Raw genomic sequence first — 62,084 nt, forward strand, 5'->3', positions numbered from 1 at the left:
AAAAGGGGTATCAAGTGTATAGCTTGGAAGAGAACAGGTTGTTCATCTCGCGAGACATTCGTTTCTTTGAGGATCAGTTTCCATATCAGAATTCTGTTACTAGTGATGTTCAAAGCCCGGTTATACCATTGCCAGCTCCTGATGATGTTACATGTGACCCATCTGAACCATTGATGTCTATTGATCACCTATCTACAAACAATCATGATACAATTCAATCCACCATGGATTTGTCCCATATGTCACCTGAGTTACCAGTTACGACAATCATTCCATTGGTGTCCCCTTTCGACCCAGAAGAGAGTGTCGACCTCCACCGCATCTATCCATCTATGATTGCCCAACAATTCACACTACGAAGGCCCATTTGACCACTCCTGACCCATCCAAAGTTACCAGCAGTGTCCACAATTTAGAACCCAACACATATCAACAAGCATGTAAATTTGATCACTGGAGAACAACAATGGCTGCTGAGTTGGTATTCCTCGAAGCCACTCAAACCTGGACATTGACTAACCTTCCTAACAACAAATCTACTATGGGTTGTAGATGGGTCTTCAAGGTGAAAACCAATCTTGATGGTAGCATTGAGCGCTATAAGGCGAGTTTAGTTGCAAACGGATACACCCAAATTGAGGGTGTGGATTATATAGAAACATATGCACCGGTATCAAAACTAGTGACTGTGCGGTGCTTATTGACCCTTGCCACAACCCGTCATTGGCATCTACATCAAATGGATGTAAATAATGCTTTTCTAACATGGACAATTGCATGAAGAAGTATACATGAACCCACCACCCGAACTACTCCCACCAGGAGATAATCGGGTTTGCAAATTCAACAAGTCCATTTATGGCCTTAAGTAGGCCTCTCGCAACTGGTTTGATACACTCACCAAGGCCTTGAAGGAACAAGGTTTCAATCAATCTAAGGCTAACAACACTTTGATTACACTTCACAAATCTGGTCACTCCCTCATAGTGTTAGCCTATATCGACGATTTGGTGCTAGCTAGTGATGATCTTAATGACATTAACAGTCTCAAGACATATCTCAATAGTTGTTTTCCTATTAAGGATCTTGGAGCCCTCCATTACTTCCTTGGAGTTGAAGTCATTAGGACATCTGAAGGCATTTTTCTTAATCAACGAAAATACCTTAAAGGAATCCTTGAAGACACGGGCATGATAGATTGTCCGCGTAGCTCATTTCCCATGGAACAACATCACCATTTATAGCCCTACATTGGTCCTCCCATTAAGCATCCAACGCAATATCGATGCCTTGTGGGCAGGTTGTTGTATCTAACCATTACAAGGCCTGAAATCAGCTATTCGGTCAACACACTTAGCCAGTTTATGTTTGATCCTCGACAGCCACACCTTGATGCAGGAATGCATGTCTTGCGATATATCCGATCTTCTCCAGACCATGGGATATTCTTGTCCTCTTCTAGTGATTTCACAATTAGAGCTTACTGTGATTTGGATTGGGCAGGCTGCCCTACCACAAGGCACTCGACCACATGCTACTTTACCACCCAGGGTTCCTCTCCTCTATCGTGGAAGTCCAAATGACAATCCACTATTTCTCGATCCTCAGAGGAAGCTAATATCGATCCATGGCAGCCACAACAAGTGAGCTAGTTTGGCTCAAACAATTGTTCTCAGATCTTGGACTTGATCATCCACAACCTATGCAGCTCTTTTGTGATAACAAGGCAGCGCTGCACATTGCGGAAAATCCAATCTTTCATGAATGGACCAAGCATATCAAAATAGATTGTCACTTTGCAAGGGAACTTATTCAATCTTAGTTCACCACTACAACTCATATATCCTCTAAGGGACAACCTACGGACATATTCGCTAAGTCACTTGTCATGGTCAATTCCACTCCTGCTTACCCAAGTTGGGCATCCGTCCACCTCCTGCTCCAACTTGAAGGGAGCGTGTTGAAGACTATAAAAACTCATCGCAAACTGTACCTTTGTCTATATATACTTATTCATCTCAAGTCAATAAACTCATCTTTTTTCTTGGTCCATTTCTTTTTTTTTTTTTTACAAACCATGATATTGGGAAAGTCAATAATATACTTAAAAAAACTTATAACCAATAAACTTGCATCATAAAAGTTGTAACCAATTAGATAGAAGTGTTCACGATCCAATCATATCTGATTTAAAAAAAATCTCGAACCAAATCAGAAAATTACTATATGAGAAATTCTCACACCAAACAAAACCGCCTCAGTATAGAAACCTGACCACACTAAACTGTTTTATGTTGGGAATCTAAGAGAGTTAGAGAGAAGTTAATTAGGTTTTTCTTTTTTTTTTTGTTTTTAGGCTAGAGATTATTATGTTTGGTTAAGTATTTACTGGTTAATCAGGTTTTAAATCTTATTAGATTACTATTCACCTTAGGGAGAATGATTGGTCAAAGTTCTCTGCAATGTCCAGCATGATAAATATTGCCAATAAATTGGTTTAATTGAAATGTAAATCTATGATACATGAAAGGTAGGCTTCAATAGCAGTTCTGTCTATCAAATTCCCTCATGAATTTTGATGACACCATTTGATTGGTTACCACTTACCAGTTTTATGAGTTTTGATGACACCATTTGATTAGTTACCATGCCCGCCCCCGCCTTAATATTTGAGGTAGCACCATCAAAATTGAGGTGCGAAGAATTTACCTTTGCTAAATGTTGTGGGAAGAATGTCGTTATCGTAGTTTGATTCCATTCTTTGGTAAGGGGGGTAATGAGAGTGTCGTTATTATAGTTTGATTCCATTCTTTGGTAAGGGGGGTAATGAGAGTCACCACCTTTCTATTAACATTAATTTCCAAGCCCCAAATATCTTCTGGATTCCAACCTTCAATTCAGGGGTCATCATTTATATTAACCTGCCATCCATTTCCAATGACCCACTTCAAACCTTTCTTTATGAAATATCTCCCCTTGTAGCATCGAAGCCCACACCCCCGAAGGTTTATACCCTTTTTCTGATACTCCAAAAAAAAATCATTTTGTTTCATGTATTTTTCCATCAATACTACCAAAAGGCTGTCCCTCTCCTTTAGAAAATGCCAAATCAGTTTCACGATCATTGTCTTGCTAATATCCATCACAAGGGATCAGATCGGATTCGAATCAGGGTATATTTGAATTCAATATGATGTTGTTCATGTCACATTCGATCGGATCTGATAGGACTCGATTTGAATTCCTATCCTATCGATAAGTTGGATCTTTGGATTTGATGCAATCCAACTTGTTTTCTTTAAACATTAATAAATTATTAAAATAAAAATAAAATATACTAATTTAAATAAAGTAAAAACAAAAAATATAAGTATTTTTTAATTATTTTCATCATATATATGCATGTTTTTTATAAAAAATAAATAATATAAAAAATTTATAAATAAATAAATAACATATACATGTATATCAGATTGAATCTTCTTAGATTGGATAGGGGTGATCCAAATTCAACCAAATAGGATCGGATCTGAAATCAGATCATGATCCGATCCATTTGCACCCCTATCCATCACATTCCTAAAGCCTAGACCACCAATTTCTTTGTGAGCAAGGTTTAGCTGAACGCTTTGGCCGTTTAGCTGGTTGTGGAACCAAGGTTCAAAGTATCAAAAACGTAAGGTGTATCAAAAAGACAATTTTAAGAGACGTATCGAGATACGCTTTGGATACATAAGAAAAATTAAGATACACATAAATATGGTAGAAAATACAAATAAATCCTAAAATATATATTACTAACTATATTTACAAATTTTATATAATTGTAAATAAGTCATTTAAATGCAAAAAAAACCACAATTTAATGGTTTATATAAAGTATGACATATCGGGACACAATTAGTAACCGTTTAAAAATGATGGAATAACTAAAATGTAAAATAAACAAAAAAAACAAAACTGTGAATGTCAATTTTCAAAAACCAATATAATTAATCTAAATATTTATTAGTATATAAATTTTAATAATTAATTCTAACATTTATTAATAAACACTTGTCACTCATTAAGAAAAGTGAAAATTTATTTAAAATAAAAAATACATATAATCATAGCAAACAAATATGTGTGGCTCATTGGCAAACTTGTGTTTGTTAAAAGCAAGTGGCTAAGGTTTAAATCTTGTTATTGCTAAAATTTGAAGTTTCTACACTAACAAAACGAAATTAATGAGAGGGGATCATTAATTAAAGGATTAATAGGAGAATTTGAATTAGGCACTAAAATTCAAATTCAAATTTAAATTTGTCTTAGAGTAATTGACTAATTAATGAAAGAGAAATTAGACTTAAATAAATGACATTAATGAGATATTCGGTATTAAATATGGATTAATGAAATTAATGATATGTATCAAACTGCATTGGACTGTTTCAGACCCGTATCGGCCGATACGGGCCGATACATATCCGAAACAGCCCGATACGGGCCCATATCGGCCAATACGTGCGAAAAGAAACGGAACAAAAGATTTCAACACGTTCCACGTATCGGGTTCTTGTTGAAACGATACGTATCGGCCAATATGGCCCGATACGTTGCGGTATTTTGAACCTTGTGTGGAACCAATGATAAAGTTTCTACGCCAGTAGTAAAATACATGGGGTCTGCACCTTTCACAGTGGGGCCCGTGAATTTATTACTGGCGTGAAACCTCATCATTGATTCCACAACCCGCTGATAACCAAAGCATTCATCAGCTAATCCGAATTCTTTCTTTGTACCTCATAATGGAATCCCAACTTTTCATATAAACAAATTTCTCATTCTCAAGGTTAAGGGTGTAAATGGATCGGATTCAAATCGGATTAGGCAATATTCGAATTCGAATCTGATTAGAAAATTCGATATCCGATGGATATTGAAAATTATTATTCGAATTTGAATCCAATTAAATATTTAAATATTCAATTTGATTCAAATTCGACTAATTAATTATTTTAGGTAATTAATAAATATATAAAATAAAAATTTTATTTATATAAAGTATATAAATATGTAAATTATTTATATAATTTAATTATATATATATATATCAATTATATAAAACATTTAAAAATTTTATATACAATATATAATAATTAAATAATTAGTCAAATTCAAATATTTATTGAATTGAATTAGGTCATATCCGAATTTGACTGATTAAATACTCGAATAATCCAAATTCGATTCAAGTATGTCAAATCTCAAATTTGAAATTGGATTTTTGAATACCGTTGTCAAGGTTGCCCCACCAAAAATCTCTACAAAGAGAATTAATTCTCAACACATAATCTTTGGATATGAGGAAAGTAGAGAGAAAGAATTTAGGAATTGCTTGTAGAACATTTTCAATAAGCACTGCACGCCCCGCTTGTGATAGAAGTTTAGATTTCCAACTTTGCAATTTATTTGAAATTCTGTTTACAATGAGGTTCCAATTCTCTTTACATCCCCATTGTTAATAAAAAAAAAGACCCCAAATAAATTAAAGACTATAGGACCTTGAGATATAGCTTGGAAGGAAAAGTTTAGTATCAACATGTTTTTATAGAGAAGCAAATATAGCTGCAGATTGGTTAGCTAACAAAGCTCATGCAGTTTGTGTTTTGAATGGTCTAATTCGAGACCTTTAACGTTAATTTCTTGCTTAGATTTTTTGGGACATGCTACCCCCTAGAGCTGTGTAGCCCTCCTTTATTATCCCATTTTATCAAAAAATAAGACCCCAAATATTTTTTCATCTTGTTCATGATCTTCACTCCCAAGATTGAAGCAAGAATTTTCCTGCATCTCCTATGCACATTGGGACTAAAGAAGATGGATGATTTTTGAAAATTTACCAATTGATCACACCACCCACCAGAGTGTCTAGACAGTCCTTAATTTCTTGAAGCTCAGTTGGAGAAGCCCGTGCAAATATCAAGATATCATCTGCAAAAAATAGATGATTGAGAGCACAACCTCTCCTTCCAAACTTGAAGCCTTTGAGATTCCCTTCCGTAGTTCTGCTTGTAAGTAGGCTTGGAAGCACATCTAAGCATAAATTGGAAAGGTAAGGGGAGAGAGGACAACCTTGCCTCAATTGAATCCTATAACTATTTGACATGATAATTTACGTTTTGGATAATAATGGCTTTGTGCTTTGGGTTTTGTTTGGTTGTGATACAAATTTATTTGCGCTACTACAAATGCATGGAAGAACAAATAAGGCTGTGTTTGGAAACAATGCAAATGGAGTGTAAATCACGGTTTAGGGTAAATTTGCACTCTGGTTCACTTTTGCCTGTGTTTGGCAACATTACATTTATGCATTGACAAATGACAGAAAACACATTTCCCAATGCATATTTACATTGACAATAAAATGTAAAAGTACATCAATAAAAAATAAGTAAATTTGCATTTAAGTGAACTTTTGATAAAAAAGGCATATGCTTTATTGGAATTCGTGTTTGCATCCATTACAGCTAAAAGTCGGTTTGTTAAGAAGGTAAATTTATTAGTGCAAAACTAACACAACTATGCAATTTATATGAACCATTTTACACTCTATATATTTGCATTCAGACTTATTTGCATCGTATCCAAACACAGCCTAAAGAGAATGTTAATTTTGATTTAATTTTATTTTAGGCATTACTTTATTATACTTTAGGTCTTATTTAACTTCATTACAAATCTATAATGCAATCAACAAAATAAGGTAAAAATTGAAACAAAGATAAATTAGAATTTGTGTTGAATAGTTTGCTTCAATTCAAATAAATTTGCACTGTAATCAAACACAACCTTGAGTTTTAAAAATATTTTGACTTTAGTGATGTGGCCTCAGCCAACACCTAACAAGAACCACCACGTGAACAGAATGCCAAGGAAACGCCATGTGTCCCACACATAGTGGGATATGTGAACATTGGAAACTCTTAAGCTGACCACTCAAACAACAGCAGAACAGCTCGAGGTCTCCCACTCTGCCCATGATGAAATGTGTAGGCCATATAGAAGAACAGTTGGACCACAAACCGGGGGCACAATGGTTCAAGACATCTATACAAGGGCATATCACCTAAGGTAAGATTTTACATATAACCTGAACTCCCCAGCACTCTTGATCTCTTATTCTCATTATGCCCTACATCTGATATGGCGTAATAGAGACCCCACCTCCCCATTCACTCTTATTGACTTGAGTATCGGATTCTTACTCCCCAGGTATCCACCTTACGGCATTTGAATGTTTTTACTCACACGTTGCCAAATCCAAATTACCTCAAAACAACATCATTTAAAGTTTTTTTTTCTTTAAAGACTTTAGATTTCTATGTTATTGAAAACAAACTCTTACTAAATGCTGAACACACTGGGAGTGACGAATTTATCCAAATGTTGTCTTCATTAAAAATGGGTTTTTATAGTCTTCCCCCTTATAAATGTTTATAGATTTATAAAGATGAAAAGGATGACAAATAGAGGAATCTACCACAATTCAAATGGGTATGGGGTACTATAGCATAAATAGGAATTTGATTCAATATAAAAACCAATAAAAATTTATGAGGAAGAACAAATCACAAATTTCCCTAATTAAAATCATTACATACAAAATGAATATATATGAACATGTGAATGCAACACATGAAGGGAATCTGATTATTTATGGGTATGACTATGATATCGGAAAGAGATGATATCCAAAAAACTTCTAACCAATCAGTTAGAATTATAAACGTGATAGCCAATCATGTGTTATTTATGGGTTTCAAAAAAAATCAAGTGTTATTTATCAAGATTCATGGGTGGGTTTTGATTGGTCAAAACTCTTCTAGTACCATGTCTTTCGTGTATCATAGGTTTTCCCTTTAGTTATTTATTTAGAGGCCATTTGGTAATGCCTTTTTTGAAAGGTCTTCTCGAAGCTCTGACAGTCAAAAGACGATGTGAGTGTTTGCATCAAGATCTTAGCAGCTTGAAGATCGTTTGGTTAAGGTGTGTCTATTCCTACGTCTTTCCACACGAAGACAAGTTAAAAAAAGGCAAAAAACTCCATTTGGAGTTTCCCGAAAATAACCTGAAATAGGCTTTTCACGTCTTTTCAGGGCTATGACTTTCGACGACTAGATCTTTTCCCAACCAAACGAGAAAAGATCAAAATGCGGACTGCCGAGCTTCCAAAAAGTCGACAGCCCGCACGAAAAGATGCACCAAATGGGGCCTTATTTATTTTTGATAAAACTAATTGAGGTGATGTGGGCATCGTAGTAGAACTATAGATATTTCAACGTACAAGGTCCCGGAATTACCTCCTTTAATGTGTTTGGAACTTTGGATCATACAACCTAAAATCTCCAAGATCTGTGACTTTGCTCCCGTGGAAATAATTTGAATATTTCCATGGATATGTGGCTTTAGTTGTTGGAGTTGGACAATTCTTTTTTCTTTCCCTACATAAGTTGTTTGGCACCCAAAGGTGCCATATTTTAAGGCCAGGCTGTCTTAGTGGCCCCATGAAGTGGAGTCCAGATTTCCTGTCTATAAGAACTCTGCCCATGTCTACCTACATAACGTTGCAGTCATACATGGGGAACATCTCATCTTCCTACATAATATTATGCACGGGGAAATATTTCCAATGCATGGAGATAGTGTGTTGTGAGTGGACGTGAGCAAAATTCTTGTAGGCAGGAGTCCGTGAAGTGATGGTCCTCATAGCCTGATAGCCGGCCTAGTACTTTTGGTTTTGCAGATTTGTAATTCATGCTTCTCCTTAAAAGTCTAAACTTTGAAAATAAGAGACTTGGTGATAAAACCTTGAGGCAATTGTAATGAGCAATATTGTTTAAATGAATCTAGTGTATATGTTTTTATCGTTCACATAAAATTTAACATTGAAGATTAAGAGCATGCAACTTAATTACATGTTTCCTAGTTAGGGTGTAAATTTGAAGTAAATCAATTCATATTTGAATAATCGGAAAATGATAATTCGAAGTTGATTAGAATCTTTATTGGGCCCATTTGGTGCATCTTTCCACATGGTCTTTTAGCTATTTACAAGCCACGCAGATTGATATTTGGTCTATTCCCGTTTGGTTCACAGAAGACCTAACCGTCAAAAGTCAGAGTGCTGAAAAGACGCAAGAAGCCCATTTTGGGCTGATTTCGAGAAGCTCCAAATGAAGATTTTCATGTCTTTCCTGTTTTATTTTTGTGTGGAAAGACACGGAAAATGCACGGAAATATGTGTATCTACCAAACTAGCTTCGGGCTGCTCAGATCTTCATGCAAAAGCTCAATGTGTCTTTTGACTATCAAAGATACCAGAAGATCTTCCCAAAAAGACTTGCCAAATGGGCCCAAAGTCTACCAAATTCGAATATGAAATCCAAATCAGATTTTAATTAAATTGTTTTACTATCATACCCTTTATAATAAAGAAATAACATGTAATATAATTTAATTAAATAAAATAAAAAGTACGTAGGTAATCTTATATACATATATTATTGAATGGATTTGCCTAAGGACGTTTTCAAAAAAAATCTTATATACATATATTAGTGTTGTAATCGGTTCAGATATTTATCAAATTAAATTGGGCCATATTCAAATTCCCTCTAATAAAGAAAATGGTACAAGCTTAATATCTAAATTCAACCAATTATTATTGTATTTGAGTATGTAAATTCGATCTAGTCTAATATATAGGTCTTCAGGCTACAGCATGGTCCCATCATTCAGACACATGGCCTTCTCATTTTTCTATAAATCTCGACACGTGCCATTTTCTGAGAAGTTATTGTTAAAGCCCACAACCCACTAACACCATTCAGACAAGTGGCCTTCTCATTTTTTGGAAAGCTAGACATGTGGCAATTTATGAGAAATTCCTGCTAAAGCCCACATCCCACTATCAGGCTACAACCCCCCACCATTCAGACATGTGGCCTTCTCATTTTTTCTAGAAAGTTATACATGTGGCATTTTCTGAGAAGTTGCTACTAAAACCCACAACCCACTACCACCATTCATACACATGACATCCTATTAATTCAAAAACTAGGATTCAAAATGTGGGTAGTTTCACTTCTAAACAATCTCGATAGACAATTATTTATTAGCTTAACACATGTTTATCAATAGTCTATTAAATACAAATGGTGGGACTCATTAAAAGATTACCATAAACCCATGTTTGTTTTTAAATGATTTTTTTTCAAAAAGAAAATACTTTATTAATTACAAACTTGATTTAACTTTTAAGAACCAACCTAATAAAGAAAATACTTTATTAATTATAAACTCAAAATAGATTTATTAGATAAATAGTAAATACCAAATAAAGTGGGTTATTGTTTACTAATAAGATCTCATTTAACATCTTAAATCAAATTAAATAAAAAAAACATAAATTAATAGTCGGTTTCAAACAAAATAGGTCAAAATAGATTATCGGTTACAAAGATGTAAGACCCATATTAGTTTTTTTTTTAATTTAATTTTTGATAACTAAATAGTAAACTTCAAAAACTGATTATGCTTTAAAGTTATGTAAATTACCAGAATTTAGTGTAATTAGAAAATCTATTATAACAACAATACTCAGTAATTAAATACTAAATATTAATAAAAATATAAGAAAATAATCATCACCATTACTAATTAAAAATAATATAAGTCTTTAATATAATTAAGTAAATACTATACTTTGATTAATCTTTAAATTTTTATAGTAAAAATTTTAATTATAATAATTATTATGATAATAAAATCATTAATTAAATACTTAATAATAACAATAATAATTAATTAACTACATATTACAATACAAATAATCTTTAAAAAATAAAGAAATAATAATAAAAAATTAGACATTTTTTGTTTAAACAAAATAAAAATTATCAAAAAACACTAGCCCCGTACTTAGTACAGGGTCCTTCTCTAGTTATATAGAAATGGCAATCTAATTCTGCCTCGCCTAAATCGGGTTTTTTTTTATTGTTGACCCGGTTTGGGAAAATCTGAAACTCTGATGACTAGGGACGGACTAGGGGTGATATTTATCCACCTTGCCCCAACTCCCAAGCCTGACCTCGGACCCACCCCAATAGACAATATGTGTATAATATGCTATTTTATTATGTTTTATATTTTATATGAAAATTATAAATACTATAATATGATACCTATAATACATGTTATATATAGAATTTTATATTAGGTTTCGACTATGATACCAGAAAGACATATTATAAATACTATAACTGATATCATAAACATATTAACCAATCAAGTGGTATTATCAAAATTCATGGGTGGGTTTTAATCGATCAAAGCTCTTTCGATACCATGTCTTTTCGGCATCATAAATTTTCCCTTTATATTATTTAAATATATAAAATAAATTTATACACATTATAATACATACATAATATGTTTTTCTCAAAAAAAAAACAAATTTACAAGTAGGAATAACAGGATGAGGTGGGGCAAATTCAAGAATCCCATTCTTAGGGATAGAGACAGGATTGAGATTTCCGGCTCCACCAGAGTATGGAATCAAAGATAGGGTGCAATACATCAAATTGAATTTCTTGCCCACTACTCTCTACTCGGAGTGAGCAAATGGGTAGGTTCTACCCAGAACTGAATGGAAGCAGCCTTGAAACAGCCTTGAACCGGCCCTACCCGATTTGTTACAGGGTAGTTTGGTTCCAAATTATTGGAACCAAGCCCCACTCAGGTCGGTTCCAAGCTCTAGGGGTTTACCCTACCCAATTTGACCCAATGAACTGGCCTTGGTTGGTCATGGTGGAACTGACCTTATTGAAACCTTCTTTGGAACCGAATTTGCCTTGAAATAAATCCTAGAATACTTTTGGGAATGTGAAGATTTGCACCCAAGCATTCATGGTTATAAAGGCCATGGTGTCTCACTTGACCATTGAGTTATTTAAGTGATTTGATCATTTATTTTCATTTTAATATTTGAATATGTATAATAAATAGTGTAAAAGGTAATATTTGCAAAATTTAAATTTTATTTATAAGTTTTTAATCAAGATAATCTACATATTAAGTTATCCAATTTAATCAATAAAGATAATATAAGTTTTAAAGAACATGTTTTTTTTTTTATGAATGGGGAGAGCAAAGAAAATACAGGTTTCATGGATAGATCCTGGAATCGATCCTAAAACCACTAAGGCCAAAGTCGGCCTTAAAATTTACCTTCACAGGGCAAGTTCCAGTTCCGAAAACCTAAAACTAATCCCTACAAAATAAGTTATAGGTTCTGCCATAATATCGAATTGAACCGGCCCATACTCACCCCTACTCTCTACCCCCAAAAAAATCTTATTCGCAATAGACGTATTCGGGGTTGGGATGGGGATTTTGGCGGCAAGGTACGAAAATCTCAAATCTTGACAATGAAATCGGAATTTTCAGATACCGATAACACCCCCAATCCACAAGTCCTCACTTTCCTATTATTAAATGCATGGGTATTTAGAAAGGGATTTCCTCAACCAAATTCCCCTTTTGACTCGTAAGTTTTAATCCAAATTTTCAGTTTCAAAATCACTTCTTTCTACAATGTGTATCTTTTTCCAACAGCCCACATTGGTAAAAGAATGCTCTTTCTTATTGAAAAATGTTTAGGTTGTTCAGGAGATCAACCGAGCACTGCCACTTGGGCCAATTCTAGCGTCATCCGCACCGAAATGGCTGAATAGACACATTCAATAATGAACGGCTTTCCAACTCAAATAGAACCTGGATGGATGGATTACATTAAATTCAACCATAACAGTACTACCATCCTAACTTTGAAGCAATGAAAGAAAAAGAAGAAGAGGTCAGTTGCTTTGGTCCCCCCTAAAATCAAAGCCAATTACCTTATTAAGATCCAGTCACGCAGCTACTAACTTTTCAACCACTGGATCAACATTAGGGGTGAATTCGAGTCAAACCGAATCGAATATTTGGCTATTCGAGTTTAGCTCATAAGAGTAGTACTATCAAGCTCGAGATCAAGTTCCAAAAATATTTTTTTTTTATTTTTCAGGCAAAAAAATAAGAATTATAAAAATTATTTACTATTATACATAAAAAATAAAAGTATTATATTAATAAAAATATTATTATATAATGAAATTATTTATTATATATATTCATATATATATATATATATGCGTATATAATAAAAATTATTTATTTAATACTAGGCTTGCGAACCTCACAAGCTGAGGTTCATTGGGCTTGAGCTCAACTCGAATAGCAAACGAGCCTATATATCGAGCTTAAATTCAGCTCGAAGCTCGGTTTAAACCGAGTTGAGATTGAATAGCTTGTGAAAGGCTTGGCTCGTGGCCGCTCCTAAATTCAACATCCAAGAGTTTCCATGCCGGCCCATTTATTTGAAGATAGATTATTGGTGATGGTTGAAATATATATATATATATATATATAGCAAGACAGTCCACATCACCATGCTTCTCCTTCCCTTCCTAGTTTCCTATATTTTTGAATTTTTTATTTTTTTAATTCCACATAATTACCCATTAAACCAATAAGGAAATAATATATGCTTAACTATTTATAACAGCCATAAAGAAAAAGGGGTTTGCTTATCTAATGTTTAGCCAAGTGGCACCAATTTCCCCCACTTTCTCTTAAATTGTCTCTAATTCCTATTTATCTCCTAAATTATCTCTAATTCCTATTTATCTCTTAAATTATCTCCAATTTAGTAGAGAGATTCCCTCTTAATCTATCTCTAACTCCTATTTATCCTCTCCCCCACTTTTTATCTACATCCATCTAAAGAAAGTTTCAATTAAAAAAATCAGAACTATTTAAACATTATAACAAATTATATACTAATTTTAAAATATTTATTCAAAACAAAAAACTAATTATAATAAATTTAACAATGTTCATATTATTAATAATTCTATATTTTTATAAAATTCAGCATGAAATTATGTAATAACAGTATAATTTTATAACAAAATATTTAATTTTACGTAATAACATTAGAATAAATAAAATTCAAATAATGAAAAATATTAAATATTTTATATATTATTTAAATATTTAAATAACGAAATATTTAACATGACTAAATTTTAAATAGTTAAAAATAATTATAATAGATTTCATAATATTCATATTAATAAAAATTTAATATTTTAAAAAATTAATGATGAATTATGTAATAATAGTACTAATTATAATTTTATGGATTATTAAATTCAATAAATAATTAATAATTTAAAATTTAAATAACTAAATAATATTGTAAATAACTAATTTCACTTATATGAATTAATAATTGTAGAAAATAACTTTCAAAAAAATATTTATTAGTAATAATTGTACAATAATAGTGTATATTCATTATAAATATATATATATATATATAAATAATATTGTAAATAACTAATTTCCATAATCATTTATTGTATTTTTTGATAAATGTATTTTTAATAATTATTTATAAATCTATTTTTGTTTTGATATTTAACAGTAAATTGTCAATAATTATTGGGGATTAAACAACTATTATTTAACTTTTGAAATTTAACTTGTCGTATTTATTATATTTTTGTTATAAAATTATTTTTACTAATTATGTATTTTTTATAATATATTGATTAATATTTATTAGAGGTTAAACTATTATTTGGTATTGCACTATTTATTGACTAATTTAATATATTTTCAGTATTTATTGTACTTTTATTAGATATCTATTGTATTTTCATTATGAACTTATTTTCAATAATTGTGTATTTTTGCTATAAATTTTCAATAATTATTAGAGATTAAATTATTGTTATTTATTAGAGATCAGACTATTAATTTAGCTGAAATTAGGAGTATTCAAGGATTGGTTCAGTTCGGTTGTAGGCTCTTTCGTCTACCAAATTAATCTGGTTAGGCTGGGAGTTTATCACCCGAAACGATTGACCATTAGTGAAAATCCGCCAACTGAGGTTGTATTAGTTTGGTTCTATTTTCGGTATGGTTTATTTGTTTAGAAATTAAATTTAAACTTAAAAATTAAATTTAACACTCTTTTTTTCTATCTTTTTCCAATTGCTTTGTTTAGAGTTTTGATACAAACTTGTGCTAATAAAAGTTGGAATGAGAACCCATATTGAAATCAATTCATATTAAGTTTGTCCGATTTCTAATTCAAATCTGAAATTGGATCTGACTAAACCGGACACAAAAGGTTCCATTTGAATTTTGAATCTAAATATATTAATGGATAAAATTTTGATCTAGGTACATCCCATCATCGTTTTGAAGCTAAGTCAATTCTAACAGTGTGCTGCCTTCCAGCCTTCGTCATTTCATTTTCATTCTTATCACATATTCTTTCATCAATTGTGTGATTTAATTGACTAAATAAGTTATGATCAGTTGCAGGTAAATTAAGAATCATTTGACTAAGCATTATATTCCACGAATTAGCTGATGATGTTTTCCAAATAACAATATTTTAACTATAAATAAACCTCACATGATAGGGACCACGTGCTTGAGAAGTCAAGAAAACAACAGTTGTCACTAATTGTTAGTAAGGATGTCAATTGGATGGGATTCGGTCCAATCCGATACCCAATTCAATATGAATTCATTATAAATGGAGCAGGTTTAAATTGGTTCAATATGAATACTTTGAATCAGTTTAGATTGGTTCAATTCAATATATATATATATATTATTTATCAAAAATCATGGCTCTTTCCATACTATATCTTTCCTGCATCATAGATTTTCCTTAATGCAAAGCCAAGAAAACTCGACCTAATACTTCCCGGCCCACCATTGCTTACCAGTTTGAACATCCTTTCTTCTACAGCATGTATCATTTACTTCCTCAATCCAAACCTCAAGTTCACGACAATTTCTCTTTATCAGAAACCACCTCCACGGGTAGTATCATTCCACCGGAGTTTCTCCATGAAGCAGTTTTTTCTGGAGGTGCACCCTTCTCCCCACTTTGTTTTATATTTATCTTGTCCATTTTTTCTTTTCTTTTTCTTTTTTCAGAGTAACATGTTGTTGGTTGTTACTGCAGATAGGTTCTGGGAAATTGAAGCTGCATATGGGCGTGTAGATGGAGTTGTGAAAACGGCTACAGGCTATTATGGAGGAACCCTTAAGAAACCTACGCACAGAGAGGTGAAACTGATAAGTTACCCATCTCTCATTTCTTCTATTTTTACAACAATCTCTCTTTCGTTTTTCTATATTTCCATTTTAAACAAAACTAAAGACGTCTTTAATTTCTTCTTGTTTTTACAGGTCTGTGAGGGGCGTACAGGCCACACTGAAGCCGTAAAAGTTGTATTTGATACGCGAAAAGTATCATTCAGATATCTCTGTGATTTTTTCTGGGAAACCCATGATCCCACCAACAAATTATACTTGGCAATTCCCTCTCCTTTTTCTATAACTATGGTTTCAGTTTCCCTTTGCATTTCTTCTTTCCTTTTTTTTTAGTCCTGACTGGAGACTGTTGCAGAACTTTGGGATTAAAACACATTATCGATCTGCAATATTTTACGCGGACGAAGATCAAAGGAAGCAAGCGCAGGAGTCCAAGGTCAGACAGCAGATGAAGCTGAACAAGAGAATAGTCACAAAGATCATTCCTGGAGGATTAGATTTCTGCCTCGCAGAAAACCAACACCAAAAGTATTATTTGCAGAAGAAGTACAGACTCTGTGAGATTTTGACTTTGCGAAGTACGGAGCAATTCGTGGAATCCAATACAGCTTGCAAACTTAATGGGTATGTATCGAAGTCACTTTATTTCAATCAGCGGTGTCGTGGTGTAGTTGGTTATCACGTCAGTCTAACACACTGAAGGTCTCCGGTTCGAGTCCGGGCGACGCCATCTTTCATTTCTAACTTTTTTACCCAGTTGGCCAGCTGGCTATTAGAATCCAATTGTGTCTCAGCATCGTCATTATTTTAATACGAAGTGATTGTTAATTAATAGTTCTTTTGATTTTTTTTGCAAATGAAGGATATTGGCGATGGATGGGAAAACAGCCACTGATTGGTTGGAAAGACTCTTAAGAAGTCATAACTTGCCTAAGCAAGCCAAGTTAATATGTGAAGGAATTATTGAAGAATTCAGTAGAAACGACGGAGAAGAAGCTGCAACTGCAAATGCACCGTAAGTGCAGATAGCTTATACAAAGGATGAAACCCATCTGGATGCGTAAAAGACAAACTGCATCACAAGCCAAAAACCAGGTAGGAGAAATAGAGATGGCACACAACACAACTGTGTGAACCAAAACACCCTTTTTTCAAAAGGAAAAATGCTATTGGTGATAACTTTGATTGTTTGGTAGGTTACAGTAATGCTATTAGGAGATGCAAGCTGGGTTGTAGGCAAGATATCCAAAAGCAGTTGATTCCACTGTGTTTGAGGGTCTGACGAAATGGTTCTGTTTTTATTTTTATTTTTATTTTTGCTAGCAAGAAGGACTAATAAATATATAGCAGTGGTTTCTAGTTCCTACATTCTTGTTAAGATAAATATGGATCATAAACTTGGAAAATTTTTAATACCAGTATTCCTACATTTCTCGTTCTTTCTGGGATATAGAACTAAAGTAATTTTTTGATTCCATGGAAGGACATTTCACAATGTTTTCCAGGTTGAACACATCATACAAAAAGAAGAAGAAAAAATATGCATGTTAGGATTACAGCTTTAGTCCATAATCATTATTTAAAAAGAAACAAAGAAAAAAGGGAAGAAATTAAATGTTAGGTTTACAGCTTTAGTAAGTTTGTTGAACTCCATAGTTATGTGTCAATTCCATTTAGCCTCAGTTTGTTTCAATGTAAAAAAGGGTACGAAGCAAAATTTTTAGTCTAAAGGGGTAAAACTATATCTTAAATATTATAAAGTAGAAAATTTTTCCAACACTTTTTACAAACACTGTTTTTTTAGTGAAAAACTATTTAATAGTGAACTCTTTATCAATTTATCCAATGGTCTGATCAAATCAGACTAGAATTCAAGTAATTTTTTATGACAAAAAGATGAACTGATATTTTGATGAAGAACCTAAAATTCGATTGGATCTATGGTTCAACCACTAATCATCCTTGTTAAGCTGGTTTTTCATTAATTTTTCATCTTTTAGTTAAAATTGTTGCTATTGAGAACTGAAACCAATTTGCAAATGCTCAATTCAGAAGTGTTTGTGAACTTATTCCAATACTAATTAATTTCTATTTGAGCAGAGGTTTTCCCCTTTCTGAATTGATCGAGTTCGTTTTTTTTTAAAAAAAAAGTTTGAAATTGCATCCATTTCCTAAAATTCTCTCTTTTCGTCATTCTTCATGTATGTTACCTAACATATCTATCAGCCTACTGCCCTCTCTGTACATGTTCGAATATTTACACTCTCAACGAAGGTTCAAAATATAGTATTGGTCCAAGGCCCGAGCATGTGTTACAGGTAGACTGATGGGTACAAGGTTCAAAAAATATATATATATATATATAATATTTATATATTATATATTATAATTATATAATAATATATAATATGTAATATATTAATAAAATAAACAATTGATTTCAATTTTATTATACTAATTTACTTAATTATTATATAAATAAACAATTGCATACATTAAAATTCATATAAAAAAAAAATTTTAAGTTTTTTTTTTCATTTTTTAAATAAATAGTTTTGGTCCGGGCTTGGCCCACATATCAGCCTTACCTACGGCACGACACGGGCATGCATGGGCTTGGAACGTGGACTGTGCCAGGCCGACCCCCCAAATTATCCCAAGAAAGGACGACATGGCTGAAGATAACTCAACCCGATACGACCTGTTTTACACCTCTAAAGATATGCTTCAAAAGTAGGAACAATAAACCAAATGCGAACAAAGAAATAAGAAAGGCCAAACCTGGCCACCTGTCTTTAGTTGTTGAAGTTGTGGAACTTGTCAAACAAAATACATATGTATAAATTGAGTTCGAATTTCCTACTAATTTAGCCTTCCAACAACACACTAAACTTTAACATCCATTACATACTACTTTTTTAAAACTAAATATCTATTTTTATGCATAAATATTTTTGAAACAATAAATTTTTATTTTTTCAGTTACCCACAAAACATTTCTCTCTCTCTTGTGCACTAAGGAGGAGTTGGCAAATTTCAAACTAAGCTACCTAGCATCTTGCATCTTAAAACTTCTAGATGTTAAACATAACATGATCTGTTTTCAACTTTTACATTTTTCTTCACTCTTGGATTCTCTACTAAAGATATGACTTCTAGTTGATTGAATTTGATATTCTTCCCAAGTTCCTCGTAATGTTCAATAGGGAACTATTATACATGCCTAATTGAACTCTCAGCAATATATAAATCTATTTGACCTGAATTTTTTGAGGAATTTACTCCCTACTTCCATTTCTTAAACCATAAACTTATAGATTTGATAACATAACCTGATAAACAATTAAAATGACTCATCTTTGTGGATGATGCTAAGTGCAATGTTCAAAATAAGCCCTGTGAGGTTCTAGTTTGAGGCATCTCAAACCTATAATAGTGATGAAGTTCAATGTTCTTATTTTAAACAAAGATGAACAGATTGCTTTTGTTGGGACCTCACAACAACCACCCACAATATAAAATCACAAGTTATTTGAAATAACAACCACGAGAAATCTAATAGCAACAAAAATGATAAAATCCAAGCAAAGACAAATAAAAGCATGCACCACAAAAAACATAAAGATTTACGTGGTTCGGCCTTACCACTTACGTCCACGGGAGAGACGAAATCTATTCTTCACTATGAAAGAAAACTGAGAACAATACAAGTACCTTGCGACTTGCAACCCAAACTAACCCTTAACTCTTGTACACCCGTTCTCCCTTTCCTCTCAACCCGAAGAACAAAAACAAGAGAAAAAACTCACTCTCACACCAAGAGCACTTTGTATTTTTCTCCCAAAAAATATTAACCCTATATACAAAAGAAAGCTTTTATATGTAAAACCTCTTTAGCCTAAAGAGGGACCACACCATCCGTTAGATTAAAATTAATGCAGCGGTTGTAAAATAAGACACAATCCCAATAATCTCCACCTTGGATTATTTTTCAACCACCTTAGAGATATATTATTTGTGCCTCCACCTGTCTGCAAATGCCACAAACCTCCATTGGCCTTGCAAAACATCACTAGCTACACATAATCTGAATCATTCGGTCCTAACTCCACCTGATTCAAACAACATGGCCAATGTACCTATGTAACTATACCCAAGCTAACAATCATAGTTAACTTCAGAGAGGGACCTTGATCCTTCTTCTCTTCCAACATAGATTTTTCTCTCACCATCATCTATACCTTGGAAACTTGCAGCACTTGTCTCTACTCTATTCGCAAAAGAGACCCTTTGTATAGCCACACTACCTTGCGTATTCCGTTTCCAACATTCCATCGAGGTCTTGGGATCCATTGTACTCCCAACCAGATCATACAAACCCTTGCATTTTTCTGCCTTCATCAAGACCATAATGCGACGTGTGATTTCATGGCTCCACCTATAGCAAAAACCTTGCATTCCTTGGAATCTAACCAACTAAGTGATATTAGATTTATGCACATTTTTGGGACATACGCCACACCACCCAAAGTGTGAACTACTCTATCAAACATTTTGATTTTTATTGTCCCAACACCCATGATGTTACACATAGATCCATCACCCAAGAAGACAACACCTATCTTCCTCTCTTGGAACATGTCAAAATATTCCTTCATAGAGCAAATATGCATAAAACATCCCAAATCTAAAACCTACTCATTTGGAGAAAAATTGCACATAACTTTAGAGATTATGAGAATGTTTCCTTCATTTTCAAATGCAATTGCCACGCTTCCGAATTCATCCCCACTCATTTTTCGTATAGGACAATCTCTCTTCATGTGACCAAATTCCTTGCATTTGTAACATTGTATTTTGCCCTTTTCCCTAGCCTTGGATCTAGACCTGCTGTTCTTAGATCCCCTGTCAGACGTCGTTCCTTTCTGATCTGTTCCCACCGTGATCAACACAGAGTCTTGCCTGTTCTCATACTTGGGCTTCCTCCTAACCTCATTGGATAGAAGAGATACAGTAACTTCTTCCAGCTTCATTGTGGCCTTGTTTGGCAAGTCTTTTTGGAAGATCTAGTGAGCTTTTAGAAGCCCAGTAGACCAAAATTGGTCTTTTCTTATTTGGCTTGTGAAAGCTCAGTAGACTAGAAGACAAGACCTAAAAAAGACTGTAAAAGCTCAAAATGGTCCATATCTAAAAAGCTACGAGTGAAGCTTATGGTCTATTCGGACTTTCATCTTCCCGATAAGTCTAACAAAATTTTAGAAAGGGATCGATGGAAACCTACCTCATTTGATTGAGAGAAACTCTACCCACTGACTTGACTGAGAAGCATAGATGGTATGGTCTCCTTTTCTTCCTTAACTACTTTTTCTTCTTCTTCTTCTCTTCACATCACTGTTCATCGTTCAGGTTCTTCACCATGTTCTCCTTTTACTCTCAATTCTTCACGGTGTTTAGGTATAATCAGTCGTCACTTCTCATTTTTTTTTCAGATTCTATTGATGCATTAGGGATTTAAATGCACATCTCTCCACACCCAAATAGTTCCTAATGGTTAGGGTTTCACATTTGTTAACACTAGGATTTTAAATGTATAATCAACCATTATGCAGTGATACCTTTCAGTAGAACAGGGTAAGTATTGCATTCTAGGAACCATTCACCGTACGCAATGATTAGTGAATGGATGCATTTAACTGGCGATAGTACCAACCTATATATATAGCATAACCAAAAAATGATTCCTAAGTAGCAAAATTTCTCTTATCTAACTAAGCACCTGAGCCTTTAGCCTTCAAACCAAGCAAGCTTCCAATTTCCTACATATTTGTGCTAGCATTGTAAAATCAAATTACAAATCAACCTAAGGAATTTGAGAAAGTTTTCAAAGTCTGAAAGGAGGGATTAATACAATAACATTCTTTTCTAGTCAACATACTTGGGTGATTGAATTGAGCAACTCACCCTGTAAAGGTGGATATGAAGGTGATCAATTGCATCAATCTTAACACTGACTAGGAATGGAATTACCGATTTGATGATTAAGACTTAAAATCACCCGTTACTACAGTTATAGGATTCTCCCATAATAATCAATCACAGACCAATTATGAACTATTTAATTGACTTTCGGATTGGATGTTGGGTGGACCCAAATGATAATACATAGGCATTTGATATGGGTGTAATTAGTGCAGAGAAAACGTAATGGTCTTATTGTAAATAATGAATAGTTTATGTATCCTAATTTAGTCACAACAAATTATTTTTCCTACACTTTAAGCCTAGATGAGTTGTTGGCTTGTAATTTTTGGTTGTAAATAATAAATAGTTTTTTTTGAAAGCCCAAGCCCTTAGGTTGATTGGAGGAATCTACTCATTCTTTAATGGCCTATGGGGTGGTAATGCTTTTTTTCATGTTGTTTTCTATCAGTTGGTTTCCCTAGAACTTTGTAATTTGGGTTACTCCACACAATTTATTCCCTTGCCTGTCAAGGATTGCTTAGGAGAGGAAGTCTCTAAGAGGGTGTAAGGCACAAATATTGGTAGCTAGATACATACTACCTCCATGTTTATCAAAGCTTCATTGGATTCTGACTGATGTTTTAACTTAATTGAGAACTTGTTTCCTTGTATTTTATTTTAGAAGCTCTAATTAGCTTTCTTGGAATAAAAAAAGCCCTTAGGTTGACCAAGTGAGAGGTCGGGTACAAAGTAAAGCAAAAAAAAAAAAAAAGTCTAATCAACTTGTTGCAAATCTGAACTGCTAGCCTTTGTTGTAGTCTGCATTAACTTACCTATTAACTACATTAAGAAGAAGTTGCCATGGGATTTCTATTATACATCAATTTTGAATTAAATTTACCAGTTAAATATTTACACTCATAAATGATTATCAAACACTAGCTAGAGCAGCATCTATCTTGCCAGGTTGCAGGGTTTGGACTAGAATAGGGGATCTTCAATGCTCTAATAGGGTTTAAATTTTAAAATAATAATAAGTTGAATTTCAATGAAGTTCGATTTGCATAGAAAAGAATCTGAATTTGGATGCAACAAACAGTTGATTAGTTTCTGGAATTAAAAAAAAAAAGATGATATCATTTTAAACAAGAGATAAAATTCTTAACATGTAGATTGTCTACACAATTGATACAAGATCAATGTGTAAGAGTCTCTTACATTTTTAAGAATAGAATGAGAAGAGAACCGTAAAAATTGTATTTCATAATGGCCTTAGGAGAGTATATATAGCCATTTCCCTTTGCCTTAACATTTTCTAATTAATGTTGATTCTAATGGCCATTCAATATGTTGCATTAGGACCATTTGTAACCTAATGAACTAAATCAGAAATAGATCCATCTCAATTAACACGAATTGCAAATGTAGGAATAAAGTTGGTCAGGATATGTGACACTGCCAAGGAAGAAACATAAAGTTGAGGGAAAGTTCTTAACAAAATTTGTGAAGTTCCTTAAGAACTTTGCCTTAACTTTTTGTCATCTTTCTTTGAAACTTGTTCAAAAGGTCGAGTTGAATTTCATGGAAGCTCTCTTGGTTCTAACTCCTAAGCCAAAAGGAACTAGAGACTTGTTCTTCAATAGATAGTCTATGGTCAATAGGCTTGTATAGGTCATACAATTGTATGAGACATTTGCAAAGAGAGGAACAAGAGAAGTTTTCAAAAATAAAAAGACATCATACAAGGCTCTTATGGTTTGGGTTGTAGGCTTTTTTAACTCTTAGGTTCTTGTCACACCAGAACTGGAAGGGGTATCATATCCAATGTTTATACTGCCCAAAATCCTTTAGTCCTACTAGAGGTATCATAGTTATCATTGGTTTTCTTGAACCTTATTTTTGTTGTGATTTACAAGTCTTTGTTGTACCTAGTGTTTATACAACTTATAAACTGATCCAAAACTTGCACAAGCTCTTCTTGTCAATGATTGATCTTAATAGACTACAAAACCTACTACATGAATGGCATCAACAAAGATCAATGTATAAATAGGGATTACATTGTCATCTTATATAGGGAAATGCATGAGTGGAGCCTATTTTAATATTTTGTGTAGGTAAATGTGTAAGTGGGACCCACAGGTAATATTTTCATTTTTAAATGTGTTATTGGGTCCTGCACATAACATTTAACATGTGTGTAAAAGGGACCAACATGTATGCTTGCCAAATAGTCTTTCAGTCTTTCTAGATTTTGAAAAGATCTTTAAAAAAATTGTTACCAAATAGTCTTTGGTCTTTGAAGATCTACCTGTAAAAGCTCATCAGTCTTTTGAGGTCTTGTGCCTTTGGAAGATCTTCCTAAAAAGACTTGCCAAATGCCTCCTATATCTTTCCCGTACAGCAATATTATCACCAAGTTTTCATATGAATTAGAAAGTAAGGTAAGAAGCAAAAGGGCCTTGTCTTCTTCCTCCACCTTGACATCAACTTTCCCTAGTTGATCCAAGATACTATTGAATACATTTAGGTGTTCCAGGAGATTCCCACCTTCTTCCATTTTCAGCCTGTACAACTACCGCTTCAGATATAGTGTTGTAGTTAAGCTTTTTCCCCAAATAAAGCTTCTCCAGCTTATCACACAATTCCAGTGCAGAATCTTCCTCCATAATGTTAAACATAACGTTATCACCCAAGAGATATCGAATCGTACTAACGCACCTTGACTCGATGTCCTCCTAATCACCATCCTTCATTTCTTCTAGCTTCCCATCATTTCCCTCCAACGCTCTAGCCAAGCCTTGTTGAACCAGGATGCCCTTTACCCTTCTTTGCCATAGAGTAAAACTACCATTGCCATCAAACCTCTCAATCTGGAATTAAGAACTTATACCTTTTGCTGCCATTATCTCTCAAGCAATTTTATAAACACCTTGTAAACACTAATCCGGGATCTCTAATACCACTTTGTTGGGACTTCGCAATAACCACTCACAGTATAAAATCACAAGATATTTGAAATAATAACCACGAGAAATCTAATAGCAACAAAAATGATAAAATCTAAGCAAAGACAAATAAAAGCATGTGCCACAAAGAACATAAAGATTTACACGGTTCAACCTTACCACTTACGTCCATGAGAGAGATGAAATTTGTTCTTTACTATAAAAGAAAACTAAGAACAATACAAGTGTTTTGTGGCTTGCAGCCCAAACTAACCCTTAACCCTTGTACACCCATTCTCCCTTTCCTCTTAACCCGAAGAATAAAACAAGAGAAAAAAACTCACTCTCACACTAACAACATTCTATATTTTTCTCACACTAACCAAACGGTTCTAATGAAAATTCTTTAATTGATATCCTCATACGATACTTACAAGAATTTATATAGACTCCAATTAACTCTCAAATGACTCTCTAATAACTCACCCGATTTTACTTACTCACTAATCACCTTCAAATCTTATCCTAATTCCCAGGTAGGTAGGCCCACTAATGGGTATGTGACACATCTCTTCTTTTTCCACTTCTTTTTCTTCCTTTTTCTTCTCCCTCTTTCTCCACTCCCTCCCCTTCACCCTTCTCCACTATTGGAGATTCAACCTTTTCAATCTTGAAGAATGCCAAACTAGCAACAGTGGATGGCAATCCAACCTTAACCAAACTGAAAGTGGGAGAATTTTTATGGGCTTTCCTTTTTTTTTTACTCACAATTTTTCTTTCTTCTTGCTCCTCTTCTTTTTCTTTCACTTTTTTTTCCTTCTTCTCCACAGATGACAAATAGAACTAGTAAACTGGTTGCTTCTTTCTTCTTTTCTCATTTATTTCTCCCTCTCTCTCCTCTTCCAATTCTTCTTCTCTACTCTTTTCTCCTTCCTCTTTTATTTTCCTTTCTTGTTTTTTGCAATCAATTGGGATTGAGACCAGGCATATAGGGTGATTAGAAACCATTGAAACAGGTGGTTTGGGTGCTATAATGAATGATCTGTGGGTCTCTATAAGACAATCGTCCTCCAACAATCCCATGAGACCCGGGTTCAACTGTGAATGAATTGACCTTACATCAACTTGTTGAACACTAAAACAGACATATAGAGTGAAGAAAGAAAGAAGAATAGAGGAAAGAAAGAAAGAGAAGGAAAGAGAAAAAAGATAATTGAGAAGGAAGTGCAATCAAAACAGAAACAACTATGATGCTCTTGATAGCAGCAACAGAGAGGAAGAAGGAGAGAAATTGGGCGATCTTTTAGTTTTGCACATGGGAGCCTGTCTTGTGTAAGGGATAGGTGGCATGCCCTCATCGTGTTGGAAGCATGTTGAGGGTAAATCCAAACTTGTACAAATTTCCCTGTCTTGTCTTGACTATGGAGTCATTCACTAGTTTAATTATAAAGAAAAGGTTGCAAGGTTCAAGCTTTGCAAACATGCATATATTGTTCTATTTCAAATACATAATGAAGCATTTTCAAAATCGATTTTGATTGATCAAAAACTCTTTCATACCATATCTTTCCCACATCATAGATTTTCCTATTTATGGTGTACCTATTTGTAAAATTGATCAGTTATAACTTGAAGGAATAGGAAGAGCTAGGAGAGACTGAAAAAGACCTTGGTGGAACCATGAAAGCAATAAGAGATTATTTAAGCACTCATAATGCAACAGAGTGGATGAACTTTGATTAATATAGCTGAACCCATTATAATTGGGACAAGGTTTAGATGATGAATGGATGATAATATGTTTTACTATACGAACTAATTTAGGTAACTATTAGATTAGTTAGTTGAAATTCTTGATTTTTTTAAAGGTTTCAATCATGTTTCATTCATTCAAGAGATTGGTACAAAGAGATGCCACCCAGGCCAAATAAAGAACGATACATTCTCAAAAAGAATAAAACAAATAGATGTTAGGAGAATCAGAAGAACTTCTGCAACCAAAGCAAGGTGAGTTAACATCACCAAAAGAAGTGGATAAGAACATTTCCAAACCACCATAACTGGCGAACAAACTAACAAGAAGAGTTACCAACCAAACCAAAAACTGATAGATGAAGTTACATAGCCACAGTAACTTCCAACTACACAAAAAAAAAAAACTGTAGAAGACGCACCATCTGTAACTACCATCCAGCACACCGAAGAACTGTTAACTACAAGCTATCTTCCAAAGAAAGCCGGAGAACTGTAATGTCCACCCACAACGCCGAAGAATGGAAAGTCCATTCACAACGCCAAAAAATGCCAAAAAACTGTAATTACCATCTGGAAAGCCAGAGAACTGAAACTACCATCCAGGACGTCGGAGCACTATCACAGGCATTTAGGACGCCAGAGAAACACAGAAACAGAGAGCAAACTATCGTTGGAATAGTATCTCGGCCATCTAGCATTAACTCAGTCAACTAAGACGTCAGAATGCCCGCAAAAAAAAGCAAACAAAAAAAAATAGAAGATGAAAGAAACAAAGAAAGAAATGGGTGATCCTCAAGAGATCTAGAGACATCTCAAGAGAAACAAAGATTGAGAGAGGGAGAGAGAGAGGAAAACATAGGAGAGGGGAAACAAAGAGCAAGAGAGAGAGGGGGGAAAAACACAAAAAAGGGAGAAATAAAGAAATGGGAAAAACACTGAAAAGAAAAAAACCTCTCCGGAAAGAGAGAGAGACAAACCTCCAGAGGGGGAGAAAAAAGTCACCCTACCAAACAACTCTATGGCAGACTTTGGTGCTGACTTTCTGTACTTCACGACCCAAGAGACTTCGGCGCTTCCCAAGTTCTTGATAGAACTTGCCTATGGATAGGTTAACACATACATGTATAGAGCTGCAAATGTATCAGATTTATTTATATTTGGATTTAAATCAAATATTATATGTGGATTTATATCAGATTCAAATAAAATTTACCTTTATATAAAATGAACGTAAATGATTTTGACATTGTATGCCATGGAATAAATGAATTGAAAATAATTTGTATGAAACACCAAACAAAATTTACCGAATAAGCAAATCGGATCGGATAGCGGGATAGGGGTGGGCTCATCTTGAATCAAATCGTATCCAACGCCCAACGGAAAAACAGATGCTTTTGCAGCGGATAAGCCCATCTCCGCGACAAAGTGTTAGGTCTAATCATTGATTTTCATTATCTTGTCCTTCCTTTTGGGATAAAAATGTTCTCTAGGTGGCCTGGATCGACTCAAGTTTTATCGCCACGTCAGTTGGGGCCATGCATCACACCTCTCGCGGTAGCAATATTTAGCGTTGAACAACATCAGCTGTATGGCCCAGCCTGAGGAGGGCTGACGTGGCCAATAATGGAGCCCTGTTGGTGCAGGTTGTTGCTACTAGCACAATTGCACAAAAGCTTAGCCAGACAACCGGACCGGCAAATCGCCGGTTTTCCTTTTCTTGGTTTTCGAAGAAAACGAGAGTTTTTTTGTCTTTGTTTTCGGGATCAGATCAAGCCGTCGTTAGGAGAACTAGTTCGCCGCTCAAAGCACTCTCTCTCTCTCTGGACACTAAAAAGATTCTCAACACGGGTCAGTCAGATGGTCAGCTCGCAGTCTAGGAATCTAAAACCAGAAGGGGTAATAACCGCGAAACTGCTTCCGAGGCAAAATACAAAAGAAGATGAGAAAGTAATCTCTTTTTTCCAGCTTTGATTGATTCGAAGAACGAGCTCAGACGTTCGTTGCCGTCGAGTCCAAGTTGGTGTAGTCACTGTTAAAAGGGTTCATGGTCTGAACATGCGAATCGGCTTTTGTTTAGTCAGCGAATCTCGTTATCAGTACCCGCAAATTCATATTCTTACTGAAAATTCCAGTTCTCCGCTTTGTATGCTCTCACGATGACCAGAGAGTCATCGGAAGGTCCAACCACCAGAGATCTTCTCTGCAACGCTGGTGCCGGTGCCGCCGCAGGTTTTTTCTCACTCCTCATCTTTCGTTTCTATTAAAATTCTGAATTTTCTGTGGTCTATTCGCTCTAAGATAGGGTTCAAGTCATTCCTAGGTTTTCCTCTTTTCTTCTGGCTATTGCATATCGTGATCCTATTCACTGTAGGACGAAAATTTTGAATTATAGAGTTTACAGATCAGGGAAAGGTGGAACTTTAGTTCATGCTGAGATTCGTGTTTAATTTGCATAATTTGACCAATAGTTGTGCATTGTAGGGGCTATTGCTGCTACGTTTGTGTGTCCTTTGGATGTAATCAAGACAAGGCTTCAGGTCCACGGCCTGCCCAATTTGCCCCATTCTGGTAGCAGAGGTACGAAGGATCAGATTCAGGATCTTAGCGGTTATTTGAACTATATGTTTCGTTCTATTCCACTCAGAGCTGTTTCCATTGTGCGTTGTGCAATGGGTAAAATCCAATTGCCTGCACAAACGCATTGGTGAATTTAATATCACCATTTGAATTAAATATGCAGCGCCCTGCAATGATTATCACTTGTTAAATAAAGAAAAAGTACAACTAAGAAACCTGAGAATAGAATTTTTGAGTCTTTGTTTGTAGAGCAAAACTTGTTCAGGTTCAACCTGAACTGCCCCCAGAGCTAGATCTGAAAGGAAAACAAAGAGATTTATAAGAATTTTTATGAACAATGACCTTGACATATTTGTTTTTGAGTGGCTTAATACAGCCTTAATACCAGGAGCTTATTTGCTTATCATTGTTAAATTATTAAAATTCATAAATATTTGTAACTCATTTCTGGAACGTTAATCCTTTTGAACTAAAGAATCATTAGTTAGGGCTTGAGTGAGGGGTATGGGAAGACGACTGAAGAATCTATACCAGATTCCTTTGGATTGAATTGTATCCCATTTAAGGGAATCATCTCCTGATCATTGCACTCCACATCATTGCTCATCAAAATGAGAATAATATCTCAATGATGTCTGGTAAAAACCTGGAAACCAGGTCCTTGATTCCACAGAATCAGCATGCATTAATAGGAAGGATTGTTGGTTCTTTGACATCACATCACAGCAGAAAGTTACAACTAATAAAAGGAGTTGAACATCTCACATTCTACATGGTCAAATCACATATAATTCGGAAAACTATTATTTATTTTAGTTCTCCAAATTCTGTTGTCTCATATATTTTATAATTTATAGAGAAAAGAAGGACCTTCCTATTCATTGGAAACTTCTTAACCCAGGACCATCTGACTAAAATAATTCATGTATAAGGAATCTTGAAAGGAGGCACATAGGTTCCCATATGTATTGGATTCTTTTGGCCAGACTAGATAATCTGGCTGATTGGAGGGTTTGTTTAGCCCTACTAGCATTAGCTGTACAAAAAAGAGGGGTAGGACCTTGTGGAGATGCACTAGAGCAGCACTAATTTGGACTGTGTGGGAGGAAAGAAATGCAAGAATATTTGAAGAGAAGGAATGAAGCAAGGAAACCTTGGTTGAAGCTGTTTTCGGATTTCAAGATTGAAGATTTCTTCAGAGCTTGGGCCTTGGGGTCCCATCGCTGCATCCTCAACTACAAGACAAAGATCTGTTTAGGTTTGGTCTCCTCCAATAAATGGTTGGAAGAAACCGAATTTTGATGGGATCTGTTTGGGTAATCCAGGGCCCTCAGGTAGGTATTGGGGGAGTCATTAGGGATGAAGAGGGGAACATAATTACTTTATACTCTGGCCCTGTGGAGCAGGGTGATGTGGCAAGATCAGAGTTTTTGGGGTTGAGAAGGCAAAAGAACTGGGTATTAGAAAGCTGATTATTGAGGGAGATTCTAAAACTGTGGTTAAGTGGCTGGCTAAAGGGGAGGGGGTGGCATGGCATTTGATGAATGAATTCAGAAAATTCAAATGGCTGTCACAGGACATGTTAATCCAAGTGAAATGGGTGAGGAGCACTGCTAATAGCTTGGCAGATAGCTTAGCCAAGCAAGGGGTACATAGAACACATATCTTTTGGGCTCAAATGTAGTACTGATTTGGGACAGCTTCTATTAGCTGGTTCCTTTCCCAACTTCTTGTTGTAATCATGTTTCTTTCATAATTAATGATTTTTTTCTGTGTTGCTGATAAAAAAAAAATTATAGGAACCAATTCAAATAATGAAGTACCTTTCTAGATAATCTGCTTTGTCCTGCCACCCTCACTTTATTAATTCCTTCAGTTTGAAATTAAAAACTATGGACATTCTTATCTCTTTCTTTTCACATGCTCACTTTTTCCTTGTCCGTTGCCTGTCTTACACTCTAACATGTGAAATATTTGATGCTTTGCATACTATGGTTAAATTCAGGTAGCCTCATCATTACAAGTCTGCAAAACATAATTAAAAATGAGGGTATGAAGGGAATGTATCGTGGTCTTTCTCCAACGATATTGGCACTACTTCCAAATTGGGCAGTGAGTACTAGAAACTTGTGTCTTCTGCCATTATTTCTTTGAATGAATTAATCTGTTTCTGTTTCATCTGTTTATTTCTCTTAAAGTTTTCATGTTCTTGTATTTCCTATTGTGATTGTTTTGAGGAACAATCTACTAGTTCTTTCTTATCATTCACTGGTCCTGGATTCATGAAATGAAATCTGTCCCTACTCTGATACAACCACTCATTTTGGACCATTAGGAAATAATGGTTTTATCCCTTCATGGCTATAGACTTCTACCATTATATCTTTTGTTAGTAGTGCATAAACTTCTGTTTATGTTTATTGATCAGATATCAGTTATATCCTTGTTTTCCTTTTAAGGGAAGATTGAATACAGCCAATTTTTTGAGATGATGAAAAAGGGGTGTTGTAACTAGAGTTGTCACATGACTACAGGCCTCAAGCCATTTCTAGCAATAATCAATGCTTTTCTATCTTTTATTTTCAATTGTACCTTTTGTATGTAATGTTTCCATTCTCTGATCTACTAATTATGAAGAGAGACAAAAGGATACCATGTTACAATAATAAATATGGAAGTTAAAGAAAAGCAAATGGGCATGTCAGCTATGCAGTTCACCCCTCTCAAGACCTTGGATAGCTAGGGCCAACATTGGTTTATCACCCTTTATGGAGACATTGCTTTTCATGTTGGTAAAATCTCAGATCGGCAAACCTAAGAAAACAGGTTTAATTCTCAGAGTGGCTGCTTTGTGTAAGAAAATGCCAAATCCTAGGTTGATTCCAGTTCACTCCTCTGAACACATCAGATGGCTGTGATCAACATTGGAAATGGACTCAAAGAGGCATTTACTTGGGTGGTTGAGTTTGAAAGTGATTCTGTTTTTACTTTTTTTCCTGAGCAGATTATAGTCCGTTACAATATAAATATGAGGCTACTACATGCCTTCTTATAAATTATATTTACTTTTAAGTCTGACAAATATAAAAAAATTCCATCTAGAATCCTTTTATGATTTCTTCATTTGAATGGTTTCTTGAACCTGTGGTTAAGATACTTGAAATAGTTTCATTTTTCTCCAATTAACATCAGTACTTATTTTATTATGTAGGTTTATTTCACAGTTTATGAGAAGCTCAAAGGACTGCTGCATTCCCATGGTTGCTTTTCTAAATTCTCTTTGGCAAATTTCTATTTTTTTCTTTCATTTTTAGGGAAATGCATTTTTCCACTTCAGTGGTCTTAACAATTTGCAAGTACTTGATTCCTCATTTTTGCTAATGTTGGTATTGTTTTAACAATTTGTAGTGGATAGGGATAACCAACTTACAGTTGGCGCAAATATGGTAGCGGCAACTGGTGCTGGAGCTGCCACAGCTATTGCAACCAATCCATTATGGGTTGTGAAGACCAGATTGCAAGTATGTTATGATTACTTACTGGGATAAGCTGTATTTATGTCTTGTATATTTGCCTTACTGCAGTGATATCAGATATGTGAAATCTCCAAAATAGTATTAGCAGTAAGTGCAGCTTTTACATTTCAATTTGTTATCGTTAGTTTTTAAATCATTGAAGTTGCATTATTTGTTTTCCTTTTTCTTTCAGGGGGAGGGGAGAAAAACTAACAAATTCATTCAGAAACAAATGAAACCTGAGGAAACCAGAGATACAACCACTAAAGCCAAACACAAAGCTAGAGCAACAGGGAAAAAAAACTGACACAACCTACTAAACTAAAGAAAAACACTGAAAAAGACCAAAGAAAGGTATAAGACTCAGCCTCAGAAAACCTGCTAACATCTTTAAGCAATACCGAAGAAAGCCAATCAGGAGCAGAACTAATAACCAAGCCTGAACTTTGAAAGCCATGGGTAGCAGCAGTATGAGCTGCCTTGTTTCCTTATCTGGCAATGAACTCGAAACTAACATTAAGGTCTTGTACCAGCTTCTGAATGTCTTGGATGATAAACCCAGAATCATTCTCTACAGCCATGTTGAAAGACGCTAAGCATTATTGCATTATCGCTTTGCAATCACCTTCCACTATTACATTTTTGAGATTCTTTGCCTTGAGGAACTTTAAACATTCCAGCACAGCTATGTCTTCTGATTTATGGGGGGATACTGCCTTTGATTTACCAAACTCTGCTGCCAAAAAAGACCCCTCTTTCATCCTGGATTTTGAAATCAAATAATGTTTGAACATGTTATCCTTTTTCTTCATACCAATTCATGGTTTGTTTTTCTCCAAGATCTTTCTCTTCTTCGATGGCGCTTTTATAGTGGTTCAGAATTCAGATTGATATTCATATCCATAATCTGTATCTGTAATATGTGAAATGGTTTTCCCCTTCATCAATTTCTACCATGTTTAGGAATGGTGTATCTGGTCCACTGCCAATCTGATAGAAAATTCTTTCTTGATGGGTAATCAGAATTTATTAATAAAAGAATCTAATGGAATATTCTCTGAATCAGCTACATGGACGATGCCTTTTATAGTTGTGCTGAATTTTGTTTTTGTCAATTAAGTTCATTGTTGTTTGTAATGTTATGGAGAGTCCTCAAAGCTAATATGTCTAGCCAAGCCAACACTTGGACTCTGCCAAGATTTAATACATGACATGGCACTTCTTGTGGCATGTTTCTGATGCTCCAGATGAAGTCAGCATGTGTTTAGCTATCTCAGACAAGGCATGATTGGTTTTGAGAAAGAAAAGCTAAAAATAGATATTTTGAACTGTTAAACATGTGTGTGATGGTGCAATGATTTGCATGAGAATATTGCAGGAGACATAGGGAGTTTCCATTTACATTAAGTCAATGTCAAGGGTCAATACTAGCTCATTTATTTGCAATGGTCATGGATGAGCTAACTAGGTGTCTCATGTCTGCTGGATGAGCTCCCTTTTTTTTGATAAGTAATAAAGTGATTTATTAAGAATGATTAATATGAGCCAACAAAACTTGCATAATAGAGATCCCACAGAGAGGAGTGAGGTGCTGCCTAAAAAACAAAGCAAAATTACAACTGAGACCAGAATAATTGATCCCTATGCACTCCTTGCTTGGCAAGAAGATCTGCCATCCCATTAGCTGATCTCCTTTCCCACTGAACTCTTAACTGTTAAATTGGATGTTAGCCACTTAAATTTTCTCATCACCCCCCTATATGACCATGCTACAGTCCCTGGCTCTTTCAGCCACCCAATTACAAGTTTAGAGTCTCCTTCAATGACCAATCTTGTGAAGTTTAAATCTTTTGCTAGCTGTGATCCTTGTAAGACTGCTTGGACCTCTGCACTAACTGCATCCCCCACTCCTATTGGGCCAGAAAACAAGACAGCAACCTGATCCTTTGCTTTCCTAAACACATCTTCAATACCGGAAGGCCTGGGATTGCCAAAACTGCTACTGTCAAAGTTTAGCTTGATAAAGCCTTCTTCAGGGGCCCTCCAAGCAACAGCTGGTTTGTTCTTAACAGAAGAGGATTTTGCAATTACTTCCCAGTTTCTCCACAAGTCAGCTAGAGAGAATTGTGCAAAGAGTTCTGATGCTTTAGCCCAATTAATGGCCCTGTTTAGCAAACAATCCCAAACAGAATCCTCATACCTCGCTTTATCATTGAAGATTCTATTATTTCTTTTCTCCCAAACTGTCCAACCCAAAGCAGCCCTAACACATCTCCATAAAACTCTCCCTCTTCTCTTAGGCCACCAAAAGCTTGTAGGTTCAGAGTCCCCCAATTTGCAAGGGCATCATCCACCAGCAACCATAGAGACCAAAAATCCTCTCCCAAAGTTTCAAAGTAAAAGGGCAAGAAATTAGGAGGTGGTGACAGCTTTCTCCATTAGCTTTACAAAGGATACACCAACTTGGGGAAATACTAAGATTGGGTTTTTTCTTTTGTAGGATGTCTAAATTGTTTATGTTCCCAAGAGAAACTTCCCAACAAAGAGCAGCTCCAACCTTGGGGGGGGGGGACGGGTTTAGACCAAATTTCTTTACAAAATAAAGATTAAGGGTTGGGGGGGGTACACAATTGGGAGAAGTAGGAAGCACACAAAAAGATGCCCAAAGAGTTGGGAGTCCAAATTCTAGCATCTGGTTAGGAATGGTCTAAGCAAACTGGGTCAAGGGTTTTAAGAAGCAGAGCGACTTGGTTTATCTCAGAGTCTCTCAGATTCCTTCTAAAGCCCAGATTCCAACTTAATCCAGAAGACTGAGAGAAAGACACAAACCTCTGAATGGGTTCATTTTTGAAGAGGGAGAGGAAATACAAAGAGGGAGAGGTCCTTAAGGGTGGAGTTTCCAATCCAGGTGTCCTCCCAATAAAGAGCCTTATCTCCAGTACTAGCGTCATACCTGATAAGGCTCAAGAAGAGGGGAAGAATGCCATTAATAACCTTCCACAGAGAGTTCAAAGTAGCCTGCCGAGATACTCCAGAATCCCAACTATTCTCTGCGCGTCCATGAATACTTCCTATAACCTTATGCCATAGCCTCTCCCTTTCTAATGGCCATCTCTACAACCATTTACCCAATAGAGCTACATTCTTATTCCCTAAATTACCTATGCCTAAACCCCCTTGTTCCTTACTCTTGCAGACTACCTCCTATCTCACCAAGTGATCTTTTCTTCCTTCTCTTGGCTCCCATAAGAAATCCCTCATTATCTTTTCCACTTTCAGCACCTCCCTAAGTGGCATCTTAAAGACTAAAAGGTAATAAACTGTCAGATTTGCTAAGGTAGACTTTATCAAGGTAATACGACCCCCCAACGAAACATTGTTCCTCTTCCAAGATGGCAATTTCCTAATACAACTTTCAAGAATTGGGTTCCAAAAGTTTCCTTCCCTTGGGTTGGCTCCTAAGGGCAAGCCTAGGTATTTTAGTGGCCATCTAGTGGTAGAACAACCTAAAGTCTTGGCAACCTTAGACACCTCCTCCTCCCCCAAGTTCATCCCCACCACACGGCTCTTTTCAAAATTAATCTTCAACTTAGATATAATTTCAAACAATTTTAGCACCTGCTTCAAGTTCCTTGCTTTCTTAGGGTCTGTACCTTCACAAAAAATTATTGTATCGTCAGCAAACTGCAAATGTGTAATCATTGTACTTTCTCTCCCCACCCTCCAACCTCTAAAAAGATCCAACAAATCTGCTTTTGAGATAAGTTTACTAAAAACCTCAGCCACCAAGGTAAACAAGAATGGAGAAAGAGGATCCCCTTGCCTCAATCCTCTAGTTGTAGGGAAGAAGTCTCTAACCACTCCATTAACTAAGACTGAGTAATGACAAGTTTTCAAGTAACCTTCAATCCAACCACACCACCTTTCTCCAAAGCCAAAATTTCTCAAGGTGTCCAAAAGAAAAGACCAATCAACCATGTTATATGCTTTCTCCAAGTCCAATTTACACACAAAGCCTATCTCTCCCCTTTTCTTCAAATCCTCTACACACTCATTAGCTATCAAAATTTGGTCAATGATCTGTCTTCCCTGAATGAACACCCCTTGGGCGTGGTTAATTAAGTCGGAGAGGACCAACTTTAATCTTAAAGACAAGACTTTGGCCAGGATTTTGTAGATGCTATTCACTAGGCTAATGGGTATGAAATCTCTTGGTTGAGTGGCATCACCCTTCTTGGGAATTAATGCTAAAAAAGTGGAATTAATCCCCAGGCTTATGAAATGTTCATTTGCAAATTCCTCAAAAACTGCCCAAAGATCCAACTTAATTATCTCCCAGCAATCTTGATCAAAAGCCATCATGAAACCATTTGGTCTTGGTGCTTTTGACCTATCCATTGAGAACACTGCCCCTTTTATCTCTTCTAGATCAAAATCTCTCTCCAATATTCTTGTCAACTCCTAGTTAAGCCCAGGCCATTCCAATCCATCCACAGAGGTTCCCACATTATCTTGTCGTTTGAACATAGATTTAAAATGATTGACAAAACAATTGGCAATCTCTTCTTGATCAGTCAATGTTTCTCCATTCACTTCTAATTTCTCCTCAAGATTTTTCCTCCTACCATTAGCAAGTGCATGGAAGAACTTAGTATTGCCATCCCCCTCTTTGATCCATTGGTGCCTCGAATTCTGCCTCCAACATATCTCTTCCCTAAGTAAAATTTCTTCCAATTCTTTTTCAAGGACCATCTCAAGACCTTGCCTTCCTCTCTTGTCAAACCTTGACTCCTTATCATCCAACTGCTCTATTTGAGAGGTTACTAGTAATTTCTTTTCCTCAATTCTTCCAAAATGTTCTCTGTTCCACTCTTTGATTTCACTTTTAAGCCTTTGTAATTTTTTTTTTTAAATTTAACCCCTTTCCAAAACACTCCCCTCACTTCTGTTCCCCACCAGTCGTCCACCTTGTGGATGAAATCCAGGTGTGTCAACCGCATGTTTTCAAACCTGAAAGGTTTGGGACCACTTAAGAAATCTTTAGTTCCAATACTAATTGGGCAATGGTCAGAGGTAACTCGTGGTAAAGTTCTTGCCAACAATCCTATCCAATGTTCTTCCATTCAATATTAAATAAAAACCTATCCAATTTTGAGTAGCTAGGGGGGCTTGTAAGTTAGACCAAGTGAACACATTTTGTTGAGTAGGCATTTCCTTAACCTCACAGAACTCAATGAACTCATTAAATTTCTTCATACTCGTAGAGACTAGCTGGTTGGGGTTGTTTGTATCACTAGAAAACCTGACCACATTGAAATCTCCACCTAAGCACCAAGGCCCATTCTATAATCCTCTGATATCACAAAGCTCGTCCCAAAATTCGCTTCTCTCTATATCTATTGGGACCATAAGCATTCGTCAACACCCAAGTAAAGTCATCACCCAAGTTCTTGAGCTTTAAGGATACCAAGAATCGACCTATTAGTTCTTCCAGTGACTCCACCTCCTTCCTCCACAGTGTTACAATGCCCACTGAAACTCCCCATGATGGTACAAAGGACCAACCTATACCTCTAGAACTCCATGCACTTCTTACCCATCTCCTATCCATCTCGACCACTTTTGTTTCTTGTAACATCATTATATCGGGATTCTCCTTTCTAAGTAAATCCTTTTTTACCCTCCTTTTCCTACCACTGCCCAGCCCCCCTAACATTCCAACTTATTATCTTCATGTCAACATGAATGAACACCCCTAGTCCACTCTTCCCTCTACTTCTTTCCTTTCCTTCTATCCCCCCTTCCGCTAAACTCCAAATCCTCTGCTACATCAGATTTCAGTCTTTCCACCTCTGTTTGCTTCCTTTTTCTTTGAGCTTCCTTCTCCCCTTTCTTTTGGGAGTACATTTTAACGTCCTTTAATTCTTTCAACTTCAACCCAATCTTCCCTACTAAATCGACCATGGGTTCCCCTCCATTCTCCCTAAGCTCCTCAGTTGCATCCCTTTCCGACTGAAAGTATTCTTGTTTTCCTAATCCCTCTACAGTAGTATTTCCTGCTTCTTCCTTTCTTATCAGATCTTCAAAGGAGTCACACAATAACTTCCAATTTTTCTCTCCATAAATCCTCCAATCATCTTCATCCTCCCTCCCTATAGCTCTACCTTCCAGCTCCCTTCCTACCTCCTCAATCCTCATGGACACTTGCAGCCAAAGGTTGGGACTGAAGTGTATCTGTTATAGGCACATGAAGCTCATTGGTAGCCTTAAAATTAATGACAAATGTACACGAGGATAAGGTTTCATCTAGGAAGATAGGTGACTGAGAGCTTGGCACGGCAGGATCTTTTCCCCAAGTAGTGGAGACTCTAAGAGTTGCTTGGGACGGGAAAGACTGATTCATGTTCAAAGAGGAATCCCTCAATGGAGTTCCTTTGTTCTGTGTAGGAGGGGAACTGCACCCCAACAGCAGGACGCCCGGGATTTGTATCACATCCGGGATAGAATTTGGCCCCATGGCACAATGAGCATGACCATTGTTAGTCAGAAGTTCTTCCTTCTCAAGCCCTACGAAGGCTCCAGAGACCTCTATACCTGTGATATTTGGGTTCTCTTTCTCCTCGTCCTCCAAAAACAGCTTTTCTGTATCAAAGCTTTCATGAGCTCGACATTTCCGCTTCATCTGAATCGGACTCCTCTTCACTAGCCAAGAAACTGCCTTCCAGGTCATCATCTCGCCTTTCTGTAGAGATTTTCTTATTCCTAGGGTTGCGGTGGTCAGGGGACAGACCTTTATCAACTGTTGAAGGCATCCATCGAAAGGGGTAAACCTTTCATTTCCTTAATAGGAAAAATGACATTAGACTGAGTTAGATGCAAAACTAAAATTCTGGAGATAATTTACAGATTATAATGCAAAAACTTAGGATGAGGCTATACTAGAATATACAAAGTGAAAATATGGCAATCAAAGAAAACAAAATGGAGGTACATTTAAGATTGGCGGCCAAGAGATTCCTTAGGGGCAGAATTTTTGTCACCTTTGTTCAATAGTGTATGGTGAGGAAGAGACTAAAGAAGTAAAGAGAATGTTGCCAAAGAATTAGAGGGTCTGGATGAAGTGGAGAGGGTATATAGAGTATAAGTGGTTGGTATATACCAATTAGATTGAAAGAATTATTTTAGAAGACAGACATAAGTCATATAGATTTTTCCCACATAAGCTTTAAAGAAAAATTTTCCTTACTAGGAGAACAAAATGAATGATGTGTAAAGATTGCAAAGTTATTCCAGGTGAAAGCATAACAACACAACATAGACTAGTGGTGGTAGATGTGCACATTAGGAAATGGAAGAGTAGGGAAGAAAATAGGTGTGTCCAAGAATTAGGTGGGAAAATTTGAAAGGGGAGAAGCTAGCTCAGTTTAGAAACAAATTGATAATAGAAGGGAATTGGAATTTAGATGGAAAGATTAATGATATTTGGCTTGAAATGGCAAACAATATAAAAAAAGTAACGAAGGATGTCTTAGGAGAATATGAAGGGAAGTGGAAAGGTACTAAAGAAACTTGGTGGTGGAATGAAGAGGTTGAAATGTAATTAGATTAAAATTAGCATGTTACAGGGAATGGCATAAGAAAGGATGTTGAAAAGAAAGTGAATGAAGTTAAATGTAAGGCTTATGATGCGATTTACCATAAATTAAGAACTAAAGAGGGAGAGAAAGGAATGTATAAACTATCAAAGTTGAGAAAAAGGAAAGAGATTTAAACCACTTTTGGTGCATTAAAGATGAATATCAAAAAGTCTCGGTAAAAGACAAGGAAATCAAACAAAGATGGAAAAACTTGGGTGGGGAGTGCCCCTTTGAAGGATCAATTTCCATCATTATATGCCTTCTCCGACTTGAAAAAATGAGCCAATTTCATCCTTTCTTGTCCCATCATCTTCAAACTCTGGGTTTGGATGGAATTTGGGGTTGAAAGGGGCTGTTAGAGACACAGACCTGAACAACATTTCGACCTTCCTTGGTCTTCTTGAAAATATTTTCTTGTACCCCGCAAAGGAAGACAGTAGAATTTGGACTCCCACCCCCTCGGGCTCTTTCTCTTGTGCCTCTTTCTTTAAAGTCTTAACCCAGCCATCCAGCCCCACAGGCCCTCCCCCTATCAAAAAGATTTGGTGTAAGCCAATTCCTCCTAGGGTTGGGAGTTTTTGTTGGGAAACATTTCTAGAAAGAATCAACACTAGTGATTTGCTTAAAAAAAAGAGACCCAAGACATGCATATCCCCTCAATGGTGTGTTCTTTATAAAGCTAATAGAGACCCATGACATGCCAGGTTGCAAGAACTATTTGGGAATGGGCATTTTCCCTTTTTGGGCACAGCTGGACGACTCTAAATTTGCAGAGCCTATTTTCTTCTTCCTTTTTCAGGTGGCAGCTGAAAAGGGGTAGGACTATGTGGAGATGTCTAACGGCTGCTGTATGTTGGTCATTGTGGGAAGAAAGGAACTCAAGGATTTTCTCTAAAAAAGAGAGAAGGGCTGAAAACCTAATAGATTTGATTCATTTGAGGGTGGTACAGTGGCTGGAATCTTTAGAGTTGTCCACAGACTTTGCAATGGATGATCTGCTGAGAAAGTGGAGAGAGATTGCTAAGTGTACCCAAGTCAAAACAGGCCTAAGTTTGTCCTGGATTCCTCCCCCCTCTAGTTTTATAAAACTGAACTTTGATGGTATAGTAGTGGGAACCCTGGGCACTCAGGTATTGGGGGTGTGCTTAGGGATGAGAATGGGGCTGTTTCAGCTTTGTTCTTAGGCCCCATTGGGATGGGTGATTCTCTCAGAGCTGAGATCTTTGCAGTTGTGGAAGGTGTCCAAAAAGCAAAGGAAATGAACATTAGAAGACTTGTGGGGACTCGGAGATGGTGGTAGGGTGGTTGAAAGAAGACAAGACTGGGTTATGGGTTTATAACAATGAAAGGAAAAAATTCAGGTGGTTGGTTAAGGCATGGAACTTAAGCTTGGCTGGGTGAAGAGATCTTTTAACTCGTTTGTTGATGAGTTAGCCAAGCAAGGGGTGGTTAGGGAATCTATGTTCTAGGCTCAGTTGTAACTTTAATTTTTTTCTTTATGGGGAGAGTTAAGAAAGTTTACCTCCCTTTCTTTGTACCATTTTTTTCTGATTGATTAATGAAATTGTTGTTACTGATAAAAAAGAAAAACAAAAAACCGGTGAATTGACGAAGTCTAACTTCATACTTTTATTGTACTTCTATCAGCTCTAGGACGAGGGGGTTTCTAAGCCTAAAAGGCGCTAGACGGCACCATTGACGGCTTACTGTCTTTCAAGAGGAACTCCTCGATACAAGTATACTTATTCATTTAAGTCAAATATGGAAAAACTATTTGAAAATTTATTAAATGAACTACTGGAGTGTGCTAATAGAATCTAGTAGTGCTAGTAGTGTTAAAATTAATGTGTACCTTCGTAGAGTTAGGCCTACTGAAGTAAAAGAGGCACTAGATAAGATGAAGGGAAAGACATTAGGACCTGATGGGATTCCAATACAAGTATGGAAAGGTATGGGAGAGGTAGGCTTTTTATGGCTAACGAAGCTGTTTAATAAGATGGTGAAAGAAAAGAAGATGCTTGATGATTTGAGAAACAATGGTATGGTGTATTTAAGAATAAAGGTGATATACAAAGTTGTAATAACTACCAGGAGATTAAACTTATGAACCACATTGTGAAACTTTGGGAGAGAATAATTGAACAAAGATTATGACTTGAAACAAGTTTATTAGAGAACCAATTTGGCTTTATGCTAGGGAGATCAACCATGGAAGCTATATTTCTTTCGAGACGATTGATAGAAAAGTTCAGAGAGAAGAATAAAGATCTTCATATGGTGTTCACTGATCTAGAAAAGGCATATGATAGAGTTCCTAAAGAGATAATATGATGGGTCTTGGAAACAAAAGGGGTTCAAAATAGGTATATGGACCTGATTAAGGATATGTGTGAAGGGGCAACAACCAATGTTAGAACACTAATGGAAAAGACTTCAGATTTTATAGTTACTATGGGTCTTCACCAAGGTTAGGCACTTAGCCCTTGTCTATTTGCATTGATTATAGATGAATTGACTAAACATATTTAGGGGGAAGTTCCATGGTGCATGTTGTTTGTGGATGACATTGTTTTAATTGATGAAACTACTGAATGATTAAATGCAAAATTAAGCTTATGGACAAATGCCTTAGAAACAAGAGGTTTTGAAATAAGTAGGATTAAAACTGAGTATATGACATGTAAATTTAGTAATAAACTAATAATAGAAGTGTAAATCAAGATACGCTTAGGATTGGAGACCAAGAGATAACTCAATGTGACCATTTCCGGTACCTTGGTTTAATAATTCATAACAAGGTCGAGATTGAGGATGTCACCCAAAGAATTAGAGTAGGATGGGCAGAATGGAGGGGTGCATCTAGACTTTGTCATAGGTGAATATGACTTAGATTAAAAGGAAAATTCTATAAAACAATTGTAAGGCCAGCTATGTTGTATGGAGCAGTTGTGTTGGGTAGTCAAGAAACAACATGTTCAGAAAATGGAAGTGGTAGAAATTCAAATGCTAAAGCTGCATTTGGCATTCTGATGAGTTACCACTCACCTCGGAAGCCCCTTCGAGGGTGGCTTAACCTCCTGAAACAGAAGATGAAGGGAAGGTAGGAAGAGGATGGACTCAGAGAGAGAAAACGAAGGGATATTCATTCACACCTTTTATTATATGATTATGGCCTTATATAGCTGGCCTACAAGTGTAATCATAGAGGGAATATCTTCTGATTGTAGGGTAACTAACTCTGGAAGATATCATGGAGGGAATATCCTCTGGCTACAAAGTAACCAACTCTTAGTGTAACTAACTCTGGGGCTCTGTTGCGTGTCCTTTCTGTCTCCTTGTGAACTGCTGATGGGTGGTGGTCTGCTCCACTCCCATAGTTGGGTTCGGAGGGAGTGTTTGGGTCCCAACAATTCCTCCCTCCTTAGCATTGACCTTGCCCTCAAGGTCTAGGTTTGGGAACCTCCTGTTCAGCCTTAGATAAGGTTCCCAAGTGGCGTCTTCTGGAGGCAGCCCGGCCCATTCTACCTTGGCTTCTGGCACAACCTGCCCACCTCGTCGAACCCAACAGAAATCCACAATTCTGATAGGCTCCGTGTAAATGTCTCCTTCCTCAGTGAATTGAGGTAAGTTGGATGAGATAGGAGTATGATTTCCCACAGCTTTCTTGAGAAGTGAGATGTGAAACACCGAATGAAGCTTTGAGGTAGCAGGGAGGTCCAATCTGTAAGCAACAAGGCCCACTCTCTCCAGCACCTTATAGGGCCCATAATACCTGGGAGATAGCTTGTGCCAAACCCGTCTTACCACTGAGACCTGGCGGTAAGGTTGGAGCTTAAGGTAGACAAAATCACCCACTTGAAACTCTAATGGGTAGTGGTGAGAGTCATAGCGGACCTTCATTCATTGTTGGACTTTTGTCAAGTTGGTCTTAAGCAGTCTAAGGATCTCGTCTCTTGCCAGAAGGCGGGTCTCTACTTCTGCCACCTTGGACGACCCATATTCATAAGGTAATATGGGAGGGGGTTCTCTGCCATATAGAGCCTTGAAGGGTGTCATTCCTGCAGCCGACTGATAAGTTGAGTTGTACCAATATTCTGCCCACGGGAGCCAGTGGGCCCATTGTCTAGGCTTCTCCCCTATGAAGCATCTAAGGTAGGCTTCTAAGCATCGATTAAGAACTTTAGTCTGTCCATCAGTCTGCGGGTGATAACTTGTGGATGGGTGCAGTTGGGTTCCTTGCAATTGGAAGTATTCCTTCCAGAATGAACTCAGGAAGGCAGGGTCACGGTCTGAGACTATGGATCTTGGTGTTCCATGCAGTTTTGCGACGTCTCGTATGAAGATGTCAGCCACCATTGCTGTGGTGGAAGGGTGAGGCAATGCAGAGAAATGGCTGTACTTGGTGAGACGGTCAACCACTACCATGATAACCTCCTTCCCTGCAGAACGGGGAAGTCCTGTGATGAAGTCCATGGAGAGGTCTTCCCACACTTGCTCTGGAATCTTGCGGGGTTGTAGAAGGCTTGCGGGAGACTGTGAGGAGTATTTCTGCTGTTGGCAGGTTTGGCATTTGGATACGTAGTGCAACACATCCTTGCGCATTCCTACCCAATGGTAGTGGCTGCTGAGCCTCTTTAGGGTCCGTAGCACCCCTGAATGTCCCCCCAACGCGGAATCATGAAACAACCTTAGCAGTTCAGTTTTGTGGATGGAATTTGGAGCAACCACAAACCTGCCCCTAAAGAAAAGATCAGGTCCTACAATTTGGTAACCCGCAACCTGGGAAGGGTCACGTCTCCACTTATCCTTAATGTCCTATAGCTGCGGATCAGACCTAGCTTCTTGCCGTATAGCTTCAAACAAGGGAAAACTGGGCTGAGAGCAGGTCAGTTGGGCTAGCTCTTCTACCCGTGATAAGGCATCAACTACTCTGTTTGCAGACCCAGGCTTATACTCTATGTGGTAGTCAAATGCCATCAGTTTACTAAGCCATTTTTGCTGCTCCGGGGTGTGCACCCTTTGTTCTGCTATGTACTTCAACTTCGTTGGTCTGTCCTTATAATAAATTGGTGTCCCAATAGGTATGTACACCATTTCTGTACTGCCATTACCACGACCATCATTTCCTTGACATAGGTGGACTGATTTTGGTGAGCTACTGAGAGAGCCTTAATGAAATAAGCAATGGGCTGCCCTTTCTGCATCAGGACGGCCCCTACCCCTACACCCGATGCATAACACTATTTCAAAGGGCTGAGAGAAGTCCGGAAGAGTGAGGACTGGAGGACTAGAAACTGCTATCTTCAAGTCTTCAAAGGCCCGTTGGGCATCATCAGCCCAACTGAAAGAATCTGTAGAGAAGATGGGCCGAATGGCCCATAGGCTGTTTATTCTTTCTTACTGTTTATGTTCTTTTCTGTAATGGGCCTTATTCCGGGCCCATCCTTTCTATGTTATGTTCTTTGTAATTTCTTGCCCAACTAAGGGCCTCCTTGTAATTATTTAAATTTATCTTAATAAAATAGTGTTAGGGTGTTGAGAGAGAGTAATGTTCGAAACTCTCACTCTCAAAACCCTCATTGCCGAACTCTCAAGGTCTGTTTTCTTCAGTTTTCTTCATGGTATCAGAGCAGGCCTGAACTTCAGTATTCTAGGGCTGGAAGCTTCAGCTCGTGTTGCTTGATTCTTGGAGGTCATTGGAAGGTGCCCAAGACTCAAATCTCTTGGAGAAGTGGTTTGGTGGCCTAGAAGAATCAGAGAAAAAAAAGGAAACAGCTCGGTTTCTGATTTGAAGCTTAAATATTGTAAGTTGTGCTCAGATTTCTGGGTTATTTTTTCTGTGTTTGGACTGTTGAAGTGTCCGAAATTTCTGGGTTGTTTTTGTACAACTATTCGGCTGTCTTTTAATCTGGTTTAACCCAGAGATTTCTGGGTTGTTTTCACTCCTTTTTGGACTGTCAAAACTGCCAAAACATCCTTGGATTCAGTGCTGTGAATTATTGCTTCTTTTTGGCTGTGTTTTGGGGGCCTGTACGAACTGTTCTTGAGGCTTTTTTCACCTTTGACAGTGGGGTCTTCTCTATTGCCCACACTGTGTTTGTAAAAAGGCCTCTTCATCAATATGGACTGGTATTTACTCTTCTTGGCTACTTTTTGGTGATTACCTAGAAGTCCTTGATTAGAAAAGGAACTTCGATTGAGTGCACAATGATTAGAAGTTTTCTGATTACTTCTTGAAGGCCGAACCAAGGTTCTGCTTCAGTCTTGGTTCTTACAACTTCCGGGTGTAGTTTGGCCTTGTGTATTGCTGTCTTGAGGTTGGTTGAACTCAGTCCTTGCTCATCCTCATTCAGTACACTTGTAGAAGTCATCTGAAATCATATTTGAAGTGTTTACATGATGAACTCCTCAGAGTTTGAAAACAAGAATGGTGCTGAATATGGATAGGTTCAGGGAACTCCAGGTGATTCTTTATTGACTGTGACCACAGTTAAATTAGATGGAACTAATTATCTGGCATGGTCACAATCGGTAAAGATTTATATATGTAGTAGAGGAAAGTGGGGGTTTATTTCCGAGAGCAAGAAGGCTCCCCCAGAAGATGATCCATCCTACGAGAAGTGGATGCAAGAAAATTACACTGTCATTGGGTGGCTTATGAATTCAATGCAGCCACAAATTAGCCAACACTACCTATGGATGAATTTAATAAAGGAAATTTGGGACAGTGTTGCAGAAACCTATTCCCAAAAACTAAATGTGGCTAGAGCCTATAAATTGAGAAGTGATGTGAAGAATTTAAGGCAAGGGGAGAAACCTTTAGCTGTATACTTCTCAACCCTGAAGTCTCTATGGCAAGAAATTGAACTAGACTAAACCCAGAATATGCCTACAGAAAACTGGTTGAAAGGAACAGGGTGTTTGAATTCTTAACCAGACTAAACCCAGAATATGATATCACAAAACAGAATATTCTTTCCAAGGAGAGTGTCTCATTGTCACAAACTTATGCTTTGGTGAGCAATGAAGAGAGCAGAAGGGTTGTCTAGGTTCAAGGGGCTGGTATTAGTGATCACTTTGTGATTATGGGGGTTAAACCCAAAGGTGTTGCTGGGACATCTAGTGGCTCAGGAAAGAAAGAAGTTGTATGTGAGTACTGCAAGAAGCCGAAGCACACCAATGACAAGTGCTGGAAATTACATCCTGATCTTGTTCCCATTCAATTTCAGAAAAAACATGATAGTAAAAGGACAGGAAGTGCAAATGTGGCTACTGGGCCAGATAGTGATAAGTACTATATTGAAGAGATGTCTGCTTGTGCACAGTTGGCAGCCATGAAAGCAGAATATGAAAAGTTTGGGAAGATGATCAGTCATCTAGAGGATGTGACTTCTTCTTCCAACCCTTTAGGAAATTCAGCTTCTTCTGCATTTGCTCATTCAGGTATAAGGGCTTCTGCCAATAATGCAACCACTTCAGGTAATCTTAAGATCCCTTGGATTATTGACTCAGGTGCTTCTGATCATATGACCAACATTTCTACCTTGTTTGTTTCATATGACTTGCTTCTTGGACGTGATAAAATCACTTTAGCTGATGGTTCACTTGCCCCTATTTCTGGCAAGGGAACCATTAAGGCTACAGATTCCTTGTTCCTACCTTCTGCCCTTCATGTACTTAGACTAAATACAAATTTGTTGTCTATAAGTAGTTTAACTAAGTCACTAAAATGTTGTGTAACCTTCTTTCCTTCCTACTGTGTTTTTCAGGATCTGGAGTTTCAGAAGGTGATTGGGAGTGGCCATGAGGCGAACGGAATATACCTGCTTGATACTTCGGGACAATGCACTGATCATCCTGGGAATGTTGCTTTCGAGTCTGTTTCTTCAGAGTCTATTAGTCGGATTATGTTGTGTCATCGTCATTTGGGTCATCTGTCTTTTTCTTCCTTGAGTCATCTATTCCCTGAACTGTTTAAGGAAATTAGTTTGTCCAGTCTTCATTGTGAGTCTTGTGAGTTATCAAAGCATTGTAGAAACAATTATCCTTTGAGCAATAAAAGATCTTTTTTTCCTTTTAATATTGTGCACTCTAATGTGTGGGGGCCTTACCACTTACCCTCCATGGGTGGCTACAAATATTTTATCTTGTTTATTGATGACTTTTCTCGGTTCACTTGGATATTCATGATGAAATCCCGTGATGAAGTTCCAAGACTTGTAAGACAAGTCCATGAATTTGTTCTAACCCAATTTGATACTAGGATTAAAATTTTCAGATCTGACAATGCAAAAGAATATTTTGAGAAGAACCTATCCTACTATCTCTCTGACATGGGGGTTATTCATCAAAGCTCCGGTGTTAGGACCCCAGAACAGAATGGAGTTGCTGAGAGGAAAAATAAGCATATTGTTGAAGTTGCAAGAAGTATCTTATTTGCCTCACATGTTCCTATAAGGTTTTGGGGTGATGCCGTTCTCACTACCACCTACCTTATAAACCGTATGCCATCCAGGGTTTTAGGGTTTAAGTCTCCCTTCAATCTCCTTCATCCGGACAAGGACCTTTTTCCTATTCCTCTTCGTGTCTTTGGCTGCACCTGTTATGTACATGTTCCAAGTGTCCAAAGGCATAAATTTGAACCCAAAGCCCACAAGTGTATCTTCCTTGGTTATTCCCCCACACAGAAGGGTTACCGTTGTTTTGATCCAAAGACTGGCACTCAGTATGTCTCAATGGATGTCACCTTTGATGAGCTTTCTCCCTTTTATGGTTCTTTTCTAAAAGGACATTGTCCACAGGGGGAGGATTTGTCACAGGTGTTTGTTCTTCCTCTTCCTGACCCAGTTAAGTCTTTTGATGAGTCTGCTTCTCCTTCAAATGAATCAAGGGCGGATCAGTCGTTCCATTTTCCTTGTCCCAGTGTTCTTCCACCTTTACCTCCTCGTCCTATCCTCAATCCCAAGGTGTATCAAAGGCAAAGATCCAGAAATGAGCAGGTTGTTTCTCCTACAACACATGAGCCTCATACACTTCCAGTCACAGATGAGACAACAAGTACCGTTTCAGCACCCTTGGAGTCATCATTCCCTGACCTCGATATTTCCATTGCTATTAGGAAAGGAAAACGGAAGTGCATTGCTCACTGCATTTCCAAGCACCTTTCTTACAGGTTGCTTTCACCTTCATACTTTGCCTATCTCTCTTCTGTTGCTTCTAACCCAATTCCCAGGTCTGTGTCAGAAGCTCTTAATATTCCAGAATGGAGGGATGCTATGAGGTTTGAAATTGATGCCCTACACAAGAATGACACATGGGAAGTGGTTGATTTGCCTGAAGGGAAGGATCTAGTCGGTTGCAAGTGGGTCTTTACTATCAAAATTCGAGCTGATGGCACCATTGAAAGGTACAAGGCCAGACTGGTTGCAAAAGGCTATACACAAAAATATGGGATTGATTATCTGGAGACCTTTGCACCTGTTGCCAAGATGACATCTGTGAGGGTTCTTCTATCTTTAGCTGCTCACTTTGACTGGCCCCTTTATCAATTGGATGTGAAGAATGCATTTCTGAATGGTGAATTACATGAGAAGGTTTATATGTCTTTTACTCCAGGGATGTATGGAACTGATATGAAAGGAAAGGTATGCAGGTTGAAGAAATCCCTTTATGGACTAAAACAGTCCCCTAGAGCATGGTTTGAGAGATTTAGAACAGCACTTGTTAGGTTATGTGCAGACACAGTCTGATCATACTCTTTTTGTGAAGAGTGGACCTCTGGTAGTATACCTCATTGTATATGTAGATGATATTGTAGTGACTGGTAATGATGTTTCAGGAATTCATGATCTAAAATCTTTCCTCCATACAGAGTTTGAGATTAAAGATTTGGGGGAACTGAGATACTTGGCATAGAAGTTGCTCGATCCAAGGATGGGATTCTTATCTCCCAAAGGAAGTATGTTCTTGACTTGCTCTCTGAAATTGGAAAGATGGGTGCTAGACCAGTTGCTACTCCTATTGATATGAGTCATAAACTCTCTACCTATGCATGACTCGGCTAGATATTGCATATGCAGTCAGTTGCATTAGGCAATTCATGCATGCTCCCCAAGACACTCATATGGCAGCAGCAGAGCGAATCCTATGTTATTTGAAGGGCTCCCCAGGAAAGGGAATTCTGTTTGCCAAGCATGGTCATATGAAACTTGAAGCCTACACCGATGTTGACTGGGCCGGAAACATTGATGATAGAAGATCTACTTCTGGGTATTGCAGCTTGGTGGTTGGTAATGTTGTTTCTTGGAGAAGCAAGAAACAATCGGTTGTTGCTCGGTCTTTAGCTGAAGCAGAATACAGGGCCATGGCACATGGAGTTTTTGAACTATTATGGCTAAAATCATTGATGGAGGAACTTGGGGTTAAACATGACAAGCCAATGATGTTGTACTGTGATAATCAGGCTGCCATCAACATTGCTCACAACCCAGTGCAACATGATAGAACTAAGCATATTGAAGTTGATCGACACTTCATTAGAGAAAGGGTCTCTTCGGGTGAAGTATGTCTTCCTTTCATCACGTCTGAAGGATAGTTGGCAGATTTTTTCACCAAAGGCATTCCCAAGGCAAAACTTCAGCATGATACTAGCAAGCTTGGCATGATTGACATCTATGCTCAGCTTGAGGGGGAGTGTAGAGAAGATGGGCCGAATGGCCCATAGGCTGTTTATTCTTTCTTACTGTTTATGTTCTTTTCTGTAATGGGCTTTATTCCGGGCCCATCCTTTCTATGTTATGTTCTTTGTAATTTCTTGCCCAACTAAGGGTCTCCTTGTAATTATTCAAATTTATCTTAATAAAATAGTGTTAGGGTGTTGAGAGAGAGTAATGTTCGAAACTCTCACTCTCAAAACCCTCATTGCCGAACTCTCAAGGTCTGTTTTCTTCAGTTTTCTTCAGAATCTTTCTTTAACAGACGCGTTAGAGGGGTGGCCATAAGCCCATACCCCTTAATGAAGCGCCTATAATAACCGGTAAGCCCAAGAAAACCCCTAAGAGCCTTTATAGTAGTGGGCTTGGGCCACTTTTGGATGGTGTCCCAATCCCTACTGTAAACCAGAATGTCATCGAAAAACACCAGAATAAATCGCCTTAGGAATGGCCTGAAGATGTCATTCATGAGGGCCTGAAAGGTGGAGGGGGCATTGGTGAGTCCAAACGGCATAACCAAAAACTCATAATGGCCATCGTGGGTTCTAAAGGCTGTCTTGTGGATGTCAGCCTGGTGAACCCGGATCTGATGATACCCGGACTGCAGGTCTAGTTTGGAGAACACTTGTGCTTCCCCTAACTCGTCCAACAGTTCATCAATGAGGGGTATCGGAAACTTTTCCTTCGTTGTAATCTGATTCAGGGCCCGGTAATCTACGCAAAAACCCCTACTACCATCCTTCTTCTTCACTAGGAGTACAGGGGATGAGAAAGGGCTGGTGCTGGTCTGTATATGCCCTTTGTCCAATAGCTCTCTTACTACCTTCTCAATTTCCAGCTTCTGGAAATAAGGGTATCTATATGGCCTCACATTGGCCGGTTTGGAATCTGGTAAGAGGGGCATCTGATGGTCATCGGCCCGGGGTGGAGGTAATTGGTTCGGTTCCTTGAATATGTCACCAAACTGATAGAGTATTGATCATAAGGCCTCATGTTGGGCTTCCGTGGGTTGGTCACAGCCTTGATTGTTTAAAATTGGGACTGTGGGCCGAATGCCTAAGTGCATAAATAAGGGCTGTCCAGCATCCTTGGAGGCCCGTATCATGGAAGCTAAAGTATCACCTTGGGGACTAGGAGGCCTTACCCCTTGTAAATGACAAGTCTGACCATCCTGGTAAAAATCCATGGTCATTTTGGCCCAATCACAAAGTGCAAGACCTAGGCCACGTAACCAATGAATTCCCAAAATAATATCAGTCCCTGAGAAATCCAATGGGTGGAGATCCACCACGAAATTATGGCCTTGTATGAGGATCTTTTCCTTCTTACATACACCATCACATAACATCTGACTCCCATTAGCCACATGGATCGAAAAAAGAGTGAGTGGGTTGTATAGTCATACCTAGTTGCTTTGCCAAACGACAAGTGATGAAATTCAGGGTAGAGCCACTGTCAATCAAGATCATCACAGACCGGCCAACCAATCTTCCTTCTACCCGCATGGACTGAAGAGGGTTGAGGCCCATGAGAGCGTGTAAGGAGATCTCGGCTCCGACAGGTTTTGGTTCGTCTGATATCAGTTCACAGTCTTCTATGTGCTCTGGTTCTGTCTCTTCCGGCTCTTACTCTGTCTGAAGGAGAAACACTCACTAGGCCCGACACTTATGGCCCGGCCTAAACTTGTCATCACAGTTGTAATAGAGGCCCGACGCGACTAGACCCGACACTTATGGCCCGGCCTAAACTTGTCATCACAGTTGTAATAGAGGCCCTTCTCGCATCGGGCCTGCATCTCATTCCATGAGAGGCGTTTGAAGGGCATAGTGGGCCTGGGCAAAATGGGCTTCTGAGAATCCCCAACTTGTTTCATGGGTTGCTGATTGGTCCGTTGGGTAACTCTCACATTTGGGTAGGACAGCTTGCTGGCTCTGCGCAGGTTGTCGATTTTCTCTTCTTGCAGGCGAGCCAAACCCACCGCAACCATGACTGTCTCCGGACGGAGAGCCCTCACCTCCAGGCGGATATCCTCTCTGAGGCCTCCGACAAAACACCCCACTAAGGCCTTCTCCGGCCATCCATGTACACTGGTCGCCATTCTCTCGAACTCGAGCTGGTAGTCTGCTACCGTTTCAGTCTGCTTTAACCGAGTGAGGAGTTCGTCGTAATCCACGAACGTCGTCGGCCCAAAACGGATGCACAGAGCTTCAGTGAACTCCGCCCAAGTTACCTAAGGATGGTTTTGACGATACCACTGGAGCCATAGAATCGCGTCTCCTTCTAGGTGAATGGAAGCGATGGAGACGCGCTGGTGTGCAGGGGTTTCGTGGTACTCGAAAAATCTTTCTGCTCTGAAGATCCAAGGAATGGGATCTCCACCGGAATAGTTGGGAAAGTTGATCTTAGTGATTTTTCTAGTGGGGTAACACCCAGTTCTTTGGCTGCTGGAAGCAGAGGCTTCCGCCCCTACTGGGTGACTAGTCTCGCCAGATTGTTGTTGAGAGGCAATGCTGGAGACGACCACTTTGAGTTCCCTGAGTTCGTTCAGCACCTGGTGGAACCCAATCTCAAGCTGGTCGACTCTATCATCCATGGTAGAGGAACGTGTCTGCGGCATAGCTGGCCTGTGATCTGGATAGCCTGGCTCTGATACCAACTTGATGAGTTACCGCTCACCTCGGAAGCCCCTTTGAGGGTGGCTTAACCTCCTGAAACAGAAGATGAAGAGAAAGAAGAGAAGGGAAGGTAGGAAGAGGATGAACTCGGAGAGAGAAAACGAAGGGATATTCATTCACACCTTTTATTATATGATTATGGCCTTATATAGCTGGCCTACAGGTGTAATCATAGAGGGAATATCCTCTGATTGCAGGGTAACTAACTCTGGAAGATATCATGGAGGGAATATCCTCTGGCTACAGAGTAACCAACTCTGAGTGTAACCAACTTTGGGGCTCTGTCGCGTGTCCTTTCTGTCTCCTTGTGAACTACTGATGGGTGGTGGTCTGCTCCACTCCCATAGTTGGGTTCAGGGGGAGTGTTTGGGTCCAACACATTCCTTATTTTAAGGACTTATCTCCTTTTTGCATTTAAAATGCACCTATGAACACTAAGTTCTTAACAGCAAAAAGGAGATAAATCCTTAAAATTAGGAATGCCAAATGCTGCCTAAGATGGATGAGTGAAAAAACTAGAAAGAATAGGATTAGGAATGAGGTTATCCGTAGGAACCTAGGAGTAGCCCCAATAGGTGATAGAATGAGAGAGAGAGAGAGAGAGAGAGAGAGAGGAAGGGAGGGAGAGTAGACTAAGATGGTTTGGGCACATGCATAGAAGACTGCCAACTGCTGCATTTAGAAGTGATCTGTTACACATTGAAGGGGCTAGAGGAGGTCGGGGTAGACCAAAAAGGTCATGGGTATTAATAAGAAATGATTTAAGCACTAATAATTTTTTAGTGTATATGACTTTAAATACAATGGATCGGCAAAACAGGGTCCACATAGCCAACCCCATATAGTTGGGATAAGGCATGTATAAGTAGTAAGAAATGATTCAAGCTCTTGTTTTATCTGCTGTGTTATATCTGATATGGTGAGAAGCAAATACAATGTCATGCTCAGTAATAATGGTGCTAACTTGAATTCTATGTTCAATTGCTTTTTGTTCTTAAGACACAGGGAGTGAGATCAGGTGTGGTACCTTATAAAAGCATTCTTTCTGCTTTGAGAAGGATTTCACATGAAGAGGGGATCAGAGGATTGTACAGGTTGGTTGTTTCCTACTGAATTACTAGACCTTGACTTTAGGGTCCTACTTGCTATGTATAGTGGTATATCTATGTATATATGTCCAGCTATTTTCCACCTTGACTATGTCCAACTGAGCCCAACATTGGCTCCTGAATCCAGTCAGATCTCAAGTCTGGACCAATTTTGATCCAAGTCTCTTTTTTTCTTCATTATCCTAGATAGGCCACTCAATAATTCAGTACCATAATGTCGTTTTCATGTGAAAACAGTGGCCTTTTGCCTGCACTGGCTGGGGTAAGCCATGTTGCCATCCAATTTCCAGTGTATGAAAAGATGAAGGCTTACTTGGCAAGAAGAGGTAATTATGATGTTTGTTGAATGTCAAATCTTAAATTGTTTGGTAGAATTGATCTCACTGGTCATAATTGTCAAAAAATGTGCAGAAAATACAACCGTTGACAATCTTAGTCCTGGGCATGTCGCCATAGCTTCCTCAGTGTCTAAAATACTTGCTTCCACAATGACTTATCCCCATGAGGTATGGTCTTAGAGATGCTTCCATGGCTTCAGTAAGGGATGATCAATCACAGAATAATAACTAATTCTTTTTTTTTTTGATCAGTAACAGTGAAATTTTATTAATGATAAAAACAAGATTACAACCGAATGGAGCTAAAAGGTCTTAACTCCAGTTACCCAAGAACTTTCTGATCTTGTAGTGATTACAAAACAGCCCAGAATAATGTGTCTCTATTTACCCCTTGCCTAACTAGACCATCAGCCAATGCATTTGCACTTCTCTTTATCCAATTACATTGAATTTCCATGTCCCTGGTTAACCATTTGTATTTCCTCTTTTCATTGCTGTATTTCCACATCATAGCACTGTCCTCTGTTAGCCATTTCACCACCATTGCAGAATCACCTTCTATAACCACCTTTTTGATCTTCATTTCCTTGACCCTTTGAATTCCTTCAATAGCTCCAAGAATCTCAGCCCTCAATGAGTCTCCCACCCCAATCGGCCCAGAGTGCATGGCTAACACGTTCCCTGTTCCATCCTTTATCACACCTCCAATTCCTGAAGGCCCTGGGTTGCCTATGCTGCTACCATCAAAATTCAGTTTGGTGAATCCAATAGGTGGAGGACTCCAGCAAACTTTTAATAACTTTCTACATAGGCCTGAATCTGCAATCTCCTTCCAATTCCTTAACAACTCATCAACTGAAAACACTTTGAACAGCTCCAGTGTTCTCAACCATTGTGTCATTCTAATGTGAATGCTCTCTATAATTTCTTCCATACCTCTCTCTTTATTGTGAAGATCCTTGAGTTCCTCTCCTCCCACTGTCCAACATACTGCAGCTCTACCACACCTCCACATGATTTTAGCCCTTTTAGTTGGCCAATTAGGCATGGAAGAAAACAAGCTTTGAACACTCAAAGGGGGGGTCCACCTGCATCCAAACAAAGAATAATAACTAATTCTCTGCTCGTTCCCTTCTGTAATGTTTTCCCCTAAAATCAGGTTGTGCGTTCAAGACTGCAAGAGCAGGGGCAAGCTCGCAATCCTGAGGTCCACTATGCAGGTGTTACAGACTGCATAAAAAAGGTCTTCCACAAAGATGGTCTACCTGGCTTTTACCGTGGCTGTGCCACCAATCTGTTGAGAACAACTCCTGCAGCTATTATTACCTTTACTAGTTTTGAGATGATTCAAAGGTTCTTGCATCGTGTGTTACCTCCTGAACAGCAGCATTCACAAGCCCACCCAAAGTCGGATCATGTGAAGCACCAGCCAGAAACTGGAGGGACTGGAGAACAGAGAGACAATGAAATTTTGCAGCCTTCACAGACCCAATTAAATAAGATGAGCTCTTCAATCCCTTTGGGGGGCAAGGAGCAACTCACAGCTAGACACTGACCAACTCTTCTTTCGCCTGTGGGTTGGGTTGAAAGGGAAAGGCATAATTAACTGTGGAGGTGAATAAAATGATGCATTTTTTGAAAATTACCCTTCATTTTTATTTATTAATTTATTTTGTTTATTCTTTCCCTCTTTTTGTTCTCTCTTCTGAGTTTACTTGCTGATGGAAAGTAGAGACTCCATCACTAAAACATTTAAGTGTGGTGGGTACCCGGCATCTACATGGGTGTCATGAAGCATTTCATGGCCCTGATACAAATGCTGTCGCTTGTCTTTCTGGACTAGACTAAAAGGATATGAATCGTACCGCTAAGGCTGCAGACCATTGTGGGTTCTTTTGTTCTAGCGGTTGAAAATAAAATTCAGTGTCCAAATTCCAAAGTATCTGACTCGAGGGGTTAAGTTTTCAATCCAACAACTAATAAAAGTCCATGAGATGGACTGGATTCTAAATTTCCCATTATATTTTATAGAGAATTCGTAGCCTTGGTCCTTAGATTAGGCCGTTGGTACATTCTAAATTTCTAGCATCCCTATCTTATAAACAATGGGACTGCATTTCGTCACTGATCACATCATACGAGACTCAAACCGACGTCATTTTGGATGACCCATAAAATAAAATAAATGGAATTGTGTCAATGATTTGATTTTTTTTAGTAAACGAGGATATATATTAAAAGATAAAGGGAGAAGTACCAATCAGCCCAAGTCAGAATTTTGCCCAAAGTACAGGGGAATGCATTCTGACCGTGAATTGATGCCAAATTCACGGGCAGGATGTGGTTTATAGGGGGGAGAGGGCTAATTGTAGGGGGGGGGGGGCGCTGGAATTCAGAATTCTGCATTGTGTGTATCCGTACTTTTCCGAAAGATAAAAGGCAGAGCAATACAATCAAAAGGATTAAACAGGTCTAATGGAATTATCAATTATGCCAACGATTTGCTTGCCGTGATAATCGTGGCTGTGGCAGTTTTAAAAGAAGAATGCTAAGCATTCAAAATTCTGTTTTCTTTGTATGTCAAAACATCCTATATTTACGGGACTCGCTTCAAAAGGAAGAGTGTTGCAGATTTGTGACATAAGATGATTTGTAAGGTATACAAAGAGAAAAATTGTATGTAAATACTGACTGGTCAACTGATAAGTGAATGGGTCTTAAAAAATGCCATCAAGCATCAAGTCTTGTCTTCCAGAAATATCAATACTACCCAATAACCATACAACTTTCTTTTCTGATGGCTGTGGTTTTGACCAGAAAAGATGGAAGACTTGTATGCTTGTCCTAGGTCGATGATAATTATTCGGGTTTCAGAGGTTACTATTTTGACTGGACTGGGTGGTCTTCGGAAATTTTGAATACTGCAGGTTCCCATGCAAGGTTGTTAATATGTCAACTAGACTTGTCAAGTAAAATCATCTTTATATTTATTTTGCTTGCATGTGAAAAAAAGGCAGTGGGTTAAAATTTCCTAATCTTTTATTTTATTTTATTTTACCCGTATGTTAGATTCGTATTCATTCATATATTCTTCTTTTTCTTCTTAGGTCTAGTGAAAATGGCTAATTAGTTGGGTAATTTTTCCTGCCTCTGTGCTTGTTCTTACTGTATCCTATTAGCCAAGTTTAAAAGATTCAGAAAATTTTGGCTATTTTTTCTTCTTGTTTCTACTTTCTACTATGGCTCAGTTTGGGAAGAGTGAAAACATATTTGTATTTACTCTCTTCCCAAACCGAATCCATATTTTCAAAGTAGAAAAATAAAAAAAAAAAGGTTAGTTTTGCTTTATGAGTAGAAGACAAACTTTACCATTAGTTTTCACTCGATGCATAAGCAGACAAAGTCATTTATATTTATGTTTGTGACCGCCTTTCCACCTTGCCAGATAGACATGTACATGGTCATCATGACTCATGAGAATGCTTCTTGCTTCTGTTTCTAGGTTCCCAAGTACCTTCTTTCATTATCATATATTTTTCAGACTGAAATGTTTTGGCTATTATTTTTAGAGTCCGGGATCTATTACCTACAACAGTACCCATAACATACTCAGCCACGCATCAGAGATATCTCAGTTGTCATTCATGGGAGTTGTAAATGTAGGGCATACCAAAGCACTTATTTTCATCCCTTTTTTAGTGAGATATTTGGTTTTTATCCCTTCTAATGTGTTTTGATGTAAATGTAGGGCTGCAGATGGTCAGATCAAATTAGTTGTACTAAGTTTGAAATTTGATTCTTTAGTATCCGGATGTTGAATTGGATCTTATCCATTGGATTTAGATCAAATCCAGATTAAATATGGATATTGAATAACACTAATTAATTAATCAAACTAAAATGATTAATATCTATATCTATACTGCTATTATAAGTATGAATGAGCTTGTTGAACTCTCCTTCTTAACTAATAAAGTACCCCCTGTGTTTTGAATTTGGTCCCTCTCTAATTGTGAGGGAAGAAATGTAATTTGAACTAATACTTTTCACCTTGTATATTTCTCTAAATAATCATTCTCTTATTAAATCCTATATTTATTATATTTTTATCAGTAAATTCTATTAATCAGATCAATATCCAATACTTTTGAAAATATAAAACTCCTATCTTTTAAAATCAATCTGAAAATGAAATTGTTATTCCATCCAAGTATCAAGTAGGCAATTTAACCATTTGCATCAAAAGGATCAATCCATTTAGACACATATTTAATATTATATATTTTATATTAATCATATTAAATAAAAAAGAATGTGATAAAAAGGAATTGTTTTTATTGATAATGGAAATGAAATACAAAATTTAAAATCATCCCAAAAATGAAATTGTTTTCCTTTTTGGTGGCAAGTCAATCATTCAACCATTTGAGTTGGTCAAATGTGTCTACCCTTCATTCTAAAATTAAATAATAAAATTCATAAAATAATAGACAAAAAAGAATAAACATAGAAACTATGTAGAGAATGTTTGGAAACATCTTTAATATTATATATTCATCATATTAAACAAAAAATGAATGTGACAAAGAAGAATTATTTTTATGCACATGGAAATAATTCATCTAACTTAATAGGCATACAAATGGTTCCATTGGGAGGAAATTGTAATTGGAAAGTCGAAAATGGTTCCATGTGGAGTGGTAGAGAGGTTTATTGGTGAAAATTAAATTGTAATGACAAAAGTTGAAAAGTTGTTGTTTTCTTAGAGTGTTTAGTTGTTTATTTTCCTTCTCTTTTCTCTAATTGAAAAATTCAACAATAATCATATTTTTAACTTATTATATTCTTTTTTTCTTGAAGGAATGAGAGACCTAATCCAAGTGTTCCATTATAAGACAACTACATGTAGAGCAAAGTTGGTGCTCTTCAGGATGTGGAATCAATTTCTCATGACCATGGTTATTTAGTCGAAGGCATAACTCCAAATATGTAGATGGAGGCATTAGATCAAATTTCATGTTAATTATATTATGCATTAGATCAAATTTTGTGTTAATTAATGTATTATTTATATGATAAGGATTTGGAAATTGTAATATATTTTTAACCTAGTTGCATATAAGTTAAAATTGGAATGTAATTTTTATCTTTTATAATATCAATGAGCCCACATATTGGCATTTCACAAGTGTCTTTTGTTTAGATGCTTAACAATAATTGTTTTAATATTTGCAATAATTTATTAAATTAAATAGCAACAATTAAAATGATAATAGATAGCAATGTGATCAATTATTTTTTTTTAATATTTGGAAGCAATTACTTGATTGTTTCCCATTTAACAAGAGTTTTGAAGGTTTGTTACTTAAAATATTTATCAAAAACAAATTTTCAATTATGGCCATTGTACAATTAACAACCATTAACTTGATTGTTGTGTACGAAATTTTAAGGTAACAATTGCATGATTGTTGCTAATTCAATAACACTTTGTAAAGATTGTTGCCATAGATAAGCATAAGAAACAATTGTCTAATTGTTTTCAATTTACAATTGGCAACCATTAACATGATTGTTGTATATGGAACTTTGGGGCAACAATTGCTTGATTGTTTCCCAATCAAGGGTTATTGCTTGATTGCAAATTTATAATTAACAAGAACTAGTATGATTGTTGTTGAAGGTACCCTTAAGCAACATTTAATGGGTTGATACTAAAAATCTATATGGGCAACGGTTTTTATTAATTGCGCGGAAACAAAAATTTTGGCAACAATTACAATTGACTATTGCAAAACACTATTGTTAGTTGTTACCAACGGTTAGTCAAATTGTTATGAAAAACATATTTCGCAAAACGTGATTATTGTTAAATGCCAATTTTTTTGTAGTGTAAAAAATATATAAAAATTTGAACACACTATACTACTACCAGAAATGACTTTGATATTGTGTATATTAATAAAATAAATTGAGGCTAGCATGAGACTTGAACTTTTGAGCCTTTAGTAAACATATATTTAACGTTCAAATCAGGTTTATTAATATATAAAATATAACTTTTAAGTGGATATAAGCATATATGTTTAAATATTATTGGATCGTACGTAGACGGGATCTAAATATCTAATCTGAGGTTGCCAAGTGTGGGAACGTGATTATAAGTTTGAGAGCAGCCGCTTTATGAAAAAAAAAAAAAATTGTTAATTAAAAAACAAAAAACCAAAGGTTTAGATGGTATTCAGTCTATCCGTCTCAAGATCTCAAATAGGATTGGATCCATATGCAATTATATGAAGTGGAGTTTGGATCACCCTTAGGCTATGTTTGGTTTGAAGGAAAATGCAGGGAAAGGTAGGGAAACTTTTACAAACCTTGTATAGGTTTCCCTTCCTTTCCCTACCTTTTCCTTCAAACCAAATATAGCCTTAATGAGATCATATTCAAGTTAATCGTTTACAACCTTATGTAAATGGCAAAGAAAACTAAGTAAATATCGTCTAAGCAACATTGCACAGTGAATATGTAATTTATATAATTTAATAGTGCTTCTGTTATTATAAATTTGACACTTTAGCTCAGTTTAGAAAGAATACAAAACTACAAATACAAATATGTACAGTG

At 37.1% G+C, this 62,084-nt stretch overlaps 1 protein-coding gene, 1 long non-coding RNA gene and 1 other non-coding gene across 4 annotated transcripts; all 3 read left to right on the forward strand.

The window, feature by feature from the left end:
* The first annotated feature begins 15,851 nt into the window (after positions 1-15,851).
* Positions 15,852-17,562, forward strand: LOC148792106 (uncharacterized). The gene is made up of 4 exons (XR_016085238.1): positions 15,852-16,041; positions 16,139-16,242; positions 16,366-16,854; positions 17,093-17,562. It is a non-coding gene; the product is annotated as an uncharacterized LOC148792106 (long non-coding RNA).
* TRNAV-AAC (transfer RNA valine (anticodon AAC)) lies at positions 16,887-16,960 on the forward strand. The gene has a single exon. It is a non-coding gene; the product is annotated as a tRNA-Val (tRNA).
* An 11,027-nt stretch (positions 17,563-28,589) lies between the features above and the next one.
* LOC104613282 (nicotinamide adenine dinucleotide transporter 1, chloroplastic-like) lies at positions 28,590-60,559 on the forward strand. Of its 2 annotated transcripts, XR_016068721.1 has the most exons (10): positions 28,591-29,126; positions 29,379-29,474; positions 31,480-31,586; positions 32,686-32,734; positions 32,883-32,995; positions 55,013-55,107; positions 55,360-55,448; positions 55,534-55,628; positions 56,620-57,074; positions 60,321-60,559. XR_016068721.1 is itself a non-coding variant. In XM_010281033.3 (9 exons), exons 1-9 carry the CDS (start codon positions 29,054-29,056, stop codon positions 57,013-57,015), a joined length of 1,113 nt encoding a protein of 370 aa, XP_010279335.1. In that variant the 5' UTR covers positions 28,590-29,053; the 3' UTR covers positions 57,016-57,150. The 2 variants fall into 2 exon arrangements, 1 of the variants encoding a protein (XP_010279335.1); XM_010281033.3 differs by lacking the exon at positions 60,321-60,559 and having other exon boundaries at positions 28,590-29,126; positions 56,620-57,150.
* The last annotated feature ends 1,525 nt before the right edge of the window (positions 60,560-62,084 follow it).

The sequence above is a fragment of the Nelumbo nucifera genome, chromosome 4 (assembly GCF_055504915.1).
Source record: "Nelumbo nucifera cultivar China Antique chromosome 4, China Antique-T2T, whole genome shotgun sequence".
Lineage (NCBI taxonomy): Eukaryota > Viridiplantae > Streptophyta > Magnoliopsida > Proteales > Nelumbonaceae > Nelumbo > Nelumbo nucifera.

Excerpts from the sequence above, each read along its gene's own strand:
- LOC104613282 (XM_010281033.3), top strand. The coding sequence starts at position 29,054 with ATGACCAGAGAGTCATCGGAAGGTCCAACCACCAGAGATCTTCTCTGC. Across the intron at positions 29,475-31,479 it reads GCCCCATTCTGGTAGCAGAG|GTAGCCTCATCATTACAAGT; the intron begins GTACGAAGGATC and ends GGTTAAATTCAG. Across the intron at positions 31,587-32,685 it reads CACTACTTCCAAATTGGGCA|GTTTATTTCACAGTTTATGA; the intron begins GTGAGTACTAGA and ends TTTATTATGTAG.